The following is a 72,089-nucleotide window of genomic DNA, read 5'->3' as shown; positions in this document are numbered from 1 at the left end:
TGTCCATCCCTGACACAACCAACTATCGCAGTGTCGTCCGAGTATTTCTGCATGTGGCAGAGCTCAGAGTTATACTGGAAGTCAGAGGTATACAGGGTGAACAGGACAGGGGAGGGAAAGGCGCCATCAAACAAATAAAATATATTATTTTTTTCTATAAAAAGTATTTACAGTTTTCATTAAAAACAGATTTGGATCTGGTTACGTTTCATACAAACTGTCTTGTGTGAAGCTCGATTCTCAAACATTCAGCAGTGAATCGTCTGTAGCCAATCAGACGTTTCTGTTCTATTCAGACAAGATCTGTGAACCTAATTGATGTGAGTTTTTTTTTATTGATATGAAATAATTAATATTGTGCAACATATTTTGTAGACAGTCATTTATATATATACCGTAAATTCCGGACTATTGAGCGCACCTGGATATAAGCCGCACCGGCTAATAATAAGTAAATAAATGTATTTGAACATATATAAGCCGCACTTGATTATAAGCCGCAGGTGTCCACATTGTAACAGAGCTATTTACACAGAAAGACGTGACACAAAAACATTGTTTTAACTTTTAATTAAATACGTAGGCTAACGGTAACATCTGCAAATACGAAGCCTACTGGAAATCCTTTATCGAACATGTCTGTAACATGGCTGATGAAAAAGATGACCTTAATACAGTAATACATTTCACAAGAAAAAGTCCATCCATTCACTGCCTCAGAATGACTTCATTACTCACTTCCTCAGTCTCTTTTTTGTTGTCGCTGTCAGTGTCAACTTTACGTGCAGCAGCTCTATTTCCTTTGACAGCCAGGTCAATCGCCTTTAACTTGAAAGCTGCATCATATGTATTTCTCCATGTGTTTTCCATGATGATGGTGCGTGCATGAAGCGCAAAATGACTGATATTAAGATCCGACGTGACGAGGTGAAATGTTTTTGCGGCAGAAGCTCATTGTCCCCCAACAAAAATCCATAAAGAAGCCGCATCCTTGTAAAAGCCGCAGTGTTCAAAATGTGACAAAAAAGTAGCGACTTATAGTCCGGAATTTACGGTATATATAGATATATTCACTACAGCTCACTGGGACTTTGGTGATTTCTCAATGGTCCCAGTTCATTATCTCTCCTGTCACTGGTGATTCATCAAACAGAGTCCCAGTTTAGATTTGAGCGTTGCTCTCAGGTGGACACATTTACCTGATGGCTCAATGGGACTGAATCCCTGTATACACTGCTTTGAGCTGAATCACTCTGACCTGAGTCTGAGCACGCTAAAACAAAGACACATTTAATTATTATGAAGGAGAATCTCACCTTGGATGTACACATAGTTGCTAGAGTTGATCTGATGACAGATGGCGTCCTGTGTGACCACACAGCTGTAGGTGTCGGTCTTGGTCACAGTCGTTTGGAGGATGATGTGGTAGCTGCCATCTTCATTTTTAGTGACTTGTGGTTCTTCAGCATGAAGGATGTTTCCAGAACTGTCCCTCCACTCCACTTTAGGTTCAGGAGAAGCTCCTGAACGGCTCGGCTCTCGACATGCAACTGTGAACAGGGAATAAATAAGAAATTATTCAGGTTCTTTACAGCGTCAGAAATGTAATCATGTGAATCCTCTGGTCATCACATATCTGATTAAAGAGGTTTATAAAAGGAGGAATAGAGAAGCTAAATTCATGTCTCAATGATAAATCAGATTATTTTTCCCAGCAGGCTGACATGTTGAAGGACCCTGTAGACCACCTGACCTGAACCCCCTTCATCAGAGCTGCTAGGTGTGGTGGTTATATTAACGTACAAAAAGCTTTGATTGATTCCTTTAAACTGACGTGTTGTGAGTCTTTACGTCACAAACTGAAGAATAAAGTCCACTGAAGTGAATTAGAAATACTTTAAATATTCCTGAGTGGTATCAGGTCTGTGGGGTCAACCTGAGCGCGTGACAGGCAGAGGGTGACATCATCAGGACTCACCTGGTTCCTCCGATGTTCTGTCCTTTAAGATGCACTCTGAAAGAAAAAAGAAAATATATAAAGTTAGAGAATGTGTGTGAGGTTATTAACATGACATATAGAGCAGATATGCTTCATGTTCAGACTATGAAAGTAACATTTTATCCAGTTATATTAAATCATCTAAAATCTGAATACAAAGCTTCAGTCTCTGACTTTATAAACCAGCTGAAGCTGCAGCAGGAGAGAGGAGACTTGTTTGTAATAAGAGTCAAAGAGCCGGATGCTGGTGGACAAGTGGTTAGTTTGAACTCCACATGTACACAGGCTTTAGTCCTTGAAGCAGGTGGACCAGATTCAAACCCGACCTGTGGCATCTTTCCTCTCTCTCTGTCTGTCTGTCTGTCTGTCTGTCTGTCTGTCTCTCTCTCTCCCCAATGTTCCCTTAAAAACTCCCTGAATCACGTCACATCTCGTTTGTGCAGAAAATAAATAAAGTTCATCAGTGACTCTTAAACCTGTCATCTTACTAACAATGCTTTTAAATATAATAAAAAAATAAAAATAAAAAAAACTCACCAACAACCAGCTCAATGGTGAACTGCTGAGGAGGATGAGATGAGATCAGATGACGAAAAATACAGGTGTAGACTCCACTGCCGGCCACCTTCGTCTTCCTGATCTTTATGGAGGCGTTACCGTTCTTCAGCTCCTCGTTGAAATGTGACACTCGACCTTCAAGCTGACTGTTAAAATCTCTTCCATTGTAAAAGAACACATCCTGACCGCCTTTCTTCCAGTCAAAGACCGTGGTCTGGATGTTCTCCTTGGTGCTGAGGGAACACGGTAACACAGCATAACTGTCTTCTTTCACCGTCACTTGAACTGAAACACAAACATGAGAGTGAATCAGTTCGTTTCCATGAAAACAGTAAAGTCAGTGAATGGAGCATCAACATGTTGTAGTGCTGGGTATACAGTCTTGATATGTGTTTAGTTGAGAGAGCTGTCCTCCACAGTGAGTAGAAGCTGAAAGTAGTCCAGGTTTGATGAGGAGCTGATGTTTCTAAAGACCCTTTTCCATCAAAGATCCCCAGAACTAAAAGGTTCAGGGACTTCTCTTCAGGAAGTAAAAGGTTCAGGGACATCTCTTCAGGAACTAAAAGGTTCAGGGACTTCTCTTCCAAGAACTAAAAGGTTCAGGGACTTCTCTTCCAAGAACTAAAAGGTTCAGGGACTTCTCTTCCAAGAACTAAAAGGTTCAGGGACTTCTCTTCATAGAACTAAAAGGTTCAGGGACTTCTCTTCATAGAACTAAAAGGTTCAGGGACTTCTCTTCCAAGAACTAAAAGGTTCAGGGACGTGATGGAGAGCATTTTGTCCAGAGTCCTCCTCTCTACCACTGTCACCAGTGAGTCCAGCTCTGTACCCACCACAGAGCCGGCCCTCCTCACCAGTCTGTCCAGGCGTGCTGCGTCCCTCTTCTTGCAGCTTCCTCCCCAGCACACCACGGCGTAGAAGAGGACGCTGGACACCACAGACTGGTAGAACATCTGCAGCAGCTTTTTGTTCAGTTGCAGCCCCAGATACCCGTAGGTCCTGACCACCTCCACGTCGACCCCCCCCGATGGAAACAGGTTCTAGATGTGGTTTGTTCCTTCGGAAGTCCACCACCATCTCTTTGGTCTTGGAGGTGTTTAGTTGCAGATGGTTGGCACTGCACCACGTCACAAAGTCCTCGATCAGGCTCCTGGACTCCTCCTCCTGTCCATCCCTGACACAACCAACTATCGCAGTGTCGTCCGAGTATTTCTGCATGTGGCAGAGCTCAGAGTTATACTGGAAGTCAGAGGTATACAGGGTGAACAGGACAGGGGAGGGAAAGGCGCCATCAAACAAATAAAATATATTATTTTTTTCTATAAAAAGTATTTACAGTTTTCATTAAAAACAGATTTGGATCTGGTTACGTTTCATACAAACTGTCTTGTGTGAAGCTCGATTCTCAAACATTCAGCAGTGAATCGTCTGTAGCCAATCAGACGTTTCTGTTCTATTCAGACAAGATCTGTGAACCTAATTGATGTGAGTTTTTTTTTATTGATATGAAATAATTAATATTGTGCAACATATTTTGTAGACAGTCATTTATATATATACCGTAAATTCCGGACTATTGAGCGCACCTGGATATAAGCCGCACCGGCTAATAATAAGTAAATAAATGTATTTGAACATATATAAGCCGCACTTGATTATAAGCCGCAGGTGTCCACATTGTAACAGAGCTATTTACACAGAAAGACGTGACACAAAAACATTGTTTTAACTTTTAATTAAATACGTAGGCTAACGGTAACATCTGCAAATACGAAGCCTACTGGAAATCCTTTATCGAACATGTCTGTAACATGGCTGATGAAAAAGATGACCTTAATACAGTAATACATTTCACAAGAAAAAGTCCATCCATTCACTGCCTCAGAATGACTTCATTACTCACTTCCTCAGTCTCTTTTTTGTTGTCGCTGTCAGTGTCAACTTTACGTGCAGCAGCTCTATTTCCTTTGACAGCCAGGTCAATCGCCTTTAACTTGAAAGCTGCATCATATGTATTTCTCCATGTGTTTTCCATGATGATGGTGCGTGCATGAAGCGCAAAATGACTGATATTAAGATCCGACGTGACGAGGTGAAATGTTTTTGCGGCAGAAGCTCATTGTCCCCCAACAAAAATCCATAAAGAAGCCGCATCCTTGTAAAAGCCGCAGTGTTCAAAATGTGACAAAAAAGTAGCGACTTATAGTCCGGAATTTACGGTATATATAGATATATTCACTACAGCTCACTGGGACTTTGGTGATTTCTCAATGGTCCCAGTTCATTATCTCTCCTGTCACTGGTGATTCATCAAACAGAGTCCCAGTTTAGATTTGAGCGTTGCTCTCAGGTGGACACATTTACCTGATGGCTCAATGGGACTGAATCCCTGTATACACTGCTTTGAGCTGAATCACTCTGACCTGAGTCTGAGCACGCTAAAACAAAGACACATTTAATTATTATGAAGGAGAATCTCACCTTGGATGTACACATAGTTGCTAGAGTTGATCTGATGACAGATGGCGTCCTGTGTGACCACACAGCTGTAGGTGTCGGTCTTGGTCACAGTCGTTTGGAGGATGATGTGGTAGCTGCCATCTTCATTTTTAGTGACTTGTGGTTCTTCAGCATGAAGGATGTTTCCAGAACTGTCCCTCCACTCCACTTTAGGTTCAGGAGAAGCTCCTGAACGGCTCGGCTCTCGACATGCAACTGTGAACAGGGAATAAATAAGAAATTATTCAGGTTCTTTACAGCGTCAGAAATGTAATCATGTGAATCCTCTGGTCATCACATATCTGATTAAAGAGGTTTATAAAAGGAGGAATAGAGAAGCTAAATTCATGTCTCAATGATAAATCAGATTATTTTTCCCAGCAGGCTGACATGTTGAAGGACCCTGTAGACCACCTGACCTGAACCCCCTTCATCAGAGCTGCTAGGTGTGGTGGTTATATTAACGTACAAAAAGCTTTGATTGATTCCTTTAAACTGACGTGTTGTGAGTCTTTACGTCACAAACTGAAGAATAAAGTCCACTGAAGTGAATTAGAAATACTTTAAATATTCCTGAGTGGTATCAGGTCTGTGGGGTCAACCTGAGCGCGTGACAGGCAGAGGGTGACATCATCAGGACTCACCTGGTTCCTCCGATGTTCTGTCCTTTAAGATGCACTCTGAAAGAAAAAAGAAAATATATAAAGTTAGAGAATGTGTGTGAGGTTATTAACATGACATATAGAGCAGATATGCTTCATGTTCAGACTATGAAAGTAACATTTTATCCAGTTATATTAAATCATCTAAAATCTGAATACAAAGCTTCAGTCTCTGACTTTATAAACCAGCTGAAGCTGCAGCAGGAGAGAGGAGACTTGTTTGTAATAAGAGTCAAAGAGCCGGATGCTGGTGGACAAGTGGTTAGTTTGAACTCCACATGTACACAGGCTTTAGTCCTTGAAGCAGGTGGACCAGATTCAAACCCGACCTGTGGCATCTTTCCTCTCTCTCTGTCTGTCTGTCTGTCTGTCTGTCTGTCTGTCTGTCTCTCTCTCTCCCCAATGTTCCCTTAAAAACTCCCTGAATCACGTCACATCTCGTTTGTGCAGAAAATAAATAAAGTTCATCAGTGACTCTTAAACCTGTCATCTTACTAACAATGCTTTTAAATATAATAAAAAAATAAAAATAAAAAAAACTCACCAACAACCAGCTCAATGGTGAACTGCTGAGGAGGATGAGATGAGATCAGATGACGAAAAATACAGGTGTAGACTCCACTGCCGGCCACCTTCGTCTTCCTGATCTTTATGGAGGCGTTACCGTTCTTCAGCTCCTCGTTGAAATGTGACACTCGACCTTCAAGCTGACTGTTAAAATCTCTTCCATTGTAAAAGAACACATCCTGACCGCCTTTCTTCCAGTCAAAGACCGTGGTCTGGATGTTCTCCTTGGTGCTGAGGGAACACGGTAACACAGCATAACTGTCTTCTTTCACCGTCACTTGAACTGAAACACAAACATGAGAGTGAATCAGTTCGTTTCCATGAAAACAGTAAAGTCAGTGAATGGAGCATCAACATGTTGTAGTGCTGGGTATACAGTCTTGATATGTGTTTAGTTGAGAGAGCTGTCCTCCACAGTGAGTAGAAGCTGAAAGTAGTCCAGGTTTGATGAGGAGCTGATGTTTCTAAAGACCCTTTTCCATCAAAGATCCCCAGAACTAAAAGGTTCAGGGACTTCTCTTCAGGAAGTAAAAGGTTCAGGGACATCTCTTCAGGAACTAAAAGGTTCAGGGACTTCTCTTCCAAGAACTAAAAGGTTCAGGGACTTCTCTTCCAAGAACTAAAAGGTTCAGGGACTTCTCTTCCAAGAACTAAAAGGTTCAGGGACTTCTCTTCATAGAACTAAAAGGTTCAGGGACTTCTCTTCATAGAACTAAAAGGTTCAGGGACTTCTCTTCCAAGAACTAAAAGGTTCAGGGACGTGATGGAGAGCATTTTGTCCAGAGTCCTCCTCTCTACCACTGTCACCAGTGAGTCCAGCTCTGTACCCACCACAGAGCCGGCCCTCCTCACCAGTCTGTCCAGGCGTGCTGCGTCCCTCTTCTTGCAGCTTCCTCCCCAGCACACCACGGCGTAGAAGAGGACGCTGGACACCACAGACTGGTAGAACATCTGCAGCAGCTTTTTGTTCAGTTGCAGCCCCAGATACCCGTAGGTCCTGACCACCTCCACGTCGACCCCCCCCGATGGAAACAGGTTCTAGATGTGGTTTGTTCCTTCGGAAGTCCACCACCATCTCTTTGGTCTTGGAGGTGTTTAGTTGCAGATGGTTGGCACTGCACCACGTCACAAAGTCCTCGATCAGGCTCCTGGACTCCTCCTCCTGTCCATCCCTGACACAACCAACTATCGCAGTGTCGTCCGAGTATTTCTGCATGTGGCAGAGCTCAGAGTTATACTGGAAGTCAGAGGTATACAGGGTGAACAGGACAGGGGAGGGAAAGGCGCCATCAAACAAATAAAATATATTATTTTTTTCTATAAAAAGTATTTACAGTTTTCATTAAAAACAGATTTGGATCTGGTTACGTTTCATACAAACTGTCTTGTGTGAAGCTCGATTCTCAAACATTCAGCAGTGAATCGTCTGTAGCCAATCAGACGTTTCTGTTCTATTCAGACAAGATCTGTGAACCTAATTGATGTGAGTTTTTTTTTATTGATATGAAATAATTAATATTGTGCAACATATTTTGTAGACAGTCATTTATATATATACCGTAAATTCCGGACTATTGAGCGCACCTGGATATAAGCCGCACCGGCTAATAATAAGTAAATAAATGTATTTGAACATATATAAGCCGCACTTGATTATAAGCCGCAGGTGTCCACATTGTAACAGAGCTATTTACACAGAAAGACGTGACACAAAAACATTGTTTTAACTTTTAATTAAATACGTAGGCTAACGGTAACATCTGCAAATACGAAGCCTACTGGAAATCCTTTATCGAACATGTCTGTAACATGGCTGATGAAAAAGATGACCTTAATACAGTAATACATTTCACAAGAAAAAGTCCATCCATTCACTGCCTCAGAATGACTTCATTACTCACTTCCTCAGTCTCTTTTTTGTTGTCGCTGTCAGTGTCAACTTTACGTGCAGCAGCTCTATTTCCTTTGACAGCCAGGTCAATCGCCTTTAACTTGAAAGCTGCATCATATGTATTTCTCCATGTGTTTTCCATGATGATGGTGCGTGCATGAAGCGCAAAATGACTGATATTAAGATCCGACGTGACGAGGTGAAATGTTTTTGCGGCAGAAGCTCATTGTCCCCCAACAAAAATCCATAAAGAAGCCGCATCCTTGTAAAAGCCGCAGTGTTCAAAATGTGACAAAAAAGTAGCGACTTATAGTCCGGAATTTACGGTATATATAGATATATTCACTACAGCTCACTGGGACTTTGGTGATTTCTCAATGGTCCCAGTTCATTATCTCTCCTGTCACTGGTGATTCATCAAACAGAGTCCCAGTTTAGATTTGAGCGTTGCTCTCAGGTGGACACATTTACCTGATGGCTCAATGGGACTGAATCCCTGTATACACTGCTTTGAGCTGAATCACTCTGACCTGAGTCTGAGCACGCTAAAACAAAGACACATTTAATTATTATGAAGGAGAATCTCACCTTGGATGTACACATAGTTGCTAGAGTTGATCTGATGACAGATGGCGTCCTGTGTGACCACACAGCTGTAGGTGTCGGTCTTGGTCACAGTCGTTTGGAGGATGATGTGGTAGCTGCCATCTTCATTTTTAGTGACTTGTGGTTCTTCAGCATGAAGGATGTTTCCAGAACTGTCCCTCCACTCCACTTTAGGTTCAGGAGAAGCTCCTGAACGGCTCGGCTCTCGACATGCAACTGTGAACAGGGAATAAATAAGAAATTATTCAGGTTCTTTACAGCGTCAGAAATGTAATCATGTGAATCCTCTGGTCATCACATATCTGATTAAAGAGGTTTATAAAAGGAGGAATAGAGAAGCTAAATTCATGTCTCAATGATAAATCAGATTATTTTTCCCAGCAGGCTGACATGTTGAAGGACCCTGTAGACCACCTGACCTGAACCCCCTTCATCAGAGCTGCTAGGTGTGGTGGTTATATTAACGTACAAAAAGCTTTGATTGATTCCTTTAAACTGACGTGTTGTGAGTCTTTACGTCACAAACTGAAGAATAAAGTCCACTGAAGTGAATTAGAAATACTTTAAATATTCCTGAGTGGTATCAGGTCTGTGGGGTCAACCTGAGCGCGTGACAGGCAGAGGGTGACATCATCAGGACTCACCTGGTTCCTCCGATGTTCTGTCCTTTAAGATGCACTCTGAAAGAAAAAAGAAAATATATAAAGTTAGAGAATGTGTGTGATGTTATTAACATGACATATAGAGCAGATATGCTTCATGTTCAGACTATGAAAGTAACATTTTATCCGAACTTCCGGTCTGGCGCAGTACACAATGGCAGCATAGAGCAATAGGCTCCCGACAGTGGGAATCAAAAGTGTCCGTATATAACTCGAATTTTCTTGAAGAAGTGCTACAACAAGTGGGGACACAGCAGGGGAAAGAACATGCCCCAAAAAGCGAAGAAAAGACTAACACAAAGAAATAAATACGACGAGGAAGAGGAAGGCGAGCTGTCACAAGCTAGCAGTGTTAGCAACATGGAGGACGTCCCGCAAGATGACACGGCAGATGAGCCGAGCCAGGAAGCTAGCCTGGGCTTAATCCTGACAGAACTCCGGGAACTTAGACGGGATTTCGGCCAACAATTTAACGGCATAAGAGAGGACATTAAGAAAATCGACAAAAGAATGGAGGAAGCGGAGGAACGAATGGATACAGCCGAGACCCGCATCCAATCCTCAGAGACGGTTTTAGCGGAGCTAGTGAAACTTCAGATGCAAACAGAGGCTAAGTTGATGGACCTAGAAGGACGTTCGCGACGTGACAATGTGAGGATTCACGGGGTTAAAGAAGGAGCTGAAGAAAGTGCAACGTCGGTGACAACTTTTTTGGAGGGTTTGTTAATGAAGGGTCTTGAGCTCCCACCATTTATAGTGTTAAATATTGAGAGGGCGCACAGGGCGCTAGCCACTAAGCCGCCGGCCGGAGCACCGCCGAGATCATTTGTGGTCAAGTTCTCGAGCTATAAGATGAAAGAGGATGTCATTAAACGAGCATGGCAGAAGAAAGGTTTTGATTTTCAGGGGTCGCGAATCCACCTGGACCACGACTACGCACCGGAGCTGCTGAGGAAAAGAAGAGCGTACGCAGAAGCCAAAGCGGCGCTGAAAGAAAAAAACATCCGATTCCAGACACCCTTCCCGGCCAGAATGAGAGTGCACTATGAGGATGGTACGGTGATGTACAACTCGGTTGAAGAAGCAACGGCGGACATGGCAGAGAGGGGGATACCGGTGACGGTGGTGAAGAAGCCGACGTCCCTCCTGGACCAGATTAACCAGCTGACATGGCGATCCACCAGGAGACGGGGTAACCGGGAAACCTCTGGCTGTATTCTTTTCTTTTGGCAGGGTTTCAAGGAGCGGCTCCAGGCCTTCCGCCGCCAGAACGATGGATAAATCCTCTTAATGTGATGTGTCAGAGCTAATTTTTGAGGACAATGCGGGTACGTGTCTGACTACCTTAACAAACTTTTCTTCCAGTTATGACTGAATGTGTCAGTGAGATATATTTAAGGGCATATCGAGGACAAATAATGTGTCGGGCCAGCCATTACTGGATATTATGGACCTAAATATCAGCTTAAAGGCTGAAGAGGGCTCTCCCCCAACACTAGGGACAAGAGATTTTCCCTCTACACTCAAGTTCCATCTGAGTCACAAGGCCATTAGAATGGCCTTATCTTTGGAAGTTAATGTTGACAAATGGTTTCCTTGGTTTATTAATGTATTACTGTTCATTGTTCACGGGATGGCTACGGTTCATTGTAGCACCAGGGGTGTAAAATTTAATTTATGCATAGGGCTGAAGGGCATCAAAATATACTTTGTATCTCACAATGCAAAACATCCAGTCACTTAAAATAGCAACTTACAATGTAAACGGTCTTGGGAATCCGATTAAGAGGAGTAAAGTTATGGCAAAATTAAAGAGGGAAGAAATAGATGTGGCTTTCCTTCAAGAAACTCACCTAAATGTAACGGAGCATGAAAAACTCAAGAGATGGAGATTTAACCAGTACTCCTCCTCCTGCAGTCAGGGCTCCAAAAGAGGGGTGGCAACGTTAATTGCTAGTAAACTAAACTTCGAGTGTTTATATGAAAAAAGGGACATAGATGGGAGATTTGTACTGGTCCGGGGAAACCTGCAAGGCGTTCTGGTCACCTTTTTGAATATTTACGCCCCTCCAGGATCTGATTGGAAATTTTATAAGCACATTTTTGATCTATTGATCCCAGAGGCACAGGGCGTCTTTATTTGTGGAGGAGACTTTAATGTTAGACTACATCCAACCTTAGATACATCGAAACCATATCACTCAAAAGAAAAGAAAACAGCCAGAAATATAAAATTAATGATGGGGGAGCTCGGACTCTTAGACATATGGAGAGATCTGAATCCAAAAAAGAGGGACTATACTTTTTTTTCCCCACCCTCACTCGGTATACTCCAGAATTGACTATTTTTTCATGTTTCAAAGGGATTTAGAAAGGGTGATGAATTGTAGCATAGGGAACATGGACTTGTCAGATCACGCACCCATTTTGATGGAGTTAAGATTAGGCTTTGAAAAGAAAAATGCAATTTGGAGGCTAAATACTGGAATTCTAAGCCAGATGAGGGAGCAACTAAAAACAGATCTCCAAAATTATTTTGAGGAAAATGATAATGGGGAAGTATCTCCTCTGATTCTCTGGGACGCATCTAAAGCTGTGCTTAGAGGGAAAATTATAGGATACAGCTCCAAACTAAAAAAGCAGAGGAAAGAAAAATTGGAACGTTTACAAACGGATTTAAAGAAATTAGAGAACATGCATAAAGAGACATTAAATGAAGAAACCAAAAAAGAAATAGACCGGAAGAAGAATGAATTAAACGAAATATATTCAAATGACATTAAAAAGAAGATGATCTTTCTAAAACAAAGATATTACGAGGCAGGGGGGAAATCGGCTAAATTACTAGCCTACAAATTAAAAAAACAGCAGGCTGAGAACACAATATTTAAAATAAGGGATCCTCTAACAAACTCCACACACTACAAGGCAAAAGAAATCCAGCGATCATTTGTAAGTTTTTTCAAAAATGGATATACACAACCTAAAATAGATGAATTAAAGATGGAAGCCTTTTTTGACCTGATAAAATTACCCAAAGTGAGGGATGAACAAAATATACTTCTTATAAGTGAAATTACGGATGAAGAAATTAAAAGGGCAATATTGCATTTAAAACCCAATAAAGCACCAGGGCCGGACGGTTTCCCATCAGAGTGGTACAAGGAAATGAAAGTCCATCTGATCCCTATGATGAAGGCCACATATAACCACGTGATAAAAACAGGCATAACTCCCCCCTCATGGAAAGAGGCAGTGATCTCTCTGATACCAAAAGAGGGGAAAGACAAATTTGAGTGTGGAAACTATCGACCGATAAGTGTACTGAACCAAGATTATAAGATCTTTACCCATATATTGGCAAAAAGAATTGAAGATATCCTTCCCGAGATAATAAGTCTAGATCAGACAGGTTTCATTCAACAAAGGCAGACACAGGATAATATTCGCCGAACACTACATGTGATTGATCATATAGTTGAAAATAAAATTCAGGCAGTATTATTGAGTCTCGATGCAGAAAAGGCGTTCGATCGAGTTAGTTGGGAGTTTCTTTATAGAGTACTACAGAAATTTGGTTTCCATCAGACTGTTATTAAAACTATTCAAGCATTATATAGCAATCCAAGGGCAAGAATAAAAATTAATGGGGCCATATCAAACTCATTTGACCTGGAAAGAGGGACTAGACAGGGTTGCCCAATTAGTCCACTACTCTTTGCAATGTTTATTGAAGCGCTGAGACAGGGGATCGTGCAGGATAATAAAATTGCAGGTATAAAAATGTCTAACCAGGAACATAAAATCTCATTATTTGCGGATGACGTTTTAATTTATTTGACAAACCCAGAGAGCTCAATTTTGAAATTGTTATCCTTTTTGGATGTTTTTGGCTCTGTCTCAGGCTACAGTTTAAATATTAAAAAGACTCAAGTGCTAAGTTTTCAATACAAGCCAAGCCAGACCATAAAATCTAATCGAACTAAAGTGGGACCAAGACCACATAAGATACCTGGGGGTTAACATACCAAAAGACCTTACAAACCTATATGCTTTCAACTTTATCCAACTAAGTCAAAAATTAAAGGAGGACATAACAAGATGGAATTTGATACCGATACTAAGCTTTGAGTCGAGAATTGAGTCAGTAAAGATGAATATTTTGCCGAGAATCCTGTATTTGTTTCAAACTCTCCCAATTGAAATAACTGACAAACAATTTAATGAATGGGATAAATTAATATCACGATACATTTGGCATGGAAGAAAACCTCGGATAAAATTTCATATACTTCAGTTGACAAAGAAGAGGGGTGGACTTGCACTCCCCTGTCTTAAGGACTATTATAAAGCCGCCCAGCTAAGGATCCTCTATTGTTGGTGCAACTCTGACTACCAAGCCAGATGGAAGGAAATTGAAGAGAATGTGTCCGGAGCGGTTCCTATTCAGGCGAGGTTAGGAGATAAGAGACTAATTAAAAATTTTGTCGACTTAGGTAATAATTGGATCAACTTACCTCTGAAGATTTGGTTAAATGTTATCACTAAAAATAATTTATTGGAAGAGATAAAAATTCTTAAGTGGTGCTCTCATGATATAGACTTCACCCCAAACAAGTTGGACATAAGTTATAAGGGATGGGCACATCGGGGTCTCTCATCATATTGTACTTTCTTTGACCGGGGCAAAATGAATGATTTTCAGACACTTAAAAGATTACATGGCTTAAAAAATACTGATTTTTTTAGATTTTTGCAGATACGTCATCACATAAACAGTTCCATGACACAAAGTAGAGCTGCTTTTGAAAATGACCTACTGAAAATCTTTATTAGTGCATATAAGGACGACTCAGGGCTTAAAGTGATATCAAGACTTTACAAAGGGCTCCAGGGTATCAAAACAGTAGACAGCACATATATCAAACAAAAATGGGAAAAGGAGTATAATAAGTGCATCCCAGGGGAAGTATGGACTGAATATTGTGAAGCTCAATGGAGAATCTCAAGCTCACTTCTCTGGAGGACTTTTGGCTGGAAGACTCTTTGTAGATATTTTATTACCCCTGCTCAATCATCTTACTATTTCAGGTACCACCAGCTGCTGGAGGAAATGTGGCTCTCAGGATGCTAATCACTATCACATGTTTTGGGACTGTCCAAAGGTACACTCTTTTTGGTGCAAGGTCCATTTCGAATTAGGAATTATATTTGGGACAAAAATAATCTTTAATTGGGACGAACTTTTTTTTGGACTACTAACTTCAACGAACACAAATATTACAACTAAGAAAGTGTTTGGAATACTGAGTGCAGCAGCGAGGAAAGCAGTCACAAGGAAATGGCTTAAACCAAATACTCCATCTATTAAAGAATGGTATGACATTATACATGAAATATATGTAATGGAAAGAATTACTTTCTCTGTGAGACTCTAGGACTGTAAATTTGAGGAAATTTGGAAGACGTGGAAAATGTATATTACCCCGAGATGCCCGGCCTATGTTTGAGGGGGAGGGGAGGGATGTGGAAACCTATTAAACTGTGTTTCTGTTCTTCTTTGTTTGGTTAGGTTTTTCCTCTTCTCTTTCTCCCTTCTTTATAATTTTGTATCACACCCCAAGTTTTGTTCCGTTTAATGTTGTAATACGATGTACAAAAAAAAAAAAGAAAAAGAAAAAGAATAATGGATCAGACTGTGAAAGAAAGTAACCTGCAATGACAATGTGTTGGAAATGCAATGATCCTAAATAAAGAATTATAAAAAAAAGAAAGTAACATTTTATCCAGTTATATTAAATCATCTAAAATCTGAATACAAAGCTTCAGTCTCTGACTTTATAAACCAGCTGAAGCTGCAGCAGGAGAGAGGAGACTTGTTTGTAATAAGAGTCAAAGAGCCGGATGCTGGACTTCCAGTGGCTCGGCGACCAAGATGGCAGCATAGAAAGATAGATAGATAGATAGATACTTTATTGATCCCGAGGGAAATTCAGGTTGCTCCCGAAAGTTGCTCCCGCATCGGCAGAAATAAAACTCTTTAACTCGACTTCTTAACCCGGTGAAAGTGATTGAGACAACTTATAATGAGCGGGGATAAAATAAAAAAGAAGACAAAAGTCTTGTCTCGGAGTAATGAGGAGCCAGAAACACAAAAAGACGGCGACCCGACTAAAGCTAGCACGGGTGAAAATGGCGACGGCGCAATGGATGGACCTTCGCCTGCTTCTCTCGCCTCTCTTCGCCAGGTGGTGGGTGAGGTAATGGCTGAGAGTATGCTGGACCTTAAATTAGAAATGAAAAAAGAACTGGCGCAGGTTCGACTCAGTTTAAGAGATGACATGAAAGCCCACATGGACGAGCTAACTAACGAAATCAACCAAAAAGTCAAAGTCGACACGGACAAGATAGAAGAGGTCGCCGAACGTTTGGGAGGAGTGGAGGAGAGCATGGCAGGGAGAGAGAAATGGGATAATGGAGTGAGGGACACTCTCATCCAGCTGCTTAATAACCAAAAGTCACTTCAGGCCAAGGTCACCGATTTGGAAGGGCGCTCCCGACGAAACAACATTCGGATTTATGGTATCCCGGAAAACGCGGAGGGCACCTCCATGTTGTGCTTGGTGGAAAACTTGATCCAGTCAGAAATGGGGGACATTTTGAGTTCTAGCGCGGAGAAGAGCCTGGGAATTGAGAGAGCACATAGGGCCCTGGCCCCACCGCCACCTCCCGGTGCCCCCCCGCGCTCACGGTTTACAGTTAAAGAGAAAATCCTGCAAGCAGCTTGGAAGAAAAAGATCCACGTTCAGGAGAGGCGAGTGTTTTTTGATCACAACTATGCTGAAGCTGTACAGCGGAAGAGAAAGGAATATATTCCGATTAAACAAGCACTTAAAGGAAAAGGGATCCGCTTTCAGACCCCTCTGACCCGAATGCGCGTGCACTTCGACTCGGGTACAGTCACGTACAACAGCCCAGAGGAAGCAGCGGCAGATTTAAAGAAGCGGGGCTTCACCGTGGGACCCGTACCGGCGAGCTGATCCAAAGACATCACCGTGGAAACCATCAACAAACTCCTGCCTTGGAACACAGTGAGTATGCGACGCACCGGGAACGCGCACGACTACCAGGAAAGCATTCGGGAGAAGCTCCGAGGATTCCAGAGGCCCACCGGAGAGGACGCAGAGTGATGGATGAGTAGTGTTTTTCATCTCCCGTACTTATGGGAATCTGTCATTGCTTTCCTCTTTTCTGACTTAACATAAACATAATGGCTCACCATAAGACCCCTACTCCCCCCCCATATACTGATACAATAACGAGCCGATGCTAACAATCTACCACCTCTTTTTTCATTTTTTTCTTTTGGACTACTGAGGGGCCCCACCTTGTGGCTATCTCCCCCTCCACACAGAGAGGTTACAGGGAACTCTCTGATCTGGAAGCTCTGTTATGTTTTCTTGTTGTTCTTGTTCTAGGTTCTGTGAAAGTTCTGTCCTGTTGTTTTTGTTATCTGAGGTCTGGGTTTTTTGATTTTATTGGTACAGGGAGAAATGCTCAAAAAATGTATTACATATGCAGAACTATAATATACAGTCATTGAATGTCAATGGTGTTAACAGTCCCATTAAAAGAAGTAAGTTAATTGCCAAGCTGAAACGGGAAAAAATAAATGTGGCCTTCTGGCAAGAAACACATTTGTCCAGTGCAGAACATGAGAAGTTGAAGAAAATGGGCTTTAGAAATTCCTTTTTCTCTTCTGATAGAACAGGAAAGAAGAGAGGAACTGCTATTTTGATCTCAAATTCTGTTTGTTTTGAACTTATTTCTGAACACAAAGACAAAGAGGGTAGATATGTGTTAGTAAAGGGGAAATTAGAACACAAAGAGGTCACTCTATGCAACATATACGCCACCCCAGGCAGCAATTTCACCTTTTTTAAGAAAATATTCAGTTTGATTGCCACTGAAACTTATGGTACCCTTATATGTGCAGGGGACCTTAACATACTTTTGAACTCTAAACTAGACTCAACTAACAGACTGAGAAAGGGGAACCCTCTTGAAAAACAAGTAAATAGGCTACTGGAGGAATTAGGACTAATAGACATATGGCGGCATTTACACCGATCTGATAGAGAATTCACTTTTTACTCTGCAAGACATAATATTCACTCAAGAATTGATTATTTCCTCATGTTTAAAAAAGATTATCATCAAGTGAAGGGCTGCAAAATTGGACAGAGGGACATCTCTGATCATTCTGGAATAAACCTGAAATTACATCTGGAGGGGAGACCAAAAATTACACTCTGGAGATTGAACACAGGTCTACTGAACAGTGACACGTTTAAAAAAGAAATGAGGGACAAACTGAAAATATATTTGGAATACAATGATAATGGAGAAGTCAGTCCTGCCATCCTATGGGATGCGGCCAAGGCATACCTTAGAGGGGAAATCATAGCCAAATCCGCAAGTTTGAAAAAGATAAAAGCTAAAAAGCTGCTAGATTTGCAAGAACAACTAAAGAAACTGGAGCAAGCTCATAGCATTAATAGCGACCCTACTATACTTGAACAAATGAGACCAGTTAAACAGGAGCTTGACAAAATCTATAGTGAAGAAATTGAAAAACAACTTAGACATATGAAACAGAGGTATTATGAAGCAGGACCCAAAGCATCCAAATTACTTGCATGGAGACTTAGGAAACAACAAGCTGAATCTTCTATTCATAAAATTAGAGACCCTTTAACAAATAAGATAACTGCCAGACTGGAAGGAATCCAGGAAGCCTTTGTATCGTACTACAAATCATTATATACACAACCAGATAAGGCAGACGAACTAACAATCCAAGACTTTCTTGACTCATTAGACCTCCCTTGTATTGGTAAAAATCAAAATGAAAAACTTATATCTGAAATCTCAACAGAGGAAATAGACAATGTAATTTCAGGTCTCAGAACAAACAAATCCACAGGTTGTGATGGATTCCCCTCTGAATGGTATAAGAACTTGAGAGAACCATTACTCCCTTTACTGAAAGCCTCATTCAATTATACTCTGAAAGATGGGGCCCCCCCACCATCATGGAAAGAGGCGTTTATTTCAGTGATACCCAAGGAGGGCAAAGATAGAATGGACTGTAAAAGCTACAGACCAATTAGCGTCCTAAACACTGATTACAAAATATACGCAGCCATATTAGCTAAGCGACTGGAAACAGTAATGCCCTCCCTGATAGACGAAGACCAGACTGGCTTTACAAGGAACAGGCAGACACATGATAATATAAGAAGAGCCCTCCATATAATTGACTATATTTCTAAAGAGAAAGTTGGTGCGGTCCTTCTCAGCCTTGATGCTGAGAAGGCATTTGATTCGGTCGGCTGGGATTTCTTATTTCAAGTAATGACCAGATTTGGATTTTGTAAACCATTCATACAAAGTATAAGAACAATCTATTCCTCCCCAACAGTAAGGATTAAAATTAATGGAAGCCTTTCAAATCCAATAAGATTGCAACGAGGATGTAGACAGGGCTGTCCACTCAGCCCATCACTTTTCAATCTTTTCATAGAACCACTGGCCCAAACTATTAGAGAAGATAATGCCCTAGAGGGCATACATATAGGAAGCGTGGAGAACAAAATTTGCCTATATGCGGACGACGTATTGATAACACTCCAAAAGCCTGAATCTGGTGTCCCACTGCTTATGAACATTTTGGAGACGTATGGAAGATACTCTGGTTATGCAGTTAATGTCCAGAAAACCCAAGTTTTAACTTTTAATTACGCCCCCTCGCAGGAACTTATGGATAAGCATAAATTTGACTGGCTTCAGCGACACATTAGGTACCTGGGTGTTTTTTTTAACAAAGGACCCGTCACAGTTGTATGATGCCAACTATAAGCACATTAATTTGAAGATATACGAGGACCTGGATAGATGGGACTTGCTCCCCCTTGACCTAGGCAGCAGAATAAGGACAATTAAAATGAATATTCTCCCCAGACTATTATACTTATTTACTGCACTCCCAGTAGAGGTGCCTCTTAAACAATTTAGAGATTGGGATAAACACTTGTCTAGATTCATTTGGAATAATAAAAGACCCAGAGTGAGATATTCAACACTACAGCTGCCTGGTGAGAGGGGGGGCGTGTCCCTGCCTTGTTTTAGAGACTACTACCTGTCGGCCCAGTTGAGACCCCTGGTATGTTGGTGCAACCCAGCCTATGTGGCAAAATGGAAAGACATTGAACTATCTTTAATGGATATACCTATACAGTCAGTACTGGGATGCCTTAACAGAATGAATGAGGTATTTCAATTACATAATCAATTTGTTGTTTTCTCAGTGAGGACATGGTTACAGGTGGTCAAGAGATTTGGGCTGCAGAGGGAGATCAGGTTGTTGAGCTGGCCGGCGTATGATCCGCACTTCCTCCCAGCATCACAGGACCATAGATTTAAACAATGGGCTCAACGCGGTATCACATCCCTATGCCGAATGACTACAAAGGGAAAATGTAATACTTTTGAGGGTTTATGCCAATCATTTGAGTTAGGCAAGGAGGATTTTTACTGGTACTTACAGATTCGCCATTTCTTTCAACAGGAAATAGGGAGCACAGACTCAGTTGAACCCTCAAAAATAACACAGATACTTGTTGAAGCATATAATTCAGAAAACTCTAAAGTCATCGTAGGCAAACTATATAAGGGTCTCACTTCAATGAACAAAAATTCAACGGTCTACATAAAACAACGTTGGGAAAAAGATATTAACATAGTATTATCAGAAGAAGAGTGGCATCAAGCATGGTTAACTCAGTGTTCCACCACTAACTCCTTCTTTTGGAGAGATTTTTGTTGGAAAAATCTGATCCGCTTTTTTATAACTCCTTCCCAAAAATCCAAATCAACTGGGTCCCTGTGTTATTGCTGGAGGGAGTGTGGATTGACTTCAGCGGACCATGCTCATATCTTTTGGTCATGCCCACATATTCAGCCATTCTGGAGAGGAGTGGGACATTTAATATCAGAGACTCTAGACCAGGAACTAGATTTTTCTTTTACTTTCCTCTACCTGGGTAAAATCCCCAGTGATCTCTGTAAAAGTGACAAATACCTCCTGAAGATCTTTTTGGCTGCAAGCAAGAAAGCGATAACGAAGTGCTGGCTTCAGAGGACACCCCCCACCACTGCCCTTCTTATAAATATAATCAACTCCATTCGCTCAATGGAAAAGATGACATTCTCACTTCGTCTGAAGAAAGAGAAAGGGGAGAAATACTGGGAGAAATGGGACTGCCACAACCATTTGGACTCTTAACTATCATGTCTTTAGTTCTCTTGGTGAAACCTGTAAAACTATTTAAAAAATGTGCCTTGTACCTGTACCCTCTTACCTTGACTTACGGTAATTTCCCCCCCCCCAGACCCCACCTGCTTATTTTTTGTTGTTGTTGTTGTTGTTTATTGCAAAAAATGAATAAATAAAAAGTGTAAAAAAAAAAAAAAAAAAAAAAAAAGGAGCGGGATGCTGGTGGACAAGTGGTTAGTTTGAACTCCACATGTACACAGGCTTTAGTCCTTGAAGCAGGTGGACCAGATTCAAACCCGACCTGTGGCATCTTTCCTCTCTCTCTGTCTGTCTGTCTGTCTGTCTGTCTGTCTGTCTGTCTGTCTGTCTCTCCCCAATGTTCCCTTAAAAACTCCCTGAATCACGTCACATCTCGTTTGTGCAGAAAATAAATAAAGTTCATCAGTGACTCTTAAACCTGTCATCTTACTAACAATGCATTTAAATATAATAAAAAAAATAAAAATAAAAAAAACTCACCAACAACCAGCTCAATGGTGAACTGCTGAGGAGGATGAGATGAGATCAGATGACGAAAAATACAGGTGTAGACTCCACTGTCGGCCACCTTCGTCTTCCTGATCTTTATGGAGGCGTTACCGTTCTTCAGCTCCTCGTTAAAATGTGACACTCGACCTTCAAGCTGACTGTTAAAATCTCTTCCATTGTAAAAGAACACATCCTGACCGCCTTTCTTCCAGTCAAAGACCGTGGTCTGGATGTTCTCCTTGGTGCGGAGGGAACACGGTAACACCGCATAACTGTCTTCTTTCACCGTCACTTGAACTGAAACACAAACATGAGAGTGAATCAGTTCGTTTCCATGAAAACAGTAAAGTCAGTGAATGGAGCATCAACATGTTGTAGTGCTGGGTATACAGTCTTGATATGTGTTTAGTTGAGAGAGCTGTCCTCCACAGTGAGTAGAAGCTGAAAGTAGTCCAGGTTTGATGAGGAGCTGATGTTTCTAAAGACCCTTTTCCATCAAAGATCCCCAGAACTAAAAGGTTCAGGGACTTCTCTTCAGGAACTAAAAGGTTCAGGGACTTCTCTTCATAGAACTAAAAGGTTCAGGGACGTGATGGAGAGCACTTTGTCCAGAGTCCTCCTCTCTACCACTGTCACCAGTGAGTCCAGCTCTGTACCCACCACAGAGCCGGCCCTCCTCACCAGTCTGTCCAGGCATGCTGCGTCCCTCTTCTTGCAGCTTCCTCCCCAGCACACCACGGCGTAGAAGAGGACGCTGGACACCACAGACTGGTAGAACATCTGCAGCAGCTTTTTGCAGATGTTGAAGGACCCCAGCCTTCTCAGGAAGTACAGACGACTCTGTCCCTTCCTGTAGGTAGTGTCCATGTTAGGCGACCAGTCCAGTTTGTCATCCAGTTGCAGCCCCAGATACCCGTAGGTCCTGACCACCTCCACGTCGACCCCCCCGATGGAAACAGGTTCTAGATGTGGTTTGTTCCTTCGGAAGTCCACCACCATCTCTTTGGTCTTGGAGGTGTTTAGTTGCAGATGGTTGGCACTGCACCACGTCACAAAGTCCTCGATCAGGCTCCTGGACTCCTCCTCCTGTCCATCCCTGACACGACCAACTATCGCAGTGTCGTCCGAGTATTTCTGCATGTGGCAGAGCTCAGAGTTATACTGGAAGTCAGAGGTATACAGGGTGAACAGGACAGGGGAGGGAAAGGCGCCATCAAACAAATAAAATATATTATTTTTTTCTATAAAAAGTATTTACAGTTTTCATTAAAAACAGATTTGAATCTGGTTACGTTTCATACAAACTGTCTTGTGTGAAGCTCGATTCTCAAACATTCAGCAGTGAATCGTCTGTAGCCAATCAGACGTTTCTGTTCTATTCAGACAAGATCTGTGAACCTAATTGATGTGAGTTTTTTTTTTTTTATTGATATGAAATAATTAATATTGTGCAACATATTTTGTAGACAGTCATTTATATATATACCGTAAATTCCGGACTATTGAGCGCACCTGGATATAAGCCGCACCGGCTAATAATAAGTAAATAAATGTATTTGAACATATATAAGCCGCACTTGATTATAAGCCGCAGGTGTCCACATTGTAACAGAGCTATTTACACAGAAAGACGTGACACAAAAATATTGTTTTAACTTTTAATTAAATACGTAGGCCAACGGTAACATCTGCAAATATGAAGCCTACTGGAAATCCTTTATCGAACATGTCTGTAACACGGCTGATGAAAAAGATTACCTTAATACAGTAATACATTTCACAAGAAAAAGTCCATCCATTCACTGCCTCAGAATGACTTCATTACTCACTTCCTCAGTCTCTTTTTTGTTGTTGCTGTCAGTGTCAACTTTACGTGCAGCCGCTCTATTTCCTTTGACAGCCAGGTCAATCGCCTTTAACTTGAAAGCTGCATCATATGTATTTCTCCATGTGTTTTCCATGATGATGGTGCGTGCATGAAGCGCAAAATGACTGATATTAAGATCCGACGTGACGAGGTGAAATGTTTTTGCGGCAGAAGCTCATTGTCCCCCAACAAAAATCCATAAAGAAGCCGCATCCTTGTAAAAGCCGCAGTGTTCAAAATGTGACAAAAAAGTAGCGACTTATAGTCCGGAATTTGCGGTATATATAGATATATTCACTACAGCTCACTGGGACTTAGGTGATTTCTCAATGGTCCCAGTTCATTATCTCTCCTGTCACTGGTGATTCATCAAACAGAGTCCCAGTTTAGATTTGAGCGTTGCTCTCAGGTGGACACATTTACCTGATGGCTCAATGGGACTGAATCCCTGTATACACTGCTTTGAGCTGAATCACTCTGACCTGAGTCTGAGCACGCTAAAACAAAGACACATTTAATTATTATGAAGGAGAATCTCACCTTGGATGTACACATAGTTGCTAGAGTTGATCTGATGACAGATGGCGTCCTGTGTGACCACACAGCTGTAGGTGTCGGTCTTGGTCACAGTCGTTTGGAGGATGATGTGGTAGCTGCCATCTTCATTTTTAGTGACTTGTGGTTCTTCAGCATGAAGGATGTTTCCAGAACTGTCCCTCCACTCCACTTTAGGTTCAGGAGAAGCTCCTGAACGGCTCGGCTCGGCTCTCAACATGCAACTGTGAACAGGGAATAAATAAGAAATTATTCAGGTTCTTTACAGCATCAGAAATGTAATCATGTGAATCCTCTGGTCATCACATATCTGATTAAAGAGGTTTATAAAAGGAGGAATAGAGAAGCTAAATTCATGTCTCAATGATAAATCAGATTATTTTTCCCAGCAGGCTGACATGTTGAAGGACCCTGTAGACCACCTGACCTGAACCCCCTTCATCAGAGCTGCTAGGTGTGGTGGTTATATTAACGTACAAAAAGCTTTGATTGATTCCTTTAAACTGACGTGTTGTCACAAACTGAAGAATAATGTCCACTGAAGTGAATTAGAAATACTATAAATATTCCTGAGTGGAATCAGGTCTGTGGGGTCAACCTGAGCGCTTGACAGGCAGAGGGTGACATCATCAGGACTCACCTGGTTCCTCAGTTGTCCTGTCCTTTAATCTTTTAATACACGGAGGATGCGCGTGACCCCAAACCCCAAGACCCCAAACAAACGTTCAGACTAATTAACTATAAAACACGTTTTTTCTTATGACTGTAAACATAACTACAAACATATTATATATAGTTTGAAAGCTCAGGTTTTCGTTTTTACGGAGGAATTACAAAATGACTGTTAAAGGGTAAAATACTTTAAACAATGACGTCATACTTTACCGTTTTAAACCCTTAGCATCTCAGAAGCTCTCGCGACGAGCCGCCGTTCAAATGTATTTATAGACTGAAAACCAGACATTTTAAACAAACTCAGGCTCATTTCACTAAAAAAACATTCCGCTGATTAAAAACAGCTGCTTTGTGTTAAAGTAGAATAACAGATTCATTAAAGAATAGTCCATCGTGTCCTCCGGTTAGTCAATCTACCGAAACAGCTTATTTCTGTCAACAAACTTTGGACCAATCATGTTCGGTATCTCTGCCATCAGTAAACGCCCAGCAACCAAACAAACCAATCAGCGTCTTTCTTGAACTGGAGCCGCGAGCCTGTCGGACTTTCATCTGAATCAGCCAATTAAACCATTGCATCTATACTCGTGCGCTCCTTAACTTTTGATTGACAGCTAGCTTGTGCCAATGAGAAGTCAACGCTATGACAAAGCCCAAAGCAATCAATTTGACTGCCTGAGCATATCAGAGCATATACGGAAGTTAACCGTTACGTAACGTGAGCAACAGTGGGACATAAACGAATCACAAAAACTTGATTTAAATATTTGTAGAGGTGTAAGTAATTTATAAAAACTGTATAAAATGTATTTAAATTACAAACATTTATTTTCAAAGGCAGAATCAAAGACTTTCACACATTTTAAATCACTTTTTGTTGATTCAAAGGCTGTGTCCCATTCCAGAGGTTGCAGCCTTCGTGGGCTGCATTTTTTTATTTTTACAGTCTATGTTTAAGACCGATTACGTCACACCGGCGCGACAACTGCTGTCCCAATTCAGCGGCTCCTTCGAATGCAGCCTTCCTGTCCCCGATTTTGGAGGCTTCAACGGTTGGATCCTTTGCAGCCTTCCCTTCCCAAGATGCATTGCGCGCAACGGTAAACATCAACAATGGCATCCACGGCAAACCCAACCCAGACCTGCGCATACCTGGGGTACGTCTCACTTTCCTTATTTGCAGTCTCCTCGGTCCTCGGTCCTCGGTCGAACCGGAAGTAGTTCCAAAGCTGCCATGTTGAGGATCGTCCCAAAGCTCTAATAGCGAACGGAGGAGAGAGGAGGCTGATCCGAGGAGCGATGAGGAGACACGAGAGCTGACTTCACGGAAGTCTTTTCACTGACAGACACGCCCCCTTCTCGTATATCACTCACTGATTGGAGTGATTGAGTGTGTGTTTGATGAGAAATAATACAGTGTGTGTTTGATGAGAAATAATACAGTGCGTGTTTGTGTGGACATAAACAGCTGTTCGGCTGATTGACAGCTGAACGTGATCAGCTGATGTCGCGTCATGTGACGCTGTCGAGGAAACAACGTCTCGTGTGTTAAAGCTGATTTCCTCGGTCCTCTCTCCTCGGCTTCGTTTCCTCCGTGCATCTCTGGTGGGCGGGACTAAGACGCAAGTGGAGGAGACAACTCGGAGGACACTCGGTGCAAATAAGGGAACTGAGAAAGGCCCCTGGTATGCCCTGCGACCTGTTGATTCCTGCTCACTGATGATGCGGGAGCTGTAACGTTAATACTGTAAGGTTGGCTACGTTAGATAACGTTAAACTATCAACTTGACCTAACGATTGTTGAGATAACATTAGTTTATTTTACTTTGCATCTCTTAACATTAGTTTAACTTACTTTGCTTTGTTTTTAGTTCAGTTAACAGACACGCACACAAATGGTCAAGTTAAAAACATTTAGACAGGTTGTGAACTCTGGTTTTCAGTTGAATATTACTCCAGTAGCCAAACGGTTTTTAAACGTTTGGCTCAAACGTTTGTTAGAGTGAAGCATAATTTAATGTTATTTTTGCTTAAACATTTTTCAACGTTTGGCTCAAACGTTTGGTAGTGTTGTATTAATGAAACATGTTTGTCCCTCAACACTTACCGTAGTCCAGGCGGAAGTAGCAATGCATGCTGGGTATTGTAGTTCGGATGACGATATACAATGGAACGTGATGGCGACAGTGAACGGTAATAAAGGGCAACGTGAATCTCCACAAAGTTGTCATTATTAATGCAACAGAGAACATTACATGGTGTCAGAGACTCGTCGGACTGTACGCGTCTAAAAAGAGCCCAGGATGAATCCGTCGGGAGTGCCTACACCGCAGATGGATTGGGATTCGGCAAACCTACCCGACGCATGGCGGCGATTCGTGCAGCACGTCAAGCTCATGTTTTCGGGACCGCTACGGGGTAAGGAGGAAGCAACCCAATGCAGCTATTTGCTTTTGTGGGTAGGAGAGCGAGGCAGAGATATTTTTGCTGATGAAGCTAAAAAGCTCGACACATATTACGGCAAGTTTGAGGAGTATCTCATGCCCAAATCAAACGTGATATTTGCGAGATACAAGTTTAATGAGAGGCTGCAAGGCCCTTTGAACATTTTGTTACTGAGTTGAAGCTACTCGTGAAGCAATGTGGGTATGCTAACAGTGAAGAGATGGTGCGCGACAGAATCGTGTTCGCCACTAACTCGCCTCATGTGAGGGAGAAGTTGCTAAATCAAGGCTCAGACCTTACGCTGGAGAAAGCTATTGACATTGCACACTCATATGAAATAGCACAGGACCAGTTAAAGACTATGGTAGCCCCACGTCCAAGTCCCCAAGCACCTATGGCAGCACATGCTATTTTCACAAAGCGGAGGCACACCGTGCAGAAAAACCCAAAGACTGATAGCAGTAGCTACCCCAAGAAAACGTGCGGGAGGTGTGCGCTGCAGCACGGCGATAAAGAGGAGTGTCCTGCTAAAGGGCGAAAATGCAAAAAGTGTCAAAAGATGAATCACTTCGCCAAGGTTCGTCAGTCATCACAATACAGGTTCAACAAAGTGCACACAGTTGAGCAACACGATTCAAGTGGCACAGATGAGCTGTTTATTGATTCTATCACTAAAACAAATGAAGGGGAAAACAACGAACAAGCTTTTGCAGATGTGCAGGTAGGCTCACAGTCACAGAGTATCCGATTTAAAGTAGACACTGGAGCTACCACCAACGTTATCCCTGTTCGGCTCTTCAATAGACTTTTCAAGCATATCAAACTGAGACCAGCCACATGCGCTCTATCAGGCTATGGTGGAGAGAGACTAGACGTCAAAGGCACATGTGAGCTGAAATGCAGCAGATCAGGCAGTCACCATACATTCTCATTTGACATCGTAAACACAGCAGCCCCTCCAGTTCTAGGGCTACGGGCATGCCTTGACTTTAACCTTGTCAAGTTAGTCATGTCAATAGAACCCACTAGTGCCACCGAGAGTATCATGGAGGAATTTGCTGATGTTTTCAAAGGGATAGGAAAATTCCCAGGTGAATATAGTCTGCATGTAGACCCCACAGCTGTTCCAGTCGTGTATCCCCCACGGAGAATACCGTTCATGTTAAAAGACCGTCTGAAACAGGAGCTGGACGACATGGAACGAAACGGCATCATCACTAAAGTAAATGAGCCTACCGAATGGGTCAACGGACTTGTTGTCGCAGAGAAACGGCACAGTGGGAAGCTCAGAGTTTGTCTTGACCCTCGTGATCTAAACAAAGCAATCAAAAGACCATACTACCCTCTTCCCACATTGGACGACGTTACCCCGAAACTAGCCGGAGCACAATACTTCAGCGTGATGGACGCACGTTCAGGATATTGGAACATCAAACTGACGCACGAATCTTCCCTGCTCACTACCTTTAACACCATTTTCGGCAGATACCGTTTTCTCCGTCTGCCCTTTGGAATTACATCCGCTCAAGACATCTTCCAGAGGATGATAGATGAGACGTACAGTGGTCTTAATGGTGTTTCAGCTATTGTTGATGACATTTTGGTGTTCGGCAGGACTAAAGAGGAACACGATGCCAACCTCAGAGCCATGCTGGAACGTACAAGGGAGCGCGGAGTGCGTCTGAACCCAGAGAAAAGTGTCATAAGCGTAACAGGGGTGAGCTACTTTGGACACAAACTGACACGTGACGGCATCCAGCCTGATCCAAAGAAAGTGCAGGCAATCAAAGACATGCCGCCACCTGAAAACAAAAACGAGCTTGAAACTGTCCTAGGCATGGCAAACTACCTGTCCAGGTTTGCTCCAGGCCTGTCCGAAGTCAACGCTCCACTGCGCCAACTACTGAAACAGGATGTTGAATTTGTTTGGGACCAGAACCACGAAATGGCATTCCAACAAATGAAAGAGCTCATTACCAGGGAACCAGGCCCAGTACTGAGTTACTTCGACACTAAAAAGGAAGTGCGCTTACAGGTGGACGCGTCAAAACACGGGTTGGGAGCTGTGTTATTGCAGGAAGGCCGACCGATCGCATATGCCTCCAAGTCACTCACCCCAACCGAGGTTAACTATGCGCAGATTGAGAAGGAGCTTTTTGCAGTGCTCTTCGGGTGCAAGAGGTTTCACACCTACATTTACGGCAGAAATGTTGTTGTCGAGTCTGACCATAAGCCTTTGGAATCGATACTAAAGAAACCCATCTCTTGTGCACCTGCTCGACTTCAGCGTATGCTTCTGCAGCTACAAAGATACGACATCAGCATCCTGCATCGTCCTGGCAAAGATATTCCCGTGGCTGACACACTGTCCCGTAAGCCGCTACAGGATTACGATCACACACTCAGTGAAGGCATGGACGAACAGGTCCATTCGGTGATGAAAAGCTTGCCCGTCAGTGACAATAAACCTTCAGAAATACGCACAGCTACCGAAAATGACTCGCTGCTCCAAATGCTGAAACAAACTGTATTGTCAGGCTGGCCTGAGGACTGAAACAAATGTCCAGCAACACTTATTGACTTTTGGAACTTCAGAGATGAGATCTCGCACTACGAAGGCATATTGTTCAAAAGTGACAAAATCATTGTACCTGCAGCACTCAGACCAAACAGGTTGGAAAGGATCCATACTGGACACATGGGAATTGAGAGGAGCAAACAAAGAGCCAGGGCCAGGAATGGGTAAAGATATCACTGCAACGGTTGAAAAGTGCTCCATCTGCCAGGAAAGGCGTTCCTCAAACACCAAAGAACCTCTCATATCTCACCAAATTCCAGAAAGGCCCTGGCAGGTCGTCGCCTCTGATCTTTTCACGTGGAAGGGAGAAGAGTACATGATTGTTGTGGACTATTACAGCCGCTACTTTGAGCTAGATAGACTCCAGTCCACCACTTCAGGCTCCATCATCAAGAAAATAAAGGCTGTGTTTGCTCGACATGGTGTTCCTGAAAAACTTATCTCTGATAATGGCCCACAGTACAGCTCACAGGACTTTAAAACATTTGCTGCTTCATGGGACTTCGAGCACGTTACATCTAGCCCCCATTATCCGCAGAGTAACGGGCTCGCAGAGAGAACAGTGAGAACAGCCAAGACTATATTAGACAAAGCTCATGCTCAGAAAACTGACCCATACTTGTCCATCTTAGAGCACCGGAACACGCCTGTCGATGGATTCAAGTCACCAGCACAACTTCTCATGAGCCGACGTCTACGCTCTGTACTCCCAGTCACAACTCGACACTTAAGACCCCGTGTTACAGACTGGAGAGCAGTACAGGCAACGAGGAGAAGAGAACAAGCCACGCAAAAACTGTACTATGACCACGGTGCTAAACCACTTTCCCCACTACAGCGAGGAGATCATGTCCGATACCAGCAAGATACTGGCAGGTGGAAACCAGCTGTCATCCTCCAACCAGCCGATACCAAACGCTCGTACATCATCCGCACGGATGAAGGAAAGACCTTACGCCGCAATCGACGACACTTGACAAGCAACCAGGCACAACCACCAGCCATTGAACCAACGTGTGACCAACCTATAACTCCAGAGCAGTCACAACCAGAACCAACTGTAAAAGAGACTAGCACACCACACACCAACGAGAACTCTCCGGCAACTACTCGATCAGGTCGTGTTATAAAGCCCAGAAGTATTCTTGACCTGTGAATTGTGAAGGGTGTAGGTGGATCGCTGCCCTCAGGTTGCCCATTGTTACACAATGCCATGTTTTACATGTGTCGTTAAAGAAATGTTGAGACTACATTTTATGGTGTTTATAAGCTAACTAGAAAAAAAAAAAAAAAAAGTTTGTTATTACACTATGTGATATGAGGTACTGTCCGTACATATCATAATCATTTGCTGTTTATTGCATAAGGAGTTAACATTGAAGACATCTGTTTTGGGTGGATGTGATTTACACTATACATATGTGCTGTGTTGAAAAAAAAAAAAAAAAAAAAAAAAGGGAGATGTTGTATTAATGAAACATGTTTGTCCCTCAACACTTACCGTAGTCCAGGCGGAAGTAGCAATGCATGCTGGGTATTGTAGTTCGGATGACGATATACAATGGAACGTGATGGCGACAGTGAACGGTAATAAAGGGCAACGTGAATCTCCACAAAGTTGTCATTATTAATGCAACAGAGAACATTACAGGTAGAGTGAAGCATAATTTAACGTTATTTTTGTTAAACATTTTTCGTTTGATTTCAGGGAGCAAGGAGCATACTGCTCAGTTCATGCAGCTGCGGGGGGAAACCGATCACCTTTTCACAGGAGCCAAACACACAGCCAGCTTTGCTTGGAGGTAATTAAGAAAAACAACGGGCAGTATTATCACCATTGTACTTGTACTTAAAGCTGTAATCGGTCCTCATCATAAAGGCCACAATAATAAGGCACCCATTAAATAATGAAAACTGATGACTTTTTAAATCTAAAATAAATAATGTCAGAGGGATGTGTGTGAGTTTTCACCCCTGTGCTAACATGATTTCTCTTTTCTGTTATCTCTGTAATAAGAACTATTTTACAGACAATGGGCCTGGATGGCAGTGTGTCACCTATGCAGGCAAAAAAGAAATGGGACAACCTGGAAAAGAAATACAAAGTATGTAATCTATGCATTGAAATGTAATTTATATTAGTTCTATCCATACAAATTGTTTGTGTTTACTGCTGTTATTGTTGTTGTAGTCAACTGCCATGATTGATTTCCTCTGCCTTAGGATTGCAAGTGTCCAGGGTCAGGTGAGGGCATGAGTGGGAAACCCACTGCCACAACTTGGCCCTGGTTTGTCCTCATGGATGAGGTGTTGGGACAGAAGCATTCCACTTCACCCCCAGTCCTAATCGCCTCCATCCCTGAGGACACTTCAGGGCCCAGCGCGGCAGTGGGAGACCAGGAGGAGGAGAGGTCAGAGAGAGAGAGAAGCCAGACAGGAGGAAAGAGGAAGCGAGAAAGTGACAACCACAAAGAGCTGATGGAGTTGATTAAGGAAAGTATAAAGTATCAAAGACAGAAGAGAAGAGGGCGCAGGAGACGAAGGCTCAGATGGCGCAGATGGCGCAGATGTTTTCCTAGCTAGAACGATTAATTGAAAAATAATGAAAATACATTTTTTGATTTAAAACACAGTTGTTTGTTTTGTTTCATAGTTGTTAAGTTTGCTATGTTTAATGTACTTTTTATTTAATTCAAATCCTTTAAATGTAATTCAGATATGATCAGTTTCTATTATATTGCTGTTTTTATGCTCTAGCTTCCTACATTGGAGAGCAGAAAATAACCAGACGGGTCTTAATATTTTTAATTATAAATGACTAAAAGGATGTGACTAGATCTACAGAAAGTCCAGTGAGGTATCAAGGAGCCGCTGATCATAGTTTCTCACAGGACAACAAGGTAAGGATATCTTGAAGCATCTGCGTTTTCACTTAATCCAATCCTCAGAGCTTCCGTATAAAATACCACGCTTAGTCTGGCACTACAGGGAAATGGACTTTCTGATTGTGATCTTTCTGATCAAAACCATGATTCTTGTATCCGTATGAAGAGTATTATTGTAACCATGTTTCACAGTATTATACTGTCCAAAATGTAACCTCTATTGTGTCAATTATCAACATGAACTGGTATAGCTACAATGAAAACCACCAGCAGAATATAAATTAAACTTTGATTTATTAATAAATAAAAAAAACAAAAGTAAAATCAATGTAATTTAAAATCTTAATATCAATATATTATGTACATTAATCTGTTATTTACATTTATTTTGATTAAAAACAAAATGTATACTACAGGATAAACCTGGCTCTGCCTGTGCTGGACAGCCGGAAACACGGCCTGATTTTAATGCTGCTGGGCCTTCTACCAGGAAATGGAGACACTCTTCTGGCTGGCAAGTGGTGGTCTCCAGAGTGTTTGGGATTCTACACTGTCCACCGCATCGTCCAATGACCGGGTTTGATTGACGGCTGCCATGTCACAAATATTGGTGGTCTGGTGGTACCTCCTCCAGGGCAGACATCTCTGCAGACAGCTGGTCCCGCCAGGGAGCACCACTGACTGCCTTCAAACCGTCCTCCCCCTCATCCTCTGCCCCATCCTCCTCAGCCTCATCCTCTGGGGCCACGATGTCACCTGCCCCGAGGCAGATGTTGTGGAGGATGGCACATGCTGTTATGACCTGAAATAGTAAATGCTAAATAAAGGAAAAGATTATAGCACCTGAAAAATAAATCCTCCCGTTTGATTTATTGTTATTAACAATTGTAAAATGTCCTATTAAATGATTACTTACATGTGGTACATTGCAGGAAGATGGCACGGAACCTCGTCTTCATCATCCCAAAAGCATGCTCTATAATGGAGCGTGCCCTGGAGTGACAGACGTTGAAGCGCTGGGCTCCCACACCTCGTACAGGCTGTTTGTAGGGAGTGACGAGGGGAAGTGGGTGTTGGAGGCACGGGTACCCCCCGTCTGCCAGGATGAACTGCCCTGGAGGAGGGTAGAGTCCACGCCTATAGAGTGGGCTGTGCCTGAGCACTCGTGCATCATGCACAGACCCAGGCCAGCCCACATACGTGTCCTTGAAACGGCCCTGATGGTCACAAACAGCCTGCAGGATGATGGAAGGGAATAGTTTTCTGTTCCCATAGCACTGACCATCAGGGCCGCCCGGTGGCTTGATGCGGACATGGTAGCCGTCTATCGCTCCAGCTGCTCCTCTGAAGGCCCTGTGTCTCGCCAGCCCTGCAAACCCACGGGAAACTGCCTCCAGGTCTTGAGGAGTGGTGGGGAAGTGGATGACCTGGTGGCGAATGGCCACCACCTCCTCAGTCATCCTGTGAACGATGCGGTGGACAGTGGAACGAGGAATCCCAAAGGCTCTGGAGACCACCCTGTACGATGTTCCACTTGCCAGCCAGAAGAGGAACACCAGGGTCTCAATTGTAGCACCCCATCCGTGTCTCTGATCCTGGTAGAGAAGGCCCAGCAGCACTTGCAGAGCCTCCCTGCTAAGCCGGAAATCAGGCCGTGTGTCTTCCTGCTGGTTGAAAAACCTGTCCAGCACAGGTATGCTCAGGTTTATCCTGCAGTATGTACGAGGATTAGCCTATTGGGAAAACACAGAGAAGGAAATTCATTATAAACAATAACTTGATTAAATGTGGAAAAGCTGAGATACCTGCTTTTTGTCTTTAGATAGCGCTAGAGATAACACTTGTGAATTAATTGGCACTATACAACTAAAGGTTTATTGATTGATAAGCCATATAAACTACGTTTGTTGTTGTTGTTAACTAACTAAGCTTAAAGTTAAGGATCAAATTAAAGCTAAAGTACAAACATGTTAACCAATCTGAAGGTAAACTCACCTGTCCATGGTGCTGACTCAGCCGGAGATAAAGCACACGTCGGCGCATATAATTCTCCCTCTCTCTCTTTTTCAGAATCATAAAAAACTTTACTATCAAAGCAAATAAATTCATTATATCTCCTGGCTCCATTGTAAATATAAAATAAATATAAATATAAAAATTAGGTGTTTGCGGTTGAGTTGTGTTGATAAAATGGTGCAATCAAAAAACGGACACTCTCAGGGTTGCTAGGAGACCGAACAGTTAGTGACGCAAGTAGGAAGACCAGACCGTCTCATTTCGGAGACCGCGTGGATCAGCCTTCGCGGTCCACGGAGGACGTGCCTTCGTGGACCGCGAAGGCCACGCCCTCCGAAGGCTGCAACCTCTGGAATGGGACACAGCTAAAGTGTGGTGAATTATCTTATTTTGGTAACTTTATAAAAGTTTAAGAGTGCTCTGTGGACACCTGCTGGACATGCTTCATACAGATATTATAGACAACTTGAGTCAAATATCCTGAACATTTCAACCAAAAATGGAAATAAAGAAAAAAAAGCAAAAGAAAACTTTTTTGTCTGATAAATCATTTATCACACGTCCTGAATCGAGGATTCAAGAAAGGCTAACACACTACATGAACCCTCAGAGTCTTTACTTTCTCCTGATGATATGAACATGTGTCTGCCTCGTAACATCCAATCAGCATAAACAAACTAAAACTGTTACATCGAGAGGCAAAAATATATGGTAATGTAAAGAATGTCAACATGTTAAGATGCACTCTGAAAGAAAAAAGAAAATATATAAAGTTAGAGAATGTGTGTGATGTTATTAACATGACATATAGAGCAGATATGCTTCATGTTCAGACTATGAAAGTAACATTTTATCCAGTTATATTAAATCATCTAAAATCTGAATACAAAGCTTCAGTCTCTGACTTTATAAACCAGCTGAAGCTGCAGCAGGAGAGAGGAGACTTGTTTGTAATAAGAGTCAAAGAGTCGGATGCTGGTGGACAAGTGGTTAGTTTGAACTCCACATGTACACAGGCTTTAGTCCTTGAAGCAGGTGGACCAGATTCAAACCCGACCTGTGGCATCTTTCCTCTCTCTCTGTCTGTCTGTCTGTCTGTCTGTCTGTCTGTCTGTCTCTCTCTCTCTCTGTCCCCAATGTTCCCTTAAAAACTGGTCTGGATGTTCTCCTTGGTGCTGAGGGAACACGGTAACACCGCATAACTGTCTTCTTTCACCGTCACTTGAACTGAAACACAAACATGAGAGTGAATCAGTTCGTTTCCATGAAAACAGTAAAGTCAGTGAATGGAGCATCAACATGTTGTAGTGCTGGGTATACAGTCTTGATATGTGTTAAGTTGAGAGAGCTGTCCTCCACAGTGAGTAGAAGCTGAAAGTAGTCCAGGTTTGATGAGGAGCTGATGTTTCTAAAGACCCTTTTCCATCAAAGATCCCCAGAACTAAAAGGTTCAGGGACTTCTCTTCCAAGAACTAAAAGGTTCAGGGACTTCTCTTCCGAGAACTAAAAGGTTCAGGGACTTCTCTTCCAAGAACTAAAAGGTTCAGGGACTTCTCTTCCAAGAACTAAAAGGTTCAGGAACTTCTCTTCATAGAACTAAAAGGTTCAGGGACTTCTCTTCATAGAACTAAAAGGTTCAGGAACTTCTCTTCATAGAACTAAAAGTTCAGGGACTTCTCTTCATAGAACTAAAAGGTTCAGGGACGTGATGGAGAGCCCTCCTCTCTACCACTGTCACCAGTGAGTCCAGCTCTGTACCCACCACAGAGCCGGCCCTCCTCACCAATCTGTCCAGGCGTGCTGCGTCCCTCTTCTTGCAGCTTCCTCCCCAGCACACCACTGCGTAGAAGAGGACGCTGGACACCACAGACTGGTAGAACATCTGCAGCAGCTTTTTGCAGATGTTGAAGGACCCCAGCCTTCTCAGGAAGTACAGACGACTCTGTCCCTTCCTGCAGGTAGTGTCCATGTTAGGCGACCAGTCCAGCTTGTCATCCAGTTGCAGCCCCAGATACCCGTAGGTCCTGACCACCTCCACGTCGACCCCCCCGATGGAAACAGGTTCTAGATGTGGTTTGTTCCTTCGGAAGTCCACCACCATCTCTTTGGTCTTGGAGGTGTTTAGTTGCAGATGGTTGGCACTGCACCACGTCACAAAGTCCTCGATCAGGCTCCTGGACTCCTCCTCCTGTCCATCCCTGACACAACCAACTATCGCAGTGTCGTCCGAGTATTTCTGCATGTGGCAGAGCTCAGAGTTATACTGGAAGTCAGAGGTATACAGGGTGAACAGGACAGGGGAGGGAAAGGCGCCATCAAACAAATAAAATATATTATTTTTTTCTATAAAAAGTATTTACAGTTTTCATTAAAAACAGATTTGGATCTGGTTACGTTTCATACAAACTGTCTTGTGTGAAGCTCGATTCTCAAACATTCAGCAGTGAATCGTCTGTAGCCAATGAGACGTTTCTGTTCTATTCAGACAAGATCTGTGAACCTAATTGATGTGAGTTTTTTTTTTTTATTGATATGAAATAATTAATATTGTGCAACATATTTTGTAGACAGTCATTTATATATATACCGTAAATTCCGGACTATTGAGCGCACCTGGATATAAGCCGCACCGGCTAATAATAAGTAAATAAATGTATTTGAACATATATAAGCCGCACTTGATTATAAGCCGCAGGTGTCCACATTGTAACAGAGCTATTTACACAGAAAGACGTGACACAAAAATATTGTTGTAACTTTTAATTAAATACGTAGGCTAACGGTAACATCTGCAAATACGAAGCCTACTGGAAATCCTTTATCGAACATGTCTGTAACATGGCTGATGAAAAAGATTACCTTAATACAGTAATACATTTCACAAGAAAAAGTCCATCCATTCACTGCCTCAGAATGACTTCATTACTCACTTCCTCAGTCTCTTTTTTGTTGTCGCTGTCAGTGTCAACTTTACGTGCAGCAGCTCTATTTCCTTTGACAGCCAGGTCAATCGCCTTTAACTTGAAAGCTGCATCATATGTATTTCTCCATGTGTTTTCCATGATGATGGTGCGTGCATGAAGCGCAAAATGACTGATATTAAGATCCGACGTGACGAGGTGAAATGTTTTTGCGGCAGAAGCTCATTGTCCCCCAACAAAAATCCATAAATAAGCCGCATCCTTGTAAAAGCCGCAGTGTTCAAAATGTGACAAAAAAGTAGCGACTTATAGTCCGGAATTTACGGTATATATAGATATATTCACTACAGCTCACTGGGACTTTGGTGATTTCTCAATGGTCCCAGTTCATTATCTCTCCTGTCACTGGTGATTCATCAAACAGAGTCCCAGTTTAGATTTGAGCGTTGCTCTCAGGTGGACACATTTACCTGATGGCTCAATGGGACTGAATCCCTGTATACACTGCTTTGAGCTGAATCACTCTGACCTGAGTCTGAGCACGCTAAAACAAAGACACATTTAATTATTATGAAGGAGAATCTCACCTTGGATGTACACATAGTTGCTAGAGTTGATCTGATGACAGATGGCGTCCTGTGTGACCACACAGCTGTAGGTGTCGGTCTTGGTCACAGTCGTTTGGAGGATGATGTGGTAGCTGCCATCTTCATTTTTAGTGACTTGTGGTTCTTCAGCATGAAGGATGTTTCCAGAACTGTCCCTCCACTCCACTTTAGGTTCAGGAGAAGCTCCTGAACGGCTCGGCTCTCGACATGCAACTGTGAACAGGGAATAAATAAGAAATTATTCAGGTTCTTTACAGCATCAGAAATGTAATCATGTGAATCCTCTGGTCATCACATATCTGATTAAAGAGGTTTATAAAAGGAGGAATAGAGAAGCTAAATTCATGTCTCAATGATAAATCAGATTATTTTTCCCAGCAGGCTGACATGTTGAAGGACCCTGTAGACCACCTGACCTGAACCCCCTTCATCAGAGCTGCTAGGTGTGGTGGTTATATTAACGTACAAAAAGCTTTGATTGATTCCTTTAAACTGACGTGTTGTGAGTCTTTACGTCACAAACTGAAGAATAAAGTCCACTGAAGTGAATTAGAAATACTTTAAATATTCCTGAGTGGTATCAGGTCTGTGGGGTCAACCTGAGCGCGTGACAGGCAGAGGGTGACATCATCAGGACTCACCTGGTTCCTCCGATGTTCTGTCCTTTAAGATGCACTCTGAAAGAAAAAAGAAAATATATAAAGTTAGAGAATGTGTGTGATGTTATTAACATGACATATAGAGCAGATATGCTTCATGTTCAGACTATGAAAGTAACATTTTATCCGAACTTCCGGTCTGGCGCAGTACACAATGGCAGCATAGAGCAATAGGCTCCCGACAGTGGGAATCAAAAGTGTCCGTATATAACTCGAATTTTCTTGAAGAAGTGCTACAACAAGTGGGGACACAGCAGGGGAAAGAACATGCCCCAAAAAGCGAAGAAAAGACTAACACAAAGAAATAAATACGACGAGGAAGAGGAAGGCGAGCTGTCACAAGCTAGCAGTGTTAGCAACATGGAGGACGTCCCGCAAGATGACACGGCAGATGAGCCGAGCCAGGAAGCTAGCCTGGGCTTAATCCTGACAGAACTCCGGGAACTTAGACGGGATTTCGGCCAACAATTTAACGGCATAAGAGAGGACATTAAGAAAATCGACAAAAGAATGGAGGAAGCGGAGGAACGAATGGATACAGCCGAGACCCGCATCCAATCCTCAGAGACGGTTTTAGCGGAGCTAGTGAAACTTCAGATGCAAACAGAGGCTAAGTTGATGGACCTAGAAGGACGTTCGCGACGTGACAATGTGAGGATTCACGGGGTTAAAGAAGGAGCTGAAGAAAGTGCAACGTCGGTGACAACTTTTTTGGAGGGTTTGTTAATGAAGGGTCTTGAGCTCCCACCATTTATAGTGTTAAATATTGAGAGGGCGCACAGGGCGCTAGCCACTAAGCCGCCGGCCGGAGCACCGCCGAGATCATTTGTGGTCAAGTTCTCGAGCTATAAGATGAAAGAGGATGTCATTAAACGAGCATGGCAGAAGAAAGGTTTTGATTTTCAGGGGTCGCGAATCCACCTGGACCACGACTACGCACCGGAGCTGCTGAGGAAAAGAAGAGCGTACGCAGAAGCCAAAGCGGCGCTGAAAGAAAAAAACATCCGATTCCAGACACCCTTCCCGGCCAGAATGAGAGTGCACTATGAGGATGGTACGGTGATGTACAACTCGGTTGAAGAAGCAACGGCGGACATGGCAGAGAGGGGGATACCGGTGACGGTGGTGAAGAAGCCGACGTCCCTCCTGGACCAGATTAACCAGCTGACATGGCGATCCACCAGGAGACGGGGTAACCGGGAAACCTCTGGCTGTATTCTTTTCTTTTGGCAGGGTTTCAAGGAGCGGCTCCAGGCCTTCCGCCGCCAGAACGATGGATAAATCCTCTTAATGTGATGTGTCAGAGCTAATTTTTGAGGACAATGCGGGTACGTGTCTGACTACCTTAACAAACTTTTCTTCCAGTTATGACTGAATGTGTCAGTGAGATATATTTAAGGGCATATCGAGGACAAATAATGTGTCGGGCCAGCCATTACTGGATATTATGGACCTAAATATCAGCTTAAAGGCTGAAGAGGGCTCTCCCCCAACACTAGGGACAAGAGATTTTCCCTCTACACTCAAGTTCCATCTGAGTCACAAGGCCATTAGAATGGCCTTATCTTTGGAAGTTAATGTTGACAAATGGTTTCCTTGGTTTATTAATGTATTACTGTTCATTGTTCACGGGATGGCTACGGTTCATTGTAGCACCAGGGGTGTAAAATTTAATTTATGCATAGGGCTGAAGGGCATCAAAATATACTTTGTATCTCACAATGCAAAACATCCAGTCACTTAAAATAGCAACTTACAATGTAAACGGTCTTGGGAATCCGATTAAGAGGAGTAAAGTTATGGCAAAATTAAAGAGGGAAGAAATAGATGTGGCTTTCCTTCAAGAAACTCACCTAAATGTAACGGAGCATGAAAAACTCAAGAGATGGAGATTTAACCAGTACTCCTCCTCCTGCAGTCAGGGCTCCAAAAGAGGGGTGGCAACGTTAATTGCTAGTAAACTAAACTTCGAGTGTTTATATGAAAAAAGGGACATAGATGGGAGATTTGTACTGGTCCGGGGAAACCTGCAAGGCGTTCTGGTCACCTTTTTGAATATTTACGCCCCTCCAGGATCTGATTGGAAATTTTATAAGCACATTTTTGATCTATTGATCCCAGAGGCACAGGGCGTCTTTATTTGTGGAGGAGACTTTAATGTTAGACTACATCCAACCTTAGATACATCGAAACCATATCACTCAAAAGAAAAGAATACAGCCAGAAATATAAAATTAATGATGGGGGAGCTCGGACTCTTAGACATATGGAGAGATCTGAATCCAAAAAAGAGGGACTATACTTTTTTTTCCCCACCCTCACTCGGTATACTCCAGAATTGACTATTTTTTCATGTTTCAAAGGGATTTAGAAAGGGTGATGAATTGTAGCATAGGGAACATGGACTTGTCAGATCACGCACCCATTTTGATGGAGTTAAGATTAGGCTTTGAAAAGAAAAATGCAATTTGGAGGCTAAATACTGGAATTCTAAGCCAGATGAGGGAGCAACTAAAAACAGATCTCCAAAATTATTTTGAGGAAAATGATAATGGGGAAGTATCTCCTCTGATTCTCTGGGACGCATCTAAAGCTGTGCTTAGAGGGGAAATTATAGGATACAGCTCCAAACTAAAAAAGCAGAGGAAAGAAAAATTGGAACGTTTACAAACGGATTTAAAGAAATTAGAGAACATGCATAAAGAGACATTAAATGAAGAAACCAAAAAAGAAATAGACCGGAAGAAGAATGAATTAAACGAAATATATTCAAATGATATTAAAAAGAAGATGATCTTTCTAAAACAAAGATATTACGAGGCAGGGGGGAAATCGGCTAAATTACTAGCCTACAAATTAAAAAAACAGCAGGCTGAGAACACAATATTTAAAATAAGGGATCCTCTAACAAACTCCACACACTACAAGGCAAAAGAAATCCAGCAATCATTTGTAAGTTTTTTCAAAAATGGATATACACAACCTAAAATAGATGAATTAAAGATGGAAGCCTTTTTTGACCTGATAAAATTACCCAAAGTGAGGGATGAACAAAATAAACTTCTTATAAGTGAAATTACGGATGAAGAAATTAAAAGGGCAATATTGCATTTAAAACCCAATAAAGCACCAGGGCCGGACGGTTTCCCATCAGAGTGGTACAAGGAAATGAAAGTCCATCTGATCCCTATGATGAAGGCCACATATAACCACGTGATAAAAACAGGCATAACTCCCCCCTCATGGAAAGAGGCAGTGATCTCTCTGATACCAAAAGAGGGGAAAGACAAATTTGAGTGTGGAAACTATCGACCGATAAGTGTACTGAACCAAGATTATAAGATCTTTACCCATATATTGGCAAAAAGAATTGAAGATATCCTTCCCGAGATAATAAGTCTAGATCAGACAGGTTTCATTCAACAAAGGCAGACACAGGATAATATTCGCCGAACACTACATGTGATTGATCATATAGTTGAAAATAAAATTCAGGCAGTATTATTGAGTCTCGATGCAGAAAAGGCGTTCGATCGAGTTAGTTGGGAGTTTCTTTATAGAGTACTACAGAAATTTGGTTTCCATCAGACTGTTATTAAAACTATTCAAGCATTATATAGCAATCCAAGGGCAAGAATAAAAATTAATGGGGCCATATCAAACTCATTTGACCTGGAAAGAGGGACTAGACAGGGTTGCCCAATTAGTCCACTACTCTTTGCAATGTTTATTGAAGCGCTGAGACAGGGGATCGTGCAGGATAATAAAATTGCAGGTATAAAAATGTCTAACCAGGAACATAAAATCTCATTATTTGCGGATGACGTTTTAATTTATTTGACAAACCCAGAGAGCTCAATTTTGAAATTGTTATCCTTTTTGGATGTTTTTGGCTCTGTCTCAGGCTACAGTTTAAATATTAAAAAGACTCAAGTGCTAAGTTTTCAATACAAGCCAAGCCAGACCATAAAATCTAATCGAACTAAAGTGGGACCAAGACCACATAAGATACCTGGGGGTTAACATACCAAAAGACCTTACAAACCTATATGCTTTCAACTTTATCCAACTAAGTCAAAAATTAAAGGAGGACATAACAAGATGGAATTTGATACCGATACTAAGCTTTGAGTCGAGAATTGAGTCAGTAAAGATGAATATTTTGCCGAGAATCCTGTATTTGTTTCAAACTCTCCCAATTGAAATAACTGACAAACAATTTAATGAATGGGATAAATTAATATCACGATACATTTGGCATGGAAGAAAACCTCGGATAAAATTTCATATACTTCAGTTGACAAAGAAGAGGGGTGGACTTGCACTCCCCTGTCTTAAGGACTATTATAAAGCCGCCCAGCTAAGGATCCTCTATTGTTGGTGCAACTCTGACTACCAAGCCAGATGGAAGGAAATTGAAGAGAATGTGTCCGGAGCGGTTCCTATTCAGGCGAGGTTAGGAGATAAGAGACTAATTAAAAATTTTGTCGACTTAGGTAATAATTGGATCAACTTACCTCTGAAGATTTGGTTAAATGTTATCACTAAAAATAATTTATTGGAAGAGATAAAAATTCTTAAGTGGTGCTCTCATGATATAGACTTCACCCCAAACAAGTTGGACATAAGTTATAAGGGATGGGCACATCGGGGTCTCTCATCATATTGTACTTTCTTTGACCGGGGCAAAATGAATGATTTTCAGACACTTAAAAGATTACATGGCTTAAAAAATACTGATTTTTTTAGATTTTTGCAGATACGTCATCACATAAACAGTTCCATGACACAAAGTAGAGCTGCTTTTGAAAATGACCTACTGAAAATCTTTATTAGTGCATATAAGGACGACTCAGGGCTTAAAGTGATATCAAGACTTTACAAAGGGCTCCAGGGTATCAAAACAGTAGACAGCACATATATCAAACAAAAATGGGAAAAGGAGTATAATAAGTGCATCCCAGGGGAAGTATGGACTGAATATTGTGAAGCTCAATGGAGAATCTCAAGCTCACTTCTCTGGAGGACTTTTGGCTGGAAGACTCTTTGTAGATATTTTATTACCCCTGCTCAATCATCTTACTATTTCAGGTACCACCAGCTGCTGGAGGAAATGTGGCTCTCAGGATGCTAATCACTATCACATGTTTTGGGACTGTCCAAAGGTACACTCTTTTTGGTGCAAGGTCCATTTCGAATTAGGAATTATATTTGGGACAAAAATAATCTTTAATTGGGACGAACTTTTTTTTGGACTACTAACTTCAACGAACACAAATATTACAACTAAGAAAGTGTTTGGAATACTGAGTGCAGCAGCGAGGAAAGCAGTCACAAGGAAATGGCTTAAACCAAATACTCCATCTATTAAAGAATGGTATGACATTATACATGAAATATATGTAATGGAAAGAATTACTTTCTCTGTGAGACTCTAGGACTGTAAATTTGAGGAAATTTGGAAGACGTGGAAAATGTATATTACCCCGAGATGCCCGGCCTATGTTTGAGGGGGAGGGGAGGGATGTGGAAACCTATTAAACTGTGTTTCTGTTCTTCTTTGTTTGGTTAGGTTTTTCCTCTTCTCTTTCTCCCTTCTTTATAATTTTGTATCACACCCCAAGTTTTGTTCCGTTTAATGTTGTAATACGATGTACAAAAAAAAAAAAGAAAAAGAAAAAGAATAATGGATCAGACTGTGAAAGAAAGTAACCTGCAATGACAATGTGTTGGAAATGCAATGATCCTAAATAAAGAATTATAAAAAAAAGAAAGTAACATTTTATCCAGTTATATTAAATCATCTAAAATCTGAATACAAAGCTTCAGTCTCTGACTTTATAAACCAGCTGAAGCTGCAGCAGGAGAGAGGAGACTTGTTTGTAATAAGAGTCAAAGAGCCGGATGCTGGACTTCCAGTGGCTCGGCGACCAAGATGGCAGCATAGAAAGATAGATAGATAGATAGATACTTTATTGATCCCGAGGGAAATTCAGGTTGCTCCCGAAAGTTGCTCCCGCATCGGCAGAAATAAAACTCTTTAACTCGACTTCTTAACCCGGTGAAAGTGATTGAGACAACTTATAATGAGCGGGGATAAAATAAAAAAGAAGACAAAAGTCTTGTCTCGGAGTAATGAGGAGCCAGAAACACAAAAAGACGGCGACCCGACTAAAGCTAGCACGGGTGAAAATGGCGACGGCGCAATGGATGGACCTTCGCCTGCTTCTCTCGCCTCTCTTCGCCAGGTGGTGGGTGAGGTAATGGCTGAGAGTATGCTGGACCTTAAATTAGAAATGAAAAAAAGAACTGGCGCAGGTTCGACTCAGTTTAAGAGATGACATGAAAGCCCACATGGACGAGCTAACTAACGAAATCAACCAAAAAGTCAAAGTCGCCACGGACAAGATAGAAGAGGTCGCCGAACGTTTGGGAGGAGTGGAGGAGAGCATGGCAGGGAGAGAGAAATGGGATAATGGAGTGAGGGACACTCTCATCCAGCTGCTTAATAACCAAAAGTCACTTCAGGCCAAGGTCACCGATTTGGAAGGGCGCTCCCGACGAAACAACATTCGGATTTATGGTATCCCGGAAAACGCGGAGGGCACCTCCATGTTGTGCTTTGTGGAAAACTTGATCCAGTCAGAAATGGGGGACATTTTGAGTTCTAGCGCGGAGAAGAGCCTGGGAATTGAGAGAGCACATAGGGCCCTGGCCCCACCGCCACCTCCCGGTGCCCCCCCGCGCTCACGGTTTACAGTTAAAGAGAAAATCCTGCAAGCAGCTTGGAAGAAAAAGATCCACGTTCAGGAGAGGCGAGTGTTTTTTGATCACAACTATGCTGAAGCTGTACAGCGGAAGAGAAAGGAATATATTCCGATTAAACAAGCACTTAAAGGAAAAGGGATCCGCTTTCAGACCCCTCTGACCCGAATGCGCGTGCACTTCGACTCGGGTACAGTCACGTACAACAGCCCAGAGGAAGCAGCGGCAGATTTAAAGAAGCGGGGCTTCACCGTGGGACCCGTACCGGCGAGCTGATCCAAAGACATCACCGTGGAAACCATCAACAAACTCCTGCCTTGGAACACAGTGAGTATGCGACGCACCGGGAACGCGCACGACTACCAGGAAAGCATTCGGGAGAAGCTCCGAGGATTCCAGAGGCCCACCGGAGAGGACGCAGAGTGATGGATGAGTAGTGTTTTTCATCTCCCGTACTTATGGGAATCTGTCATTGCTTTCCTCTTTTCTGACTTAACATAAATATAATGGCTCACCATAAGACCCCTACTCCCCCCCCATATACTGATACAATAACGAGCCGATGCTAACAATCTACCACCTCTTTTTTCATTTTTTTCTTTTGGACTACTGAGGGGCCCCACCTTGTGGCTATCTCCCCCTCCACACAGAGAGGTTACAGGGAACTCTCTGATCTGGAAGCTCTGTTATGTTTTCTTGTTGTTCTTGTTCTAGGTTCTGTGAAAGTTCTGTCCTGTTGTTTTTGTTATCTGAGGTCTGGGTTTTTTGATTTTATTGGTACAGGGAGAAATGCTCAAAAAATGTATTACATATGCAGAACTATAATATACAGTCATTGAATGTCAATGGTGTTAACAGTCCCATTAAAAGAAGTAAGTTAATTGCCAAGCTGAAACGGGAAAAAATAAATGTGGCCTTCTGGCAAGAAACACATTTGTCCAGTGCAGAACATGAGAAGTTGAAGAAAATGGGCTTTAGAAATTCCTTTTTCTCTTCTGATAGAACAGGAAAGAAGAGAGGAACTGCTATTTTGATCTCAAATTCTGTTTGTTTTGAACTTATTTCTGAACACAAAGACAAAGAGGGTAGATATGTGTTAGTAAAGGGGAAATTAGAACACAAAGAGGTCACTCTATGCAACATATACGCCACCCCAGGCAGCAATTTCACCTTTTTTAAGAAAATATTCAGTTTGATTGCCACTGAAACTTATGGTACCCTTATATGTGCAGGGGACCTTAACATACTTTTGAACTCTAAACTAGACTCAACTAACAGACTGAGAAAGGGGAACCCTCTTGAAAAACAAGTAAATAGGCTACTGGAGGAATTAGGACTAATAGACATATGGCTGCATTTACACCGATCTGATAGAGAATTCACTTTTTACTCTGCAAGACATAATATTCACTCAAGAATTGATTATTTCCTCATGTTTAAAAAAGATTATCATCAAGTGAAGGGCTGCAAAATTGGACAGAGGGACATCTCTGATCATTCTGGAATAAACCTGAAATTACATCTGGAGGGGAGACCAAAAATTACACTCTGGAGATTGAACACAGGTCTACTGAACAGTGACACGTTTAAAAAAGAAATGAGGGACAAACTGAAAATATATTTGGAATACAATGATAATGGAGAAGTCAGTCCTGCCATCCTATGGGATGCGGCCAAGGCATACCTTAGAGGGGAAATCATAGCCAAATCCGCAAGTTTGAAAAAGATAAAAGCTAAAAAGCTGCTAGATTTGCAAGAACAACTAAAGAAACTGGAGCAAGCTCATAGCATTAATAGCGACCTTACTATACTTGAACAAATGAGACCAGTTAAACAGGAGCTTGACAAAATCTATAGTGAAGAAATTGAAAAACAACTTAGACATATGAAACAGAGGTATTATGAAGCAGGACCCAAAGCATCCAAATTACTTGCATGGAGACTTAGGAAACAACAAGCTGAATCTTCTATTCATAAAATTAGAGACCCTTTAACAAATAAGATAACTGCCAGACTGGAAGGAATCCAGGAAGCCTTTGTATCGTACTACAAATCATTATATACACAACCAGATAAGGCAGACGAACTAACAATCCAAGACTTTCTTGACTCATTAGACCTCCCTTGTATTGGTAAAAATCAAAATGAAAAACTTATATCTGAAATCTCAACAGAGGAAATAGACAATGTAATTTCAGGTCTCAGAACAAACAAATCCACAGGTTGTGATGGATTCCCCTCTGAATGGTATAAGAACTTGAGAGAACCATTACTCCCTTTACTGAAAGCCTCATTCAATTATACTCTGAAAGATGGGGCCCCCCCACCATCATGGAAAGAGGCGTTTATTTCAGTGATACCCAAGGAGGGCAAAGATAGAATGGACTGTAAAAGCTACAGACCAATTAGCGTCCTAAACACTGATTACAAAATATACGCAGCCATATTAGCTAAGCGACTGGAAACAGTAATGCCCTCCCTGATAGACGAAGACCAGACTGGCTTTACAAGGAACAGGCAGACACATGATAATATAAGAAGAGCCCTCCATATAATTGACTATATTTCTAAAGAGAAAGTTGGTGCGGTCCTTCTCAGCCTTGATGCTGAGAAGGCATTTGATTCGGTCGGCTGGGATTTCTTATTTCAAGTAATGACCAGATTTGGATTTTGTAAACCATTCATACAAAGTATAAGAACAATCTATTCCTCCCCAACAGTAAGGATTAAAATTAATGGAAGCCTTTCAAATCCAATAAGATTGCAACGAGGATGTAGACAGGGCTGTCCACTCAGCCCATCACTTTTCAATCTTTTCATAGAACCACTGGCCCAAACTATTAGAGAAGATAATGCCCTAGAGGGCATACATATAGGAAGCGTGGAGAACAAAATTTGCCTATATGCGGACGACGTATTGATAACACTCCAAAAGCCTGAATCTGGTGTCCCACTGCTTATGAACATTTTGGAGACGTATGGAAGATACTCTGGTTATGCAGTTAATGTCCAGAAAACCCAAGTTTTAACTTTTAATTACGCCCCCTCGCAGGAACTTATGGATAAGCATAAATTTGACTGGCTTCAGCGACACATTAGGTACCTGGGTGTTTTTTTTAACAAAGGACCCGTCACAGTTGTATGATGCCAACTATAAGCACATTAATTTGAAGATATACGAGGACCTGGATAGATGGGACTTGCTCCCCCTTGACCTAGGCAGCAGAATAAGGACAATTAAAATGAATATTCTCCCCAGACTATTATACTTATTTACTGCACTCCCAGTAGAGGTGCCTCTTAAACAATTTAGAGATTGGGATAAACACTTGTCTAGATTCATTTGGAATAATAAAAGACCCAGAGTGAGATATTCAACACTACAGCTGCCTGGTGAGAGGGGGGGCGTGTCCCTGCCTTGTTTTAGAGACTACTACCTGTCGGCCCAGTTGAGACCCCTGGTATGTTGGTGCAACCCAGCCTATGTGGCAAAATGGAAAGACATTGAACTATCTTTAATGGATATACCTATACAGTCAGTACTGGGATGCCTTAACAGAATGAATGAGGTATTTCAATTACATAATCAATTTGTTGTTTTCTCAGTGAGGACATGGTTACAGGTGGTCAAGAGATTTGGGCTGCAGAGGGAGATCAGGTTGTTGAGCTGGCCGGCGTATGATCCGCACTTCCTCCCAGCATCACAGGACCATAGATTTAAACAATGGGCTCAACGCGGTATCACATCCCTATGCCGAATGACTACAAAGGGAAAATGTAATACTTTTGAGGGTTTATGCCAATCATTTGAGTTAGGCAAGGAGGATTTTTACTGGTACTTACAGATTTGCCATTTCTTTCAACAGGAAATAGGGAGCACAGACTCAGTTGAACCCTCAAAAATAACACAGATACTTGTTGAAGCATATAATTCAGAAAACTCTAAAGTCATCGTAGGCAAACTATATAAGGGTCTCACTTCAATGAACAAAAATTCAACTGTCTACATAAAACAACGTTGGGAAAAAGATATTAACATAGTATTATCAGAAGAAGAGTGGCATCAAGCATGGTTAACTCAGTGTTCCACCACTAACTCCTTCTTTTGGAGAGATTTTTGTTGGAAAAATCTGATCCGCTTTTTTATAACTCCTTCCCAAAAATCCAAATCAACTGGGTCCCTGTGTTATTGCTGGAGGGAGTGTGGATTGACTTCAGCGGACCATGCTCATATCTTTTGGTCATGCCCACATATTCAGCCATTCTGGAGAGGAGTGGGACATTTAATATCAGAGACTCTAGACCAGGAACTAGATTTTTCTTTTACTTTCCTCTACCTGGGTAAAATCCCCAGTGATCTCTGTAAAAGTGACAAATACCTCCTGAAGATCTTTTTGGCTGCAAGCAAGAAAGCGATAACGAAGTGCTGGCTTCAGAGGACACCCCCCACCACTGCCCTTCTTATAAATATAATCAACTCCATTCGCTCAATGGAAAAGATGACATTCTCACTTCGTCTGAAGAAAGAGAAAGGGGAGAAATACTGGGAGAAATGGGACTGCCACAACCATTTGGACTCTTAACTATCATGTCTTTAGTTCTCTTGGTGAAACCTGTAAAACTATTTAAAAAATGTGCCTTGTACCTGTACCCTCTTACCTTGACTTACGGTAATTTCCCCCCCCCCTGACCCCACCTGCTTATTTTTTGTTGTTGTTGTTGTTGTTTATTGCAAAAAATGAATAAATAAAAAGTGTAAAAAAAAAAAAAAAAAAAAAAAAAAGGAGCGGGATGCTGGTGGACAAGTGGTTAGTTTGAACTCCACATGTACACAGGCTTTAGTCCTTGAAGCAGGTGGACCAGATTCAAACCCGACCTGTGGCATCTTTCCTCTCTCTCTGTCTGTCTGTCTGTCTGTCTGTCTGTCTGTCTGTCTCTCCCCAATGTTCCCTTAAAAACTCCCTGAATCACGTCACATCTCGTTTGTGCAGAAAATAAATAAAGTTCATCAGTGACTCTTAAACCTGTCATCTTACTAACAATGCATTTAAATATAATAAAAAAAATAAAAATAAAAAAAACTCACCAACAACCAGCTCAATGGTGAACTGCTGAGGAGGATGAGATGAGATCAGATGACGAAAAATACAGGTGTAGACTCCACTGTCGGCCACCTTCGTCTTCCTGATCTTTATGGAGGCGTTACCGTTCTTCAGCTCCTCGTTAAAATGTGACACTCGACCTTCAAGCTGACTGTTAAAATCTCTTCCATTGTAAAAGAACACATCCTGACCGCCTTTCTTCCAGTCAAAGACCGTGGTCTGGATGTTCTCCTTGGTGCGGAGGGAACACGGTAACACAGCATAACTGTCTTCTTTCACCGTCACTTGAACTGAAACACAAACATGAGAGTGAATCAGTTCGTTTCCATGAAAACAGTAAAGTCAGTGAATGGAGCATCAACATGTTGTAGTGCTGGGTATACAGTCTTGATATGTGTTTAGTTGAGAGAGCTGTCCTCCACAGTGAGTAGAAGCTGAAAGTAGTCCAGGTTTGATGAGGAGCTGATGTTTCTAAAGACCCTTTTCCATCAAAGATCCCCAGAACTAAAAGGTTCAGGGACTTCTCTTCAGGAACTAAAAGGTTCAGGGACTTCTCTTCATAGAACTAAAAGGTTCAGGGACGTGATGGAGAGCACTTTGTCCAGAGTCCTCCTCTCTACCACTGTCACCAGTGAGTCCAGCTCTGTACCCACCACAGAGCCGGCCCTCCTCACCAGTCTGTCCAGGCATGCTGCGTCCCTCTTCTTGCAGCTTCCTCCCCAGCACACCACGGCGTAGAAGAGGACGCTGGACACCACAGACTGGTAGAACATCTGCAGCAGCTTTTTGCAGATGTTGAAGGACCCCAGCCTTCTCAGGAAGTACAGACGACTCTGTCCCTTCCTGCAGGTAGTGTCCATGTTAGGCGACCAGTCCAGTTTGTCATCCAGTTGCAGCCCCAGATACCCGTAGGTCCTGACCACCTCCACGTCGACCCCCCCGATGGAAACAGGTTCTAGATGTGGTTTGTTCCTTCGGAAGTCCACCACCATCTCTTTGGTCTTGGAGGTGTTTAGTTGCAGATGGTTGGCACTGCACCACGTCACAAAGTCCTCGATCAGGCTCCTGGACTCCTCCTCCTGTCCATCCCTGACACGACCAACTATCGCAGTGTCGTCCGAGTATTTCTGCATGTGGCAGAGCTCAGAGTTATACTGGAAGTCAGAGGTATACAGGGTGAACAGGACAGGGGAGGGAAAGGCGCCATCAAACAAATAAAATATATTATTTTTTTCTATAAAAAGTATTTACAGTTTTCATTAAAAACAGATTTGAATCTGGTTACGTTTCATACAAACTGTCTTGTGTGAAGCTCGATTCTCAAACATTCAGCAGTGAATCGTCTGTAGCCAATCAGACGTTTCTGTTCTATTCAGACAAGATCTGTGAACCTAATTGATGTGAGTTTTTTTTTTTTTATTGATATGAAATAATTAATATTGTGCAACATATTTTGTAGACAGTCATTTATATATATACCGTAAATTCCGGACTATTGAGCGCACCTGGATATAAGCCGCACCGGCTAATAATAAGTAAATAAATGTATTTGAACATATATAAGCCGCACTTGATTATAAGCCGCAGGTGTCCACATTGTAACAGAGCTATTTACACAGAAAGACGTGACACAAAAATATTGTTTTAACTTTTAATTAAATACGTAGGCTAACGGTAACATCTGCAAATATGAAGCCTACTGGAAATCCTTTATCGAACATGTCTGTAACACGGCTGATGAAAAAGATTACCTTAATACAGTAATACATTTCACAAGAAAAAGTCCATCCATTCACTGCCTCAGAATGACTTCATTACTCACTTCCTCAGTCTCTTTTTTGTTGTTGCTGTCAGTGTCAACTTTACGTGCAGCCGCTCTATTTCCTTTGACAGCCAGGTCAATCGCCTTTAACTTGAAAGCTGCATCATATGTATTTCTCCATGTGTTTTCCATGATGATGGTGCGTGCATGAAGCGCAAAATGACTGATATTAAGATCCGACGTGACGAGGTGAAATGTTTTTGCGGCAGAAGCTCATTGTCCCCCAACAAAAATCCATAAAGAAGCCGCATCCTTGTAAAAGCCGCAGTGTTCAAAATGTGACAAAAAAGTAGCGACTTATAGTCCGGAATTTACGGTATATATAGATATATTCACTACAGCTCACTGGGACTTAGGTGATTTCTCAATGGTCCCAGTTCATTATCTCTCCTGTCACTGGTGATTCATCAAACAGAGTCCCAGTTTAGATTTGAGCGTTGCTCTCAGGTGGACACATTTACCTGATGGCTCAATGGGACTGAATCCCTGTATACACTGCTTTGAGCTGAATCACTCTGACCTGAGTCTGAGCACGCTAAAACAAAGACACATTTAATTATTATGAAGGAGAATCTCACCTTGGATGTACACATAGTTGCTAGAGTTGATCTGACGACAGATGGCGTCCTGTGTGACCACACAGCTGTAGGTGTCGGTCTTGGTCACAGTCGTTTGGAGGATGATGTGGTAGCTGCCATCTTCATTTTTAGTGACTTGTGGTTCTTCAGCATGAAGGATGTTTCCAGAACTGTCCCTCCACTCCACTTTAGGTTCAGGAGAAGCTCCTGAATGGCTCGGCTCTCGACATGCAACTGTGAACAGGGAATAAATAAGAAATTATTCAGGTTCTTTACAGCGTCAGAAATGTAATCATGTGAATCCTCTGGTCATCACATATCTGATTAAAGAGGTTTATAAAAGGAGGAATAGAGAAGCTAAATTCATGTCTCTCAATGATAAATCAGATTATTTTTCCCAGCAGGCTGACATGTTGAAGGACCCTGTAGACCACCTGACCTGAACCCCCTTCATCAGAGCTGCTAGGTGTGGTGGTTATATTAACGTACAAAAAGCTTTGATTGATTCCTTTAAACTGACGTGTTGTGAGTCTTTACGTCACAAACTGAAGAATAAAGTCCACTGAAGTGAATTAGAAATACTTTAAATATTCCTGAGTGGTATCAGGTCTGTGGGGTCAACCTGAGCGCGTGACAGGCAGAGGGTGACATCATCAGGACTCACCTGGTTCCTCCGATGTTCTGTCCTTTAAGATGCACTCTGAAAGAAAAAAGAAAATGTATAAAGTTAGAGAATGTGTGTGATGTTATTAACATGACATATAGAACAGATATGCTTCATGTTCAGACTATGAAAGTAACATTTTATCCAGTTATATTAAATCATCTAAAATCTGAATACAAAGCTTCAGTCTCTGACTTTATAAACCAGCTGAAGCTGCAGCAGGAGAGAGGAGACTTGTTTGTAATAAGAGTCAAAGAGCCGGATGCTGGTGGACAAGTGGTTAGTTTGAACTCCACATGTACACAGGCTTTAGTCCTTGAAGCAGGTGGACCAGATTCAAACCCGACCTGTGGCATCTTTCCTCTCTCTCTGTCTAATCATGTCTGGTTTCATCCTACTGTTGTGTTTAGCTACATCTGTAATGGTTGACATGCTCACCCTAATTAGGTCAAGTTTCACTCTATTGTCTTCAACACTTAATGCTAATCTGCTCCTCAATAGTTGGGTACTTTAACGATAATCACCCAAATCACTCCTGGTTTCAGCTTATTGTCTAGGACACTTAATGCAAATCACTGCTCCTTTATGTTGCTGAGCCAATTTACATTCCTGCATTGACTGTTTAACGACTGTACTCACATCTCTGGCATAAGCTCAAACACCTCTGTACATACACATGTAACTAGTTTCCAGAAGGCCAGCACTTTGTTTCTAAGGCTGTTTAACTGTTTACAGGTCTCTCTTAACCAACACATGTTTTTCTCTCCTCACAGGTTATGTACATTATGCTATATAAGTTTTAAGTCTAATTGCTAATGCTAACTGCACAGGTCTAACATATAATTATGTTTACTCTTAGTCACATAGGGGCTGCTAAATCTTGTTTGGGGGATTATTGTATACAGAGGGGAGGGGGGACAGCGGGTGTGTATTGTAACTAATGTCTTGTGTCCTGCCTGTCTGTATACTGCTACTGGATGCCTTGAATTTCCCTCGGGATCAATAAAGTATCTATCTATCTGTCTGTCTGTCTGTCTGTCTGTCTGTCTGTCTGTCTCTCTCTCTCTCTCCCCAATGTTCCCTTAAAAACTCCCTGAATCACGTCACATCTCGTTTGTGCAGAAAATAAATAAAGTTCATCAGTGACTCTTAAACCTGTCATCTTACTAACAATGCATTTAAATATAATAAAAAAGTGACTTCCGGCTAGACTCCAACATGGCGGCAGCATAAAAAGTGAGCTCCCCGACATTGAGATTAAAAAAGCCCTAAAGTCCTATCAGTCTGAGAAAGAGTACAATTGTGAAAGTGTGGTAGCAAGGGCAATGATTAAGACCAGAGGAAAAAATCGAAAGTCGAATAAAAACGCGGATCCGGACCTCGAGCAAGACAACGAACCAGCTAAGCTAACAGGTGAATTAGTCGAATTACCTGCACCGCTAACAGAGCCAACAGGTGATAAAGTGAAGGCTAAGCTAGCTACGCAACCAAGCCGAGAGGGAGAAGAAACACAACAACCGATTAAAAACATGGCAGACTTAGAAACAATCTTGCAAGAGTTACGAGAATTCCGCCGGGAGAACTTGGAAAACCTGAAAGAAATTAAAGACGATATTAAGAAAACAAACAACAGGATAGATGACGCCGAAAAGCGGATCGTGGAAACAGAGGAGCGTACTCAGAATCTAGAGGAAGCCACCTTGGAGCTCATGGAGCTGCAGAAGCAGGTCGAGACCAGAATGACGGACTTGGAGAGCCGCTCGAGGAGGGAGAATGTCCGGATCCACGGCGTGAAGGAAGGAGCAGAGGGAAACGCTCAATCGATGGCTACTTTTGTTGAAAACCTCCTTAAGGAGAAGCTGGATTTACCCCCATCGTTTGAGCTGCAGATCGAAAGAGCACACCGGGCTCTAGTCTCACAACCTCCCAAAGACGGCCCGCCTCGATCCATTGTGATAAAGTTGCAAAGTTTTCGGCGTAAAGAAGAACTTATCAAGATAGCGTGGCAGAAGAAGGGCTTTATATACGACGGGAGGAAGGTGTTTCTGGACCACGATTATGCGCCGGAGATTTTGAGAAAACGCAAAGAATACATGGAGGCGAAAAAGGTGTTAAGAGATAAGAATATACGCTTCCAGACGCCGTTTCCAGCGAAACTCCGGGTGTTTTACGAGGGAGAGACGCGTATCTACAGCACAGCTGAGGAGGCAACGAAGGACATGGCGGCCCGAGGGCTCCAGGTGGAGGTCGTGAAACCGACGGAGAACTGGACAGAGCGGATCAAGCAGCTAATGTGGACGACGAGCCGAGCGAGGAGTGGACACGGGACAACGGAGACACGGCAGGGCTACAAACAGAGATTACAAGCCTTCAGGAGAGAAAGGAACACCTGATGATCAGGTAACATCAGGTCCTGATGAAACACAGCTCTTTAAGGTGAAGATCAGACTGTTTCCAGGAAATATTGTAAGCCTACTAAGATAACTGAGGTGAGAATGACAATATGACTTTAATTTTGTAAAGACTTAACGTTTTATACAGTTTTGGGTTAAAATGCGGTTATCCTTACTATCTATGGAAGTCGGGGCAGCACTTAAAGCTGTTGGGGACTTATGAACAATACTGATTTTATCAGCGAGGGCCCTCTGCCCCTTGGGAGCAGAGGATATCCCTCAGAGCGGACTGAACATCACAGCTCAAAGAGGGTCAATAATCAGACCTCACCTAAGGAAGTTCGTTTAGTATTTTGTTATTCATGTTACATTTTTGTTAAACATTGTTCAAGGTTCATTATGGTTTCTGTAGCAAAGGGGGTAAATATGAAAGGGAGAGGAGAGAGGCACAGGGCAAGAGGAACAAAGAAAAATGATAACACCCAAAAATTGCATTAAAGTAGCCTCACATAATGTGAACGGTGTACTCAACCCAACCAAAAGGAGTAAGATATTAAGAAAGATGAAAAAAGAAGGAGTGGGGGTGATAATGCTGCAGGAGACCCACCTGACAGAAAAGGAACATGCTAAGCTAAAGAGGAATGGTTACAACCAAATATTCTCTGCCTCCTACAAATCAGGACACCGGAGGGGGGTGGCCATTTTAATCTCGGGGAGTATTTCATTCGAAAAAATATCCGTGACAGGGGACAAAGAGGGAAGGTTTATCATGGTTAAGGGGAAACTGGAGGGAGAGGTGGTGACTTTTCTGAATGTCTATGCCCCACCAGGCTCGGAGTGGAGATTTTATAGACAGGTGTTTGACCTGATGACATCAGAGACAGAGGGAGTATTCATTACTGGGGGTGATCTGAACCAAAGACTTAATCCTCAGCTAGACTCCTCAGGAGGTGGAATACTAAAAAGTGCAATAAGTAAAAAAATAAAAGGTCTGATGCCTGAACTGGGGATTGTAGACGTATGGAGGGATTTGAATCCCTCAAGTAGAGATTATACTTATTACTCCTCACCTCACAACGTTTATACGAGGATCGATTATTTTTTGATGTATAATAAGGATATTTATAGGGTAGAAAAATGTGATATAGGAGTAAGGGACCTATCAGACCATAGCCCCCTTTATTTAACACTACGTCTGGAGAGTGAGAAAAAAACAACAATCTGGCGATTAAATCCAAGTATATTAGAAGGACACACTAAGGAAGAAATAGTGAAGGAACTACAGACATATATAGAGGATAACGATAATGGTGAAGTGTCCCCGTCGGTGCTCTGGGACGCGTGTAAGGCAGTGATGAGAGGGAAGATAATTGCTAAAACAGCATATTTAAAAAAGGTAAGACAGTCAAAACTTGATGCACTCATATCAGACCTAAAAAAACTAGAAAGTGAACATAAAGACAAATTGGAAGAGCACATAAATCAGGAAATTAAAAAAAAGAGAGCAGAGATAAATGAGATTTATGCACAGGAGATCCAAAAAAATCTAATGTTCACAAAACAAAGATACTATGAAGTTGGGGGTAAATCAACAAAATTATTGGCATATAAACTGAAAAAACAGCAATCCCAAAACAATATTTACAAGATAAGAGACCCACATACAAGAACAACAGTCGGAAAAACAGAGGAAATTCAAAAGTGCTTTGAAGTTTATTATAAAAATCTATATGCCCAACCGAAAGCTGGTAATAAAACCGAGATGGATACATTTTTAGAGAACTTAAAATTACCAAGAGTGACAGATGAACAGAATAAGGCTCTGACTACCGAAATTACAGATGAGGAAATAAACAAAGCAATCTCAAATCTTAAGGCCAACAAGTCCCCGGGAGCTGACGGGTACACCGCTGAATGGTACAGATCACTTAGGGTGTCATTAATCCCACTTCTGAGAAAGACATTTAACTGGGTGTTGAAGGAGGGAGAGATTCCTCACTCATGGAGAGAGGCCATTATCTCTGTGATTCCGAAGGAGGGAAGGGATAAGCAGGAATGCTCCAGCTACAGACCTATTAGTGTCCTTAACCAAGACTACAGACTATTTACAGCTATTCTAGCCAGACGTTTAGAAACAATTCTGCCAGAAATAATCCACTTAGACCAGACGGGATTCATAAAACAAAGACAGACGCAAGACAATATCAGGCGCACCCTACACGTAATGCAGCACGTAACCAAACATCAGATGGAGACTGTAGTAGTGGGAATAGACGCGGAAAAAGCATTCGATTCTGTCAGGTGGGATTTCCTGTACAGAGTGCTGGAAAGGTTTAATTTCCACGAGATATTTATTAAGACCATACAGGCCCTGTATAATAAACCAACTGCTAGGATCCGGATTAATGGAAGTCTTTCCAAGTTTATCTCATTAGAACGAGGCTGTCGTCAAGGTTGCTCAGCGAGTCCCCTACTTTTTGCCATTTTTTTGGAACCCCTGAGTAAATGGATAAAACAAAATGAAAAAATAGCAGGCATAGATATGGGGGGAGGTGAACAAAAAATAGCCCTATTCGCAGATGACGTATTAATATATTTGTCGAGCCCCAATACATCTCTCCCTGCACTTATGACAACCCTTACAGATTATGGCCATCTATCTGGCTATAAAATAAATGTACAAAAAACTCAGGTTATTACTTTTAATTACAGACCAAACCAAGTGATTAGGGAAATGTACAAGATCAACTGGGACCTAAAATCAATAAAATATTTGGGAGTGAATCTACCTCAGGATCTAGGGCAATTAAAATCCATCAACTATGATCCATTGCTCAATAGAATTAAATCAGATATTAGGAGATGGAATCTGATACCCTATATGAGTATTACACAAAGAACGGAGGTGATCAAAATGAATATACTGCCAAGGCTTCTGTATCTGTTCCAGAGTTTACCAGTGGAGGTAACAGAAAATGAATTCAGGGAATGGGATAAATTGATCTCTAGATATATCTGGCAGGGGCAGAGACCAAGGATCAGGTACAGAACACTGCAGTTACCTAAAAACAAAGGAGGACTAGCACTCCCTTGCCTGAAAAGCTATTATCAAGCAGCACAAATAAAAATATTGTTGAATATATACAATCCCTCCTACTCAGCAAGATGGAAAGAAATTGAGATCACCACAACTGATGGTGTTCCTATACAGGCTATAATAGGGGACAATAACCTGAGAAAACACATTAGAGAAGGGACAAACCCTTGGCTGGATATATCACTGAAGCTTTGGTTTGAATTAATTATGAAAAATGACTTGAAAATACAAAGCAGACTATTAAGATGGATTGGATATGATTCCGAATTCATACCAAATAGAACAGATAAAAGTTTTAAAAATTGGGACAGGGGACCTACAATATTTTGGGAGCTCCTAGGAAAGAAGGAGATTAAAAGTTTTCAAGAGCTGAAAGACCAATATAATCTAACTAATCTGGATCATTACAGGTACTTGCAATTAAGGCATTATTTAGAGCAGACAAGAAGGGGAATTATGGAGGGGAGGGGATTTGAAGTCATAAAGATGTTCACTTCGGCATATGAATCAAAACTGGGTAAAAAGCTAATTTCAAAATTATATAAGGGAGTGGAAGACCTAAAGGGAAATGACACGGAGTATATAAAAAAGAGGTGGGAGAAAGAGGCAAATATTATTATATTGGGGGAAGAATGGGAGGAGATACATGAACAGCAGTGGAAAACAACTTGCTCCTTAACATGGAGAGAACACGGGTGGAAGAACATGATAAGATTCTTTAAAACACCAGCACAGACAAAGTATCATGACACAAAGTGTTGGAGACTATGTGGTGCTGACAAAGCTGACCACTTCCATGTGTTCTGGGGATGCCCCACTATTGGCTGTTACTGGCAGGAGATCAAAAAGTGTATGGATAAAATACTGAAGGTAGACCTTCCACTTACATTTGAGGTACTATACCTGGGAAAACTGGACATAAATTTTATAAGATTTGGGGACAAACACATTTATAGAATAATGCTGATTGCTAGCAAGAAAGCGATTACCAGAAGATGGTCGAAGATAGAGGCACCTAGGGTGGAGGATTGGATTGAGGTAATACACGACATATATGTGATGGAAAAGCTAACTTTCTCTTTGAGAATGGAGAGGGATAGATTTAAAAGAATTTGGGAAAACTGGATTGAGTTCATAAAACCAATTAGATCAGACTTTGTTTGAGATGGGCATTGTGAAGAGGAGGGAAAGAAGAGGGGAAAAAAAAAAAAAAACCCAGTTCATAGCTACAGGAGTTGGAATCTTAGTTTTTTGTTTCTTTCTTTTCTTTTGTTTTAGTTCTCATTTCCTTTTATTTTGCTACATTCGCTACACTGGTAACATAACAAAACTATGTTAGATTGAACCATTTAAAATGAAGGATAAAATGCAACTACCCACTATGTCCTGGGCATAATTTCATTTGTTTACATGGAAAGGTACAGACACTCTCTAAGGGGATTTAAAGTAAAAGGCTGAAGACATTTTTATTTCTTTTTTTCTTGTATTATTCATGTATCTTTTGATTGTCATGTTTAATTCTAACTTAAAGATACCTCATTTGCATTTGGAAATATAAAGAACTCAAACATTATGTACCAGCTGTATGTAGAATGTAAGCTATAATGTTCAATAAAAAGAAAATTAAAAAAAAAAAAAAAAAAAAAAAAAATAAATATAATAAAAAAAATAAAAATAAAAAAAACTCACCAACAACCAGCTCAATGGTGAACTGCTGAGGAGGATGAGATGAGATCAGATGACGAAAAATACAGGTGTAGACTCCACTGTCGGCCACCTTCGTCTTCCTGATCTTTATGGAGGCGTTACCGTTCTTCAGCTCCTCGTTAAAATGTGACACTCGACCTTCAAGCTGACTGTTAAAATCTCTTCCATTGTAAAAGAACACATCCTGACCGCCTTTCTTCCAGTCAAAGACCGTGGTCTGGATGTTCTCCTTGGTGCGGAGGGAACACGGTAACACCGCATAACTGTCTTCTTTCACCGTCACTTGAACTGAAACACAAACATGAGAGTGAATCAGTTCGTTTCCATGAAAACAGTAAAGTCAGTGAATGGAGCATCAACATGTTGTAGTGCTGGGTATACAGTCTTGATATGTGTTTAGTTGAGAGAGCTGTCCTCCACAGTGAGTAGAAGCTGAAAGTAGTCCAGGTTTGATGAGGAGCTGATGTTTCTAAAGACCCTTTTCCATCAAAGATCCCCAGAACTAAAAGGTTCAGGGACTTCTCTTCAGGAACTAAAAGGTTCAGGGACTTCTCTTCATAGAACTAAAAGGTTCAGGGACGTGATGGAGAGCACTTTGTCCAGAGTCCTCCTCTCTACCACTGTCACCAGTGAGTCCAGCTCTGTACCCACCACAGAGCCGGCCCTCCTCACCAGTCTGTCCAGGCATGCTGCGTCCCTCTTCTTGCAGCTTCCTCCCCAGCACACCACGGCGTAGAAGAGGACGCTGGACACCACAGACTGGTAGAACATCTGCAGCAGCTTTTTGCAGATGTTGAAGGACCCCAGCCTTCTCAGGAAGTACAGACGACTCTGTCCCTTCCTGCAGGTAGTGTCCATGTTAGGCGACCAGTCCAGTTTGTCATCCAGTTGCAGCCCCAGATACCCGTAGGTCCTGACCACCTCCACGTCGACCCCCCCGATGGAAACAGGTTCTAGATGTGGTTTGTTCCTTCGGAAGTCCACCACCATCTCTTTGGTCTTGGAGGTGTTTAGTTGCAGATGGTTGGCACTGCACCACGTCACAAAGTCCTCGATCAGGCTCCTGGACTCCTCCTCCTGTCCATCCCTGACACGACCAACTATCGCAGTGTCGTCCGAGTATTTCTGCATGTGGCAGAGCTCAGAGTTATACTGGAAGTCAGAGGTATACAGGGTGAACAGGACAGGGGAGGGAAAGGCGCCATCAAACAAATAAAATATATTATTTTTTTCTATAAAAAGTATTTACAGTTTTCATTAAAAACAGATTTGAATCTGGTTACGTTTCATACAAACTGTCTTGTGTGAAGCTCGATTCTCAAACATTCAGCAGTGAATCGTCTGTAGCCAATCAGACGTTTCTGTTCTATTCAGACAAGATCTGTGAACCTAATTGATGTGAGTTTTTTTTTTTTTATTGATATGAAATAATTAATATTGTGCAACATATTTTGTAGACAGTCATTTATATATATACCGTAAATTCCGGACTATTGAGCGCACCTGGATATAAGCCGCACCGGCTAATAATAAGTAAATAAATGTATTTGAACATATATAAGCCGCACTTGATTATAAGCCGCAGGTGTCCACATTGTAACAGAGCTATTTACACAGAAAGACGTGACACAAAAATATTGTTTTAACTTTTAATTAAATACGTAGGCTAACGGTAACATCTGCAAATATGAAGCCTACTGGAAATCCTTTATCGAACATGTCTGTAACACGGCTGATGAAAAAGATTACCTTAATACAGTAATACATTTCACAAGAAAAAGTCCATCCATTCACTGCCTCAGAATGACTTCATTACTCACTTCCTCAGTCTCTTTTTTGTTGTTGCTGTCAGTGTCAACTTTACGTGCAGCCGCTCTATTTCCTTTGACAGCCAGGTCAATCGCCTTTAACTTGAAAGCTGCATCATATGTATTTCTCAGTGTGTTTTCCATGATGATGGTGCGTGCATGAAGCGCAAAATGACTGATATTAAGATCCGACGTGACGAGGTGAAATGTTTTTGCGGCAGAAGCTCATTGTCCCCCAACAAAAATCCATAAAGAAGCCGCATCCTTGTAAAAGCCGCAGTGTTCAAAATGTGACAAAAAAGTAGCGACTTATAGTCCGGAATTTACGGTATATATAGATATATTCACTACAGCTCACTGGGACTTAGGTGATTTCTCAATGGTCCCAGTTCATTATCTCTCCTGTCACTGGTGATTCATCAAACAGAGTCCCAGTTTAGATTTGAGCGTTGCTCTCAGGTGGACACATTTACCTGATGGCTCAATGGGACTGAATCCCTGTATACACTGCTTTGAGCTGAATCACTCTGACCTGAGTCTGAGCACGCTAAAACAAAGACACATTTAATTATTATGAAGGAGAATCTCACCTTGGATGTACACATAGTTGCTAGAGTTGATCTGATGACAGATGGCGTCCTGTGTGACCACACAGCTGTAGGTGTCGGTCTTGGTCACAGTCGTTTGGAGGATGATGTGGTAGCTGCCATCTTCATTTTTAGTGACTTGTGGTTCTTCAGCATGAAGGATGTTTCCAGAACTGTCCCTCCACTCCACTTTAGGTTCAGGAGAAGCTCCTGAACGGCTCGGCTCGGCTCTCAACATGCAACTGTGAACAGGGAATAAATAAGAAATTATTCAGGTTCTTTACAGCATCAGAAATGTAATCATGTGAATCCTCTGGTCATCACATATCTGATTAAAGAGGTTTATAAAAGGAGGAATAGAGAAGCTAAATTCATGTCTCAATGATAAATCAGATTATTTTTCCCAGCAGGCTGACATGTTGAAGGACCCTGTAGACCACCTGACCTGAACCCCCTTCATCAGAGCTGCTAGGTGTGGTGGTTATATTAACGTACAAAAAGCTTTGATTGATTCCTTTAAACTGACGTGTTGTGAGTCTTTACGTCACAAACTGAAGAATAATGTCCACTGAAGTGAATTAGAAATACTATAAATATTCCTGAGTGGAATCAGGTCTGTGGGGTCAACCTGAGCGCTTGACAGGCAGAGGGTGACATCATCAGGACTCACCTGGTTCCTCAGTTGTCCTGTCCTTTAATCTTTTAATACACGGAGGATGCGCGTGACCCCAAACCCCAAGACCCCAAACAAACGTTCAGACTAATTAACTATAAAACACGTTTTTTCTTATGACTGTAAACATAACTACAAACATATTATATATAGTTTGAAAGCTCAGGTTTTCGTTTTTACGGAGGAATTACAAAATGACTGTTAAAGGGTAAAATACTTTAAACAATGACGTCATACTTTACCGTTTTAAACCCTTAGCATCTCAGAAGCTCTCGCGACGAGCCGCCGTTCAAATGTATTTATAGACTGAAAACCAGACATTTTAAACAAACTCAGGCTCATTTCACTAAAAAAACATTCCGCTGATTAAAAACAGCTGCTTTGTGTTAAAGTAGAATAACAGATTCATTAAAGAATAGTCCATCGTGTCCTCCGGTTAGTCAATCTACCGAAACAGCTTATTTCTGTCAACAAACTTTGGACCAATCATGTTCGGTATCTCTGCCATCAGTAAACGCCCAGCAACCAAACAAACCAATCAGCGTCTTTCTTGAACTGGAGCCGCGAGCCTGTCGGACTTTCATCTGAATCAGCCAATTAAACCATTGCATCTATACTCGTGCGCTCCTTAACTTTTGATTGACAGCTAGCTTGTGCCAATGAGAAGTCAACGCTATGACAAAGCCCAAAGCAATCAATTTGACTGCCTGAGCATATCAGAGCATATACGGAAGTTAACCGTTACGTAACGTGAGCAACAGTGGGACATAAACGAATCACAAAAACTTGATTTAAATATTTGTAGAGGTGTAAGTAATTTATAAAAACTGTATAAAATGTATTTAAATTACAAACATTTATTTTCAAAGGCAGAATCAAAGACTTTCACACATTTTAAATCACTTTTTGTTGATTCAAAGGCTGTGTCCCATTCCAGAGGTTGCAGCCTTCGTGGGCTGCATTTTTTTATTTTTACAGTCTATGTTTAAGACCGATTACGTCACACCGGCGCGACAACTGCTGTCCCAATTCAGCGGCTCCTTCGAATGCAGCCTTCCTGTCCCCGATTTTGGAGGCTTCAACGGTTGGATCCTTTGCAGCCTTTCCTTCCCAAGATGCATTGCGCGCAACGGTAAACATCAACAATGGCATCCACGGCAAACCCAACCCAGACCTGCGCATACCTGGGGTACGTCTCACTTTCCTTATTTGCAGTCTCCTCGGTCCTCGGTCCTCGGCCGAACCGGAAGTAGTTCCAAAGCTGCCATGTTGAGGATCGTCCCAAAGCTCTAATAGCGAACGGAGGAGAGAGGAGGCTGATCCGAGGAGCGATGAGGAGACACGAGAGCTGACTTCACGGAAGTCTTTTCACTGACAGACATGCCCCCTTCTCGTATATCACTCACTGATTGGAGTGATTGAGTGTGTGTTTGATGAGAAATAATACAGTGTGTGTGTTTGATGAGAAATAATACAGTGCGTGTTTGTGTGGACATAAACAGCTGTTCGGCTGATTGACAGCTGAACGTGATCAGCTGATGTCGCGTCATGTGACGCTGTCGAGGAAACAACGTCTCGTGTGTTAAAGCTGATTTCCTCGGTCCTCTCTCCTCGGCTTCGTTTCCTCCGTGCATCTCTGGTGGGCGGGACTAAGACGCAAGTGGAGGAGACAACTCGGAGGACACTCGGTGCAAATAAGGGAACTGAGAAAGGCCCCTGGTATGCCCTGCGACCTGTTGATTCCTGCTCACTGATGATGCGGGAGCTGTAACGTTAATACTGTAAGGTTGGCTACGTTAGATAACGTTAAACTATCAACTTGACCTAACGATTGTTGAGATAACATTAGTTTATTTTACTTTGCATCTCTTAACATTAGTTTAACTTACTTTGCTTTGTTTTTAGTTCAGTTAACAGACACGCACACAAATGGTCAAGTTATAAACATTTAGACAGGTTGTGAACTCTGGCTACTGGAGTAATATTCAACTGAAAACCAAACGGTTTTTAAACGTTTGGCTCAAACGTTTGTTAGAGTGAAGCATAATTTAATGTTATTTTTGCTTAAACATTTTTCAACGTTTGGCTCAAACGTTTGGTAGTGTTGCATTAATGAAACATGTTTGTCCCTCAACACTTACCGTAGTCCAGGCGGAAGTAGCAATGCATGCTGGGTATTGTAGTTCGGATGACGATATACAATGGAACGTGATGGCGACAGTGAACGGTAATAAAGGGCAACGTGAATCTCCACAAAGTTGTCATTATTAATGCAACAGAGAACATTACATGGTGTCAGAGACTCGTCGGACTGTACGCGTCTAAAAAGAGCCCAGGATGAATCCGTCGGGAGTGCCTACACCGCAGATGGATTGGGATTCGGCAAACCTACCCGACGCATGGCGGCGATTCGTGCAGCACGTCAAGCTCATGTTTTCGGGACCGCTACGGGGTAAGGAGGAAGCAACCCAATGCAGCTATTTGCTTTTGTGGGTAGGAGAGCGAGGCAGAGATATTTTTGCTGATGAAGCTAAAAAGCTCGACACATATTACGGCAAGTTTGAGGAGTATCTCATGCCCAAATCAAACGTGATATTTGCGAGATACAAGTTTAATGAGAGGCTGCAAGGCCCTTTGAACATTTTGTTACTGAGTTGAAGCTACTCGTGAAGCAATGTGGGTATGCTAACAGTGAAGAGATGGTGCGCGACAGAATCGTGTTCGCCACTAACTCGCCTCATGTGAGGGAGAAGTTGCTAAATCAAGGCTCAGACCTTACGCTGGAGAAAGCTATTGACATTGCACACTCATATGAAATAGCACAGGACCAGTTAAAGACTATGGTAGCCCCACGTCCAAGTCCCCAAGCACCTATGGCAGCACATGCTATTTTCACAAAGCGGAGGCACACCGTGCAGAAAAACCCAAAGACTGATAGCAGTAGCTACCCCAAGAAAACGTGCGGGAGGTGTGCGCTGCAGCACGGCGATAAAGAGGAGTGTCCTGCTAAAGGGCGAAAATGCAAAAAGTGTCAAAAGATGAATCACTTCGCCAAGGTTCGTCAGTCATCACAATACAGGTTCAACAAAGTGCACACAGTTGAGCAACACGATTCAAGTGGCACAGATGAGCTGTTTATTGATTCTATCACTAAAACAAATGAAGGGGAAAACAACGAACAAGCTTTTGCAGATGTGCAGGTAGGCTCACAGTCACAGAGTATCCGATTTAAAGTAGACACTGGAGCTACCACCAACGTTATCCCTGTTCGGCTCTTCAATAGACTTTTCAAGCATATCAAACTGAGACCAGCCACATGCGCTCTATCAGGCTATGGTGGAGAGAGACTAGACGTCAAAGGCACATGTGAGCTGAAATGCAGCAGATCAGGCAGTCACCATACATTCTCATTTGACATCGTAAACACAGCAGCCCCTCCAGTTCTAGGGCTACGGGCATGCCTTGACTTTAACCTTGTCAAGTTAGTCATGTCAATAGAACCCACTAGTGCCACCGAGAGCATCATGGAGGAATTTGCTGATGTTTTCAAAGGGATAGGAAAATTCCCAGGTGAATATAGTCTGCATGTAGACCCCACAGCTGTTCCAGTCGTGTATCCCCCACGGAGAATACCGTTCATGTTAAAAGACCGTCTGAAACAGGAGCTGGACGACATGGAACGAAACGGCATCATCACTAAAGTAAATGAGCCTACCGAATGGGTCAACGGACTTGTTGTCGCAGAGAAACGGCACAGTGGGAAGCTCAGAGTTTGTCTTGACCCTCGTGATCTAAACAAAGCAATCAAAAGACCATACTACCCTCTTCCCACATTGGACGACGTTACCCCGAAACTAGCCGGAGCACAATACTTCAGCGTGATGGACGCACGTTCAGGATATTGGAACATCAAACTGACGCACGAATCTTCCCTGCTCACTACCTTTAACACCATTTTCGGCAGATACCGTTTTCTCCGTCTGCCCTTTGGAATTACATCCGCTCAAGACATCTTCCAGAGGATGATAGATGAGACGTACAGTGGTCTTAATGGTGTTTCAGCTATTGTTGATGACATTTTGGTGTTCGGCAGGACTAAAGAGGAACACGATGCCAACCTCAGAGCCATGCTGGAACGTACAAGGGAGCGCGGAGTGCGTCTGAACCCAGAGAAAAGTGTCATAAGCGTAACAGGGGTGAGCTACTTTGGACACAAACTGACACGTGACGGCATCCAGCCTGATCCAAAGAAAGTGCAGGCAATCAAAGACATGCCGCCACCTGAAAACAAAAACGAGCTTGAAACTGTCCTAGGCATGGCAAACTACCTGTCCAGGTTTGCTCCAGGCCTGTCCGAAGTCAACGCTCCACTGCGCCAACTACTGAAACAGGATGTTGAATTTGTTTGGGACCAGAACCACGAAATGGCATTCCAACAAATGAAAGAGCTCATTACCAGGGAACCAGGCCCAGTACTGAGTTACTTCGACACTAAAAAGGAAGTGCGCTTACAGGTGGACGCGTCAAAACACGGGTTGGGAGCTGTGTTATTGCAGGAAGGCCGACCGATCGCATATGCCTCCAAGTCACTCACCCCAACCGAGGTTAACTATGCGCAGATTGAGAAGGAGCTTTTTGCAGTGCTCTTCGGGTGCAAGAGGTTTCACACCTACATTTACGGCAGAAATGTTGTTGTCGAGTCTGACCATAAGCCTTTGGAATCGATACTAAAGAAACCCATCTCTTGTGCACCTGCTCGACTTCAGCGTATGCTTCTGCAGCTACAAAGATACGACATCAGCATCCTGCATCGTCCTGGCAAAGATATTCCCGTGGCTGACACACTGTCCCGTAAGCCGCTACAGGATTACGATCACACACTCAGTGAAGGCATGGACGAACAGGTCCATTCGGTGATGAAAAGCTTGCCCGTCAGTGACAATAAACCTTCAGAAATACGCACAGCTACCGAAAATGACTCGCTGCTCCAAATGCTGAAACAAACTGTATTGTCAGGCTGGCCTGAGGACTGAAACAAATGTCCAGCAACACTTATTGACTTTTGGAACTTCAGAGATGAGATCTCGCACTACGAAGGCATATTGTTCAAAAGTGACAAAATCATTGTACCTGCAGCACTCAGACCAAACAGGTTGGAAAGGATCCATACTGGACACATGGGAATTGAGAGGAGCAAACAAAGAGCCAGGGACGCCCTCTTCTGGCCAGGAATGGGTAAAGATATCACTGCAACGGTTGAAAAGTGCTCCATCTGCCAGGAAAGGCGTTCCTCAAACACCAAAGAACCTCTCATATCTCACCAAATTCCAGAAAGGCCCTGGCAGGTCGTCGCCTCTGATCTTTTCACGTGGAAGGGAGAAGAGTACATGATTGTTGTGGACTATTACAGCCGCTACTTTGAGCTAGATAGACTCCAGTCCACCACTTCAGGCTCCATCATCAAGAAAATAAAGGCTGTGTTTGCTCGACATGGTGTTCCTGAAAAACTTATCTCTGATAATGGCCCACAGTACAGCTCACAGGACTTTAAAACATTTGCTGCTTCATGGGACTTCGAGCACGTTACATCTAGCCCCCATTATCCGCAGAGTAACGGGCTCGCAGAGAGAACAGTGAGAACAGCCAAGACTATATTAGACAAAGCTCATGCTCAGAAAACTGACCCATACTTGTCCATCTTAGAGCACCGGAACACGCCTGTCGATGGATTCAAGTCACCAGCACAACTTCTCATGAGCCGACGTCTACGCTCTGTACTCCCAGTCACAACTCGACACTTAAGACCCCGTGTTACAGACTGGAGAGCAGTACAGGCAACGAGGAGAAGAGAACAAGCCACGCAAAAACTGTACTATGACCACGGTGCTAAACCACTTTCCCCACTACAGCGAGGAGATCATGTCCGATACCAGCAAGATACTGGCAGGTGGAAACCAGCTGTCATCCTCCAACCAGCCGATACCAAACGCTCGTACATCATCCGCACGGATGAAGGAAAGACCTTACGCCGCAATCGACGACACTTGACAAGCAACCAGGCACAACCACCAGCCATTGAACCAACGTGTGACCAACCTATAACTCCAGAGCAGTCACAACCAGAACCAACTGTAAAAGAGACTAGCACACCACACACCAACGAGAACTCTCCGGCAACTACTCGATCAGGTCGTGTTATAAAGCCCAGAAGTATTCTTGACCTGTGAATTGTGAAGGGTGTAGGTGGATCGCTGCCCTCAGGTTGCCCATTGTTACACAATGCCATGTTTTACATGTGTCGTTAAAGAAATGTTGAGACTACATTTTATGGTGTTTATAAGCTAACTAGAAAAAAAAAAAAAAAAAGTTTGTTATTACACTATGTGATATGAGGTACTGTCCGTACATATCATAATCATTTGCTGTTTATTGCATAAGGAGTTAACATTGAAGACATCTGTTTTGGGTGGATGTGATTTACACTATACATATGTGCTGTGTTGAAAAAAAAAAGAAAAAAAAAAAAAAAGGGAGATGTTGTATTAATGAAACATGTTTGTCCCTCAACACTTACCGTAGTCCAGGCGGAAGTAGCAATGCATGCTGGGTATTGTAGTTCGGATGACGATATACAATGGAACGTGATGGCGACAGTGAACGGTAATAAAGGGCAACGTGAATCTCCACAAAGTTGTCATTATTAATGCAACAGAGAACATTACAGGTAGAGTGAAGCATAATTTAACGTTATTTTTGTTAAACATTTTTCGTTTGATTTCAGGGAGCAAGGAGCATACTGCTCAGTTCATGCAGCTGCGGGGGGAAACCGATCACCTTTTCACAGGAGCCAAACACACAGCCAGCTTTGCTTGGAGGTAATTAAGAAAAACAACGGGCAGTATTATCACCATTGTACTTGTACTTAAAGCTGTAATCGGTCCTCATCATAAAGGCCACAATAATAAGGCACCCATTAAATAATGAAAACTGATGACTTTTTAAATCTAAAATAAATAATGTCAGAGGGATGTGTGTGAGTTTTCACCCCTGTGCTAACATGATTTCTCTTTTCTGTTATCTCTGTAATAAGAACTATTTTACAGACAATGGGCCTGGATGGCAGTGTGTCACCTATGCAGGCAAAAAAGAAATGGGACAACCTGGAAAAGAAATACAAAGTATGTAATCTATGCATTGAAATGTAATTTATATTAGTTCTATCCATACAAATTGTTTGTGTTTACTGCTGTTATTGTTGTTGTAGTCAACTGCCATGATTGATTTCCTCTGCCTTAGGATTGCAAGTGTCCAGGGTCAGGTGAGGGCATGAGTGGGAAACCCACTGCCACAACTTGGCCCTGGTTTGTCCTCATGGATGAGGTGTTGGGACAGAAGCATTCCACTTCACCCCCAGTCCTAATCGCCTCCATCCCTGAGGACACTTCAGGGCCCAGCGCGGCAGTGGGAGACCAGGAGGAGGAGAGGTCAGAGAGAGAGAGAAGCCAGACAGGAGGAAAGAGGAAGCGAGAAAGTGACAACCACAAAGAGCTGATGGAGTTGATTAAGGAAAGTATAAAGTATCAAAGACAGAAGAGAAGAGGGCGCAGGAGACGAAGGCTCAGATGGCGCAGATGGCGCAGATGTTTTCCTAGCTAGAACGATTAATTGAAAAATAATGAAAATACATTTTTTGATTTAAAACACAGTTGTTTGTTTTGTTTCATAGTTGTTAAGTTTGCTATGTTTAATGTACTTTTTATTTAATTCAAATCCTTTAAATGTAATTCAGATATGATCAGTTTCTATTATATTGCTGTTTTTATGCTCTAGCTTCCTACATTGGAGAGCAGAAAATAACCAGACGGGTCTTAATATTTTTAATTATAAATGACTAAAAGGATGTGACTAGATCTACAGAAAGTCCAGTGAGGTATCAAGGAGCCGCTGATCATAGTTTCTCACAGGACAACAAGGTAAGGATATCTTGAAGCATCTGCGTTTTCACTTAATCCAATCCTCAGAGCTTCCGTATAAAATACCACGCTTAGTCTGGCACTACAGGGAAATGGACTTTCTGATTGTGATCTTTCTGATCAAAACCATGATTCTTGTATCCGTATGAAGAGTATTATTGTAACCATGTTTCACAGTATTATACTGTCCAAAATGTAACCTCTATTGTGTCAATTATCAACATGAACTGGTATAGCTACAATGAAAACCACCAGCAGAATATAAATTAAACTTTGATTTATTAATAAATAAAAAAAACAAAAGTAAAATCAATGTAATTTAAAATCTTAATATCAATATATTATGTACATTAATCTGTTATTTACATTTATTTTGATTAAAAACAAAATGTATACTACAG

General features: G+C 42.2%; 1 protein-coding gene across 1 annotated transcript; it reads right to left on the bottom strand.

Moving 5' to 3' along the window:
- Positions 1-33,014: 33,014 nt before the first annotated feature.
- On the bottom strand, positions 33,015-34,704 carry LOC306824640 (uncharacterized protein). Its single transcript, XM_079344827.1, has 3 exons — positions 34,311-34,704; positions 33,598-34,048; positions 33,015-33,117 (listed from the first exon to the last, which is right to left on the bottom strand). The coding sequence occupies exons 1-3, from the start codon at positions 34,440-34,442 to the stop codon at positions 33,068-33,070; spliced, it is 633 nt and encodes a 210-aa protein (XP_079200953.1). The 5' UTR covers positions 34,443-34,704; the 3' UTR covers positions 33,015-33,067.
- Between the last annotated feature and the right edge of the window lie 37,385 nt (positions 34,705-72,089).

The sequence above is a fragment of the Symphodus melops genome (genome assembly GCF_947650265.1).
Source record: "Symphodus melops genome assembly, chromosome: 5".
Classification (NCBI taxonomy): Eukaryota; Metazoa; Chordata; class Actinopteri; order Labriformes; family Labridae; genus Symphodus; species Symphodus melops.
This window is presented reverse-complemented; position numbering and strand designations above follow the sequence as displayed.

Bases quoted from the DNA above. Each gene is read 5' to 3' on its own strand.
- LOC306824640 (XM_079344827.1), bottom strand. From the start codon at position 34,442: ATGGAGCCAGGAGATATAATGAATTTATTTGCTTTGATAGTAAAGTTT. The intron at 34,049-34,310 runs GTGAGTTTACCT...TTTTCCCAATAG, and splicing joins TGAGTCAGCACCATGGACAG to GCTAATCCTCGTACATACTG. The intron at 33,118-33,597 runs GTCAGTGCTATG...TTACTATTTCAG, and splicing joins GCCACCGGGCGGCCCTGATG to GTCATAACAGCATGTGCCAT.